Below are 72,089 nucleotides of genomic sequence, written 5' to 3' on the forward strand. Positions count from 1 at the left end.
CCTGCTCAGCTGTTTTAAGTCCCTGCCTCCTGGGCCTCCCATTATGATGAAGTGTAACCTAGAGTTATGAGCTACATTAAACCCATTCTCCCCTAAGTTGCATTTTTGTCAGGGTATTATATCAGAGCAACTAGAAGGAAAGTAAAAAGAGCTGTCTCGTGGCACTTTGGTCACATTCAGATTACAGATATACTTCTTGACCAGCCCAGCTTGGGGATAAGAAGGATTATATGAAAGAAGCAATATTAAAACTGAAAGTGGAAAAAGCCTTGGACATTTAGCAAATCCATTGCACCAGTCTGTATGGCTTCTGGCTAGTGGCCATGGGCAAGCTTGGATGCAGGCAGAGTCAATGGCCAAACTCTGCCAAGACAGGGTAAGCAAGTCCTTAATAGTTCCTGCCTATCAAATATGTCTGGCAGAGATAATGGGCTGGAAGGCCAAAAATGAGGCTCTAACATTATAGAGAGTGTTGGGTGACTGTTTCGGGCAGTAAATTGTCTCAGTCATTTTTTCATTTTGGAAGCTGCTAACATGCACTTCCTGTTCACTCAGGCATTTAAATTTTATTCCTTCTCAAGTCTCTGATGGGGTTGAAGACCAGATAGTTTAGTCTTACAATAAAGTTTAGTTGGTTAGGGGATATGATGTGTTTTGATCAAGATAGATGATTTAAGTTAATAAAGATGAGATATGATAGATGCTGAATTTTATTCAGAAATTTGGGCCCAACAAAGTTGGAAGGATGCTTGATTCAGGCTTGACAAAGGCAAATGGACAAATCACTATGAATGTAACATTCATATAACTCATGATTGTCTCATGGTTCTTCCTGCTGGGTATAGTTTGTCTTATTCATGTGTAGTAATATAAATGTATATGTTAAAAAAGAAACATAATAAAATAATTTTTTAAAAAGATGAGGAAAAATAGTTAAAGGAGAAGATGTGGGGAAAGGAGGTTGTTCCTGTGACTTTTATGCATATTAGAGTTAAATGGTGTCAAGCAAGTCTGCACATCATGGACATTTCCACAGTGACTGTTGCCCTCAGTATATCAGACATAGGTATTCAGCAGGATTGGCAGGTACACACCCACCACCACCACTTAGGTGGACATTTCTGTGAAGGATTCTGTTGACTTGTTCAGTCTCCCTGTTCATTGTCACATACACACACACACACACACACACTATACACACAGTAAATTAATCTATGTAATAAAAAATTGAAATCAGAGATAACTCAAGCAAATAACCTAATGATGCACATTAAAGCTTTAGGAAAATAAGGACAAATCAAATCCCAAGCAGTGAAAGCTGGTGGTATAGTGGTAAGCTTAGCTATATTCCAATCCTCAAAGCAGTAGAAAGGAAGAAGTAATCAATACCAAGGGAGAAATTAATGAACTAGAAATGGAAAAAATACAAAGAATTGATTAAACAAAGGGTTAGTTTTCTGGAAAGAGAAATAAGATTGACAAATCCAAAACTGATTTAAGCAAAAGAAAGAGGGAAGACACAATTTTTGAAAATTCAAGATGAATATGAAGACATTGCCTCAGACACCAGTGAAATTATGACATGCTAAAAAAAAAAAAAGCTATATTCCACTAAGTGGGAAAATCTGAAAGGAATGGATTTATTTCTAGATATAGATGGCCTATCAAAGACAAACCAAGAATAGATCAATAATTTAAACAAGCCAATAACAAGAAATGGGATCAAAGCAATAAATTTTTTAAATCCTCAAAAAAAAAAGTCCATGTACCAAAGATTTAGAGGAAAAATCTCCAAGACCATTAAAGAACTAAAACAAACACTCCTAAAATTATTCTGTGGAACTGAAAAAGAAAGAACATTCCCAAAAGTCAGTATTACTTTAAAACCCAGTGCAAATAAAGGAAAGAAAGAAAGAAAGAAAGAAAGAAAGAAAGAAAGAAAGAAAGAAAGAAAGAGACTACCTTACAATAGAAAGCCATGCTCAGAATGTTCCTTACTGATCTCTTCACAGTAACAATCAGCCTAGATCTCCATCAACTCATGAATATATAATGAAAATATGGTACATTTAAAGAATAGACTTCTAGCCTACTAAAAAAATATGTAGTTCTGAAAACTACAGGAAAATAGATAGAAATGGAAAAAATTATACTGAGTGAGGTGGCCCAGCCCCCAGAAGAGAAATGCCATGCGTTCTCTCTCATATATGCATCATATCTTAAAAAATGGTTTTTGTATTTGACTTGGAATGTCTGTAGAGGCCATGAAGCTAGGAAGGGGGGCCATGAGGAAAGAGCATGTAATAGGTATATTATCATTAAAAATAGAGTGAGGCACAACATATCTGACATGGAAAGATTTATTGTAGAAATGTGGGAGGAGAAAGAAGGGGAAAGAGGCACTCCAGGGGGACAGAGAGAAAGAGAAAGAGACAGAGAGAGTGCAAGAGAAAACAAGAGAGAAAAAGAGTAAGAGAGATACAAGATGGCAGCTGGTTGGCCCTTTTATAGTCTGGCACACAACTGGCGGCCTCAAGCAATGATGTCAGAGGTTGCTAGGCAACTTGGAGGCAGGCTAATGGTTAGCTTGTACACTAACAATAGGACTCAGGTGAAATGAGAGTGGAGGGGAGGAATACAGGGGCAGTAAGGATTAATCAACAAAAGGAAAAGGGCAAAAGCAGTGGGAGGGTGAGCCAAAATTAAGGTTGTAGGCAGGCATGTGGAAACTTACTGCACTATACCCATATTTTGTTGTTTTAAGAGCATTTGGATAAAGATACACTACATGGGTGGATACTGCCAATCCCAGCAGCCGTGAGTGCTCAAATGGAAACCTCAGTACCAGATACGGAATGCCGCTGTTAGTCAGCAGGAATCCAGAGGCCCTGAAAACAAATGCAAACTATTGTCCTTCTCCACTTGCCCTGGATGGTTAAGACTTTATTGCAGAAGATAACTGCGCATCTTGGTTAAAGGATGTTGAGAACCAAAGGCAGAACTGTTGGAAGTTCCCTCTCTGCTCCCTAGCGTACACTGTGATAGGAAGTGCTACGCTGAATGCTGGAGGAGAAAGCTCAGCATTATGCCACAGAGAATCTTATAAGCTACGGTACCAACCCGCCAGGCCAGGTGTGCCCTCTGGTACAGTAGTGGCATGACTGTTGGGGGGCCGGGGGGAGATACCAACATCTCTCTAAAAGGATTTGAGACCCATTCCAAAGGAGAAAATGTATACCGGTTACTCTATGGTCAAAATACATAAATTTGGTTTAAAAATAAATAAATAAAAAACATGACTGGGGAGGTCATAGTCCCTAGGGAGTAACACACTACTATTTTGATAACTTGACGTGGCATGAAACTGCCTTCTAAATATTTATGTGTATAGACAAATGCTGCTCTTAGCCTTAATCAGAGAAGCTTTGCAGTAAATTACGGTGAATGCAGAGATTCTGAGGTGATCAAAGTGCTGATATTTCATGACTGTTGTATGCACAGCCCCAAACAAGGCATTTGTACCACCATTTCTAAGGTTCAGGGAATGTCTCAAAAGAGGAGATAGGGGGGAAAAAATGTAAGCGCTGGATGACGGGGAGCAGGGTAGCAAATCACTATCGTCTGGGCACAAGGCCATCACTCACAGCAGCTGGAGTGTGCCTGCCCTGGCCTGTCACCAGTCAGTCATGGGTGGGGGAGGGGCTCGTGGGTCTCTACCCCTCCCTGGGGTAGACTATGGATGCTGGGAGGATCCTTGTCTCTAGTTGTGTACCCACTGGGAAGCCTGCCAGGATCCAAGAGATCATTCCCCACTCCGATCATGTGGATAATAACCTCAGTGGAACTCGGCCACAGGGCAAAACAAAAAGACTCAAATGTGGGAAGGGACTCACAGGGAGGAGGTGGAGTTGATGGTGGGAGGAGATGGAGAGGGCGTGGAGGTGAGAATAATTAGTGCGTCACACACATATATGAAGTTGTCATGGGATACATTTAGCTAATAAAAAGAAACCAGAAGACTCAAATTTCAATTCAAATCTGAAATCAGGAGGAGACCAAGCCCATCGCTGGCAGCCCAGTAGGAGAATTCCCTCTGCTCAGTTTTTTGTTTGTTTGTTTGTTTTGTTTTGTTTTGTTTGTTTTTGTATGCAGGCCTTCAGGTGATGAGATGAGACCCGCCACACTGGGGAGGACAATCTATTTGTCTCACTTTACCCAGGCAAACACTGACCTCGTACAATCACTCCTTTTCAGAGTCACTTATGATAATGTTTGGCCAATTATCTCACTGCTACCATGCCATGGTTTAGCTCATATTCAGAACTGCAGATCTGCTCCTCAACTGGCGAACTAGTGACTCATACATTCAAGCATTTGTCAGGAGGCTGTGCTAACTCTTACCTGGCTGACTCCCCTTAAGTCTGTGAGTCCCTTGAACCATGTCAGTTGTCTTCATCTCCTTTGTACCATTGATAGTATCATCATATGCAAGTTAAGTCCTGGTTAACAGCATCTCCTGGATGGATGCACGCATCCATGGATGGATGAATGGATGGATGGATAGAATTTTCTAGAGTAATGGGATACTGGGCACAGGCTAAACTGACTAGAAACATCCTGACAACTCTGAAATTGGATCAGAGAAAAATCAAATCTTCAGAGAAATACATTCCTAGCCTGTACTTTTACTAAGTAATTAATGTTTATCTCAACAATCCAAAGCAAATATTAAATATAGAAGCATTGTTGACAAATAACATATGCCTGGTAGTGGTTGCCGTATGAATGGCTTCTCACAGGAAAGGTAACATGTGGAAACACCTCCTAGCCTCTGTGGGTCTCTCATTGATGACGTTGCTATGTTGTAATTGATATGAAGACTACATCTCATTGTGACGATGCTGTAGTTGTTGTGTAGCCCACAGCCACATTTGAACGCCAATGTGGTATTTCAATGAATAGAACCCCCAGCTCCTCTAACAAGTATGTCATACAGATTCCCATGGCCAAAAAAAAAAAATGGTTCTAGAAACTTCTATAACTTAACTCTCATGTAGAATAGACTAGGAAGACAGGCTTCATACCTATGAAGTCTAGCTCAGAGGTCCCAGAGTGTCAGCTCAGAGGATACCTTACAATGTTCTTGCAAAGTTATAATAAACTCCTAGATAAGAAACACTTCCGCAGAGGGCAAAGTCAGGATGTCTTTTAAAATCGTTTTTTTACCATTACTTTTCCTGATGGGCAATCTCTGGTGGTCGGAACCTGAGAGGTCTCATGACTAGCCTAGGAAAATTTCTAAGCAGTCTTTACAGATTCATATTTCATAGCTTGAACATACACCACGTCTCCGGGGGGGAAGTAGAAGAAATCCCAGCCGCTATCGATGTTTCTTATCAATAATGATAAATAGAGAATGATGCGTAGCAAAGGCCAGAATCTGCTGAACGAGGAAGCACAGAGTTTCCTTCCTTGCAAACTGGAGAAAGTATCAGGAAAAACCCTCAAAGCATCAGTTCAGCAGCTGCCCAACAGCCATAAAGGATGTGCTCCCAAGGACCCCACCTGGAGATAGCCCACTTCCCTCTCTGTTCAGCAAGAGTGGTCCAAGACACTCTGTTTCTGGAGAGAATGTTAGTTTTAGTTTTGAGTGGTCAGAATGCGTTGGAAGCAGGGAAAGACTCGTTGCCATCCCACACACATTTTCTCTAAGGAGTATGGGGTGGGGGCGGGGGCAGATTTAGAATGTTCTCCAAAGCCCCACCAAGAATCTGTCAAAAGATCCATGTAGGAAGCTAGCTTTGCTCTTCTTGAGGGGAAAAAGATTTAAAAAACACAGTTCAAGATGCACAGATTGCAGGAAATGTGACTGGGACCATTTTGAGTCCACTGATGTATATACCACCATACACATTGAACTTTCTGTCACTTTCATTTGCGTGCCTTGCCGCTGACAGAGACATGTCTTTCTCTGCCTTTGCGGCCAGACTACCTGGACTATGTTTCAGTCCCATCTGGAGGACATGTGGCCAGTGTTACGAATCTGTCGTCATAGCTGATATCCTAACGCCTGGCACATAGACACTCCCAGGCTGGTCTCCTCCACTCCTTGGGAAATGGAAGGCCATTACTATCCCATCCACCATCAAGATGTCTTTTTTACCTTTCCTTCTGCCTGGCAACTAACATCTCCTTCCTTCTCTGTCCCTTTCTTGGGCAAGCCCCAGCCCAGGGGCCATCTCCCAGCTCCTACTTACTCTGTAACTATTGTTGGTATATAGCCATGCCTGTTCCTTCCTGCATTGTCTATGACCATCAGTCTATACAACAGGCCAAGGGAAGCACTGGTAACCAAAGATGCATCACCTCCATGAGCTTGAAATATACCGTCTGTTCTTTTCCAAAAAGTTTGCCAGCCTTTGTTTTATATTCATGGACAAGTTAGGATCTTTGCCAGGGGTGAGGGGAACCTCCCACTCCTAGATAAAACAGTGTGTTTGGTAAATAGTCTGTCCTTGAGAACTGACCGTTCTATTTCATTTCCACTCATGCAAGTGGGTTGTGGTTGGCTAATGAAGCTTCAAGCCTGATTTTCAAATAAAAGCATTTTTCAGATTTTATCCTACCTTGCTTTGGTGGGGGTTGGAAGAGACAAGAGTCTTATGTAGCCCAGGCTAGACATGTTATGGAGTTAAGTGCCAGGACTACAGACTTGTGCCAGCATGCCTGATATGGGGTGGTGGTGGTTGGGGATGAAACCCAGGGCTTTGTGTAGACTGGGCAAGCACTCTATCAACTGAGCTACAACCCTAGAGCCAGTCAACCACACCTATTGAAAGCTAGAACTCGTTGATATTTGGTGTTCACTTCCAATGTCATTGAGGCAGCTACCTGCCTTGACCCAGGTGGACAGGCCTCACCACGGTGTAGAGCAGTTTTGCTGTCTTCGGTTCATTGGGCATCAACTATTCTCAGCCCATGAAGCGCAGCTGGTGTCACTGACTTAGCGGAAACACAAATGAACGGTGGACAGGAGAGAACGAGAAAGTCGCCAGGTTGAAAGATAGATAAAATGATGGGACCAGTGTGATGACTCAGCAGGTAAAGGTGCTTGCCGCCAACCCTGGAAACCTGAGTTCCATCCCCAGAAGTCACAGGCTGGAAGGAAAGAACAGACTCTAACAGGTCCTCCTGCCTCAGCATGCACACCAGGACATGAATGTGCACGCACATACAAATGCACATGTACATATGCATGCCATACACGCACATACCCACGTGTGCACACACGCACCACTAATAAATACGATTTTAAATTTTTGAGAAAGCGCTTAAATTATAGGTCAATGAAATACTTCAATAGTAAAGGCTCTTGCTGTATAAAACTGGCAGGCTGGAATTCACAGGGCAGAAAGAGAAAATTGACTGCTCAAGTTGTGTTCTGAGCTCCACAAATACAGACACAAAAAATAAATAAATAAATATTTTAAAATAAAAAATAAAATAAAATAATAAGGAAGAACAACTAAGTCAAATCTCCCTCTCTCTCTCTCTCTCCCCTCTCTCTCTCTCTCTCTCTCTCTCTCTCTCTCTCTCTCTCTCTCTCTCTCTCTCTCTGAGATGGGCAGAGGAGGAAGCAAGCATGTTCTTTTAAAACAAGCGGGAGAGAAGGATCAGCTGTTAAAAGCACAGGCTGCTCTTCCCAGAGGACCTGGGTTCAAGTCCCAACACCCATATAGCTACTCACACTGTCTGTAAATGCAGCTCCAGGGGATCTGCCCTCTTCTGTTCTTTGCTGGCCTTGCACTCATATGTATAGACATACATGCAGGAAAAACACCCGTACACATCAAAATAAATAGAAATTTTAAGTGAGCATGGCTGGCTCAGATGGTAAGAGTGCTTGCTTACCTAGTTCACACACATGTCAGAAGCAGCCCTGGGTTTAATCCCAGATACCACATTAATAGGATGCAGGATGCATGCCTGGGATCCCAGGAGTACCAGCAGCTCAAGGTCATCCTTATCTGTATAGTAAATTTGATGTTGAGGTTAGGCTGGGCTAGATGAGACCCAATCTCAAAGGAAGGGAGGGAGGGAGGGAGGAAGGAAGGAAGGAAGGAAGGAAGGAAGGAAGGACAGAAGGAAGGAAGGATGGACAGAAGGAAGGAAGGATGGACAGAAGGAAGGAAGGAAGCACAGAAGGAAGGAAGGACAGAAGGGAGGGAGGAAGGAAGGAAGGAAAGAAAAACAGAAGGAAGGAAAGACAACAGGGAGGAAGGAAGGACAGAAGGAAGGAAGGAAAGGAAGGACAGAAGGAAGGAATGACAGAAGGAAGGAAGGAAAAGAACAGCATGCTGTTGTGACCCAGAGTAGATTGCAGCCGGAGGGTCCACAACCTAGCACAGCATATGGCATCCCATGCTCACAGGGTAATTAAGCACTGCCTTGGAAAGGGACACTTGCACCCCTCTTCTGCAGCCTGACGGCTGGTTTGTATCACTTCCTATTCATTACTGTCAGGAAGAACAAAACAGGCCATGATTAATGTAGCCCAGCACAATGAATTGCAGCCAAGGATGATTCCTCCAAATGAAGAAAACATGAGGTTAAGCGAGAGGGGAAAAAAATACCATCATTTACTAAGGCTTGGGCCTCTATTTATACTTTATGTGGACGCATAGTATTATCGTTGTTGTTACTAGCAATCTAATGAGATTTAGATGTTGCCTGATGTTAATACTAGCCTGTGTGCCATGTGTGCCTTAGCTCACCAGATCCTCATAAAATCCAATGGCCTGGATATTGATGTCCTTCCTAATTGACAGGTAAGGCAATGAGCTTCAAGAGGCTCAGTGACTCCGCCAGTTGCTGGGCATTAGAACCAGAGCGATATCAGGGCCAGTAATAGATGCTCTGTTTATCTCCTCGAGTTGTCATTAGTGTTAAACACGATGCTATCGTAGGAAGAAGTCAAAATTTAACATGCTTATCCGTATAAGATCACCTGATATGCTATCTTCTCCACGTTGTGCGGTGACTCAAAATCTATCTCAGATGATGGGTTAGTGTCCACCAAGCCAGGGCAGCATAAGTGGCCATAGGGCTAGGAAGACCCTGCAGGAGCAATCTTGGAAGGACCAGAATTTGGGCCCATAGACAAAAATGTCCAAATTCTTGCATCTGTGAGGTTAGGGGCTGAAGTAAAGTGATAGCTCAATAAACATTTGTTGAACTCCTAGATAATAAATAATTAAGTAGTTACAGCTAGATCAATAAATAAATATCCATTTATCCAGTTGAATATATAAATAGTTAAGGCAAGCTGCCTGGTTTAAATACCTAGTCTATCTTAATGCAGTTGCCTAGCAATCTAAATATACATCTAAAACACGTGGGGTTTTTTTTCCCCATCGTATGCACAATGGTTGTTTAGATACATGGATCCTCCATCCTCATGGATAGTGCTTTAATTACAATATGGCAATAAGAAGGACCTCGGGGAGGGGGAAGCAAGACTGGAGGTAGGCTTTGCATAATCACATAATTACTGGAAACATGAAAGAGTTTCCTCCCTTCTAAAACACAACTGGCACAGCATGTTCCATGACAACTGTGAGTCGCTCGTCGTCCCCCCCCCCCACAAAAAAGTAAATCCTAGAAAAATCAAACTAATTCATTTTCTCACATTCTAAAATTCGGTGGGTTTTTTTTGTTTTGTTTTGTTTTGTTTTGTTTTTGTTTTTTTTTTAACTGAGTAAAATGCATTGAAAATTCCCAAAGTGAGGCCTCTTGCCTACAGACTTTAGTGAATCCACTATCCCACTGAAACATCCTTCTGAATCATCTGAAGAGATTATCATCCAACAAGTCCATGCAGGGATGAGTGCATCACAATTGGAAAAGCAACTGTTAAAGCTCTTCGCAAACCCAAACTGGTGGTGCCAAGCGAGCTGGGTTTGCACTTGCAGGAGCGCACAGCCCTGGAGCCAGAAGAGCTGAATTCCAGGGCTCAGGCACAGGCTGGGGCTCAGGTTCTCTCTATGCCTCCACACCTCGAACCAGCTGCATGGACTTGATCTTTGGGCTTCGTGGGGCAACCCCAGGCACTCCAGAACGCAGCTTTCCAAGTTCACGCACCTCTGCTCGCTTACTCAAATAAAACCCCCAGGATCCCTCTGACTGGCACTACTAGTTCACTTGGTTTAAATATGCTGACCCCTGTCCCCATCACTGTGGCCAAAGAAACAAAAGCTTCTGAGTAGCCAAGCTGAGTGGCCTTCAGCCACCACAACTCAGCATCGAATGAATACTCCTCAAAGCCCAAGGGCTGACAGTAGAGGATACAAAGTCTGCTGGAGAAAACTGGGATGCTATTACTAGGATAAGGGAAAATGGGTGTTGGAAAGTTGAAATGCCAAATCCTCTCCAGCATTTGGCATTGCCAGCACAGCCACTAATAATTGAGAATACACGGTTGGGCACACCTTCTTATCGTCCCCTCACCCCCTCACCCCCCTCGTACTCTCCCTCCCCCACCCCAAAGTCCCCAGAGAATAAACTGGTCTCCCTGGGATCTAAAATGCTGCAAATCATTTTCTGACTAGTTTGGGTAATATCCTCTCAGATAAATGGTTACAATAAAAAAGAGCAAAAAATAAAAACAAAACAAACAAACAAACAAACAAAACAAACCCTAAGCTAGGAAGAGGATGAAGCTAAGCCTAGGCTCCACAGTGAGTTCTAGGCCAGCCTGGAACTGGCAAGACACTGCCTCAGCAACACAACAGCAGGAAGAAAGTGAAGGGAGGGAGGGAGGGAAGGAAGGAAAAGAGGGAGGGAGAGAGAGGGATGGAGGGAGAGCCAAATATGTTACCTGGTGAACTTGTTGATGCTATAAGGAAACATCTGAGCTTGGCTATTTTATGAGGAAGAATTGTATTTAGCGCACAGGTTTAGACATTAGACATCTAAACAACATGGCCACGCCCTTAGAAGAAAGTGTTTGAATGCATCTCATGATACCGAGAACATGAATGCATCTCTGTGTATCCGGTCTTTCTCTCTCACTTTGTAAAGCCATCAGGGTGCAGTAATAGAGAGTCTGCCTTAAATGATCTAAGCTAATCAATCTACTCCACTCCCAAAGACCCTGCCTACAAATACCACAGTCCCTAATTTCCACTCTAACCATCAGCATAAGACTTTGGGGATTAACCTCATGTGGGAACTGGGGAGGGGAGAGCTGTACTAGTTACTTTTTCTGTGGTCATGATAAAATACTCTGATTGGGGAGGAGAAAGAAAGAAAGGAAGGAAGGAAGGAAGGAAGGAAGGAAGGAAGGAAGGAAGGAAGAAAACTCAAAGTATGAAGGGTTTATTTCAGCTCACAGTTTGAGGGTTCAGCCAGTTGGTGCTGGGGAGTCAAGGTGGCAGAAGCCTAAAATGGTCCCATTTCATTCTGTTTCAAGAAGCAGAGAGCAGTGAGTGGTGGCTCGTATTTTTTCTTTTCAGTTAGGTCTTCCACCTCCTTGAACCTAATCAAGACAATCCCTCACAGGTGTGGGGCTGTCCCCTGGATGATTGCAAACCTGGGAATTTGACAATTAACCTAACCATCACAGGGACCAAACCACATTCAGATCACATCACGGGCCCATTGCACCCATGCCCGAGTCTCTGGGGCCTACAGTCTACATAAGGAGCCTCCATATTTCATCACAGCTATTTCCCAGTGTTCACCGTGGTAAAATTAATCACAGTGTTGAAACCCTTAACGTACAAAACAACTGAATATCCATATACCACAAGAAGACACCACTAGGTCTTGCTATACGCGGTAGTAGTTACTACCTGCGTAGGGCACAAGGTATGAGGGACTAGTTAACACTGAGATGTTCTTGTCTCACACACACACATTTCAAGAACACTGCAAAGAATATAAAATATTAGAATAATCGTTATACTGTTTACACTTTGAAATGAAACTTTCTATACACTGGGTTACAAATGTTGTTAAAATTGATTACATCTATCTTTAAATTTTAGTTTCTGTATGGGAGTGTGTGTACCCACACCACAACACAAGTTTGTGGGCTGGAGGACAGCTTGCTTGCTTGCTTTCTTCTTTCTTTCCAAATAAACTCATTATGTATACAATGCTCAGCCTGCATGTACACCTGTAGGCCAGAAGAGGGCACCAGATCTCATTATAGGTGGTTGTGAGCCACCATGTGGGTGCTGGGAGCTGAACTCAGGAGGAGCACTGAGTGCTCTTAACCTCTGAGTCATCTCTCACCAGCCACACAAGACAACTTTCAACAGCCAATTCCTTCCTTCTGCCCCCATGGGCTCTAGGGATTGAATTCAGATGCTAGGCTTGACAGCAAGCACCTTTACACACTGAGCCATCTTGTCAACTCAACATCTATTTATTTTACCTGTGTTTGCTAAGCATGTACTCTACCACTAAGCTACCCTAACCTCTAACCATCTGTTTTTTAATGTGACTACTGGAAAAGCTAAAAATAACATAAATATTTTTCTTTATACTTTCTCTGGATGGTACATTGTAATTAATCTTTAATAGCAGCCAGTTGATGGACCAACCTAACTCCATCTTAAGATCAGAAACCATCTTGCTACAAGCTCAAAATAAGCTTCTTTCTGTTTCCTGTAAGATGTAAGTTTCTGTAATTTAACATGTTCCATACTCTATGTCCTGACCTCTACCCTCATAAGAGAAGGTGTTCTGCCAAATAATTTTGAGATGTTCTGCCAAGTTCCTACATAACCAAAATTCCTCTGGAAATCCCCCAACCCTTGGAAAGCCAATAGCCTTGCAGTTTGGGGCCTATAAAAGCCCCACTTCTCCTATGATCTGGACTGTCCTCCTCAGTCCCCTCAACTTAGGGAGAGGCAGTCGCCATACTGGCTATACTGTGCACATACAATAAACCCAGCTATAAATTTGACTAATTTGGGCCCTGGTCTTTATGCATACTTCACAGAGGCCAGCAGAAGTGGGTGAGGGAGGGTAAAGTGGCTGCCTCTAGGAAGGCAAGGTTCATGCTAAGCCACGTCAGTATGATCCGAAATATCTTTGTGTTCATTCACCACGTTAATTTTTAAAAGTTAGGCAGCCTCGAGGTAACAGTGAAGCACTTCAGAGGGCCTTCCCCCAAGACACTCTACAGTGGAGGCTTGCTCACGGTTGCCCCAGTGTTTTCCAGGCTGCATGCTCACTCCCTAACCTGAAGGGCTTCAGAATGGCCGTGGAACTAATGTAAAATGCCTGGACCGCAGCAGTCTGGATTTCTCCCATATATTGTTTTTCTAAAGAGTCCACGTGATTTCTATCCTTCACATCTATTTAGGAACTTCTGGCCTATGGTCTAGAACTCTGGAACGAGTCAATAAGAAACAGAGCCCAGGTTATATACCGAAGAAAATCTTGACTGTGCTACAGGTACTCTGTAGGCAATGGGTCTACGTTCCTTTAGACACGAGCCATCTTGGAATCAGAGCTATCTTCATTAGACACCTAGGCTTCCCCCTTTCTCCACAACCTTACCAGCATGTGCTGCCACTTGAGTTTTTGACCTTAGCCATTCTGATAGGTGTAAAATGGAATCTCAGAGTCGTTTTGATTTTCATTTCCCTGATGACTGAGTATGTTGAACATTTCTTTACATGCTTCTCTGCCATTCGATATTCCTCTGTTGAGAATTCTCTGCTCAGCTCTGTACCCCATTTTTAATTGGTTTATTTGGTTTATTGGTGTTTAATTTCTTGAGTGTTTTATATATTTTTGGATATTAGCCCTCTGTCAGATGTAGGGTTGGTGAAGATCTTTTCCCAGTCTGTAGGCTGTCCTCTGAAATCAGACTCCATCCAGCAAGGGATGGAAGCAGATGCCAAGACTCACAGCCAAACTTTGGGCAGAGCACAGGGAGTATCATGGAAGGGTGGAGAGATAGAAGGACCTGGAGGGAACAGGAGCTCCAGAAGAATACCAACAAAGACTGATGTACCAAGGAAGGACCAGGCATGGAGAGGACCTATGCCCCCTGCTCAGATGTAGCCAATAGGCAGCTCACTCTCCGTGTGGGTCCCCTAGTAAGGGGAGCAGGGGATGTCCCTGCCATGGACTCTGGTCTGCTCTTCAATCACTTCCCTCTGGCCAGGTAGCCTTGCCAGGCCATAGAGGAAGAGGATTCAGGCAGTCCTGATGAGACTTGATAGGCTGGGGTCAGTTGGGTGGGGGAGGAGAGCACCCCATTTCTGAGGACTAGGAGAGAGGGGATAGGGGTGAAGAGGGAGGGAGGGGGGGACTGGGAGGAGACATAGGAGGGAGCTATGATTGAAATGTAAAGTGAATAAATTTTTAAAATAAATTTAAACTAAAATATATATACACGTGCGCGCGTGTGCATGTGCGTGTGTGTGTGTGTGTGTGTGTGTGTGTGTGTGTGTGTGTGTGTGTGTGTGTAGTCCAAAGGCTATCACTGGCTGCCCCTGAGGCTCCAATATAAAACAAGATTCTCACTCCCAGCCAAAAGCGTGTATGCATTTTCTTCCCCACCTTACAACGAAGCATCAAACAAACTGAGAAGTGACAAACCACATCCAGCTAGAACTTCGGGAGCCTATGCACATTCCTCTTGAGTGCTTTTCCTATCTTGGCACAATGAAAGCATAGAGATAGATCAACTCTTTGCTAGGTCCTTGAGTACAGAAGTCAGAGTATGGGCAATAGTACTCCAACCCTATCCCATTGCCAGGCAGTTAAGTAACATGAGCAAGTCAGCCTTTGCTGTGGGACACCCCTGAGGTTACAGACATATTGGTTTCTGTGCAGTGACATAGCATCCTCTTATATACAAGGAGAAGAGGAACACAGCAAGTTTTATTTCATGGGTGACTAGCACATGCTGAGTCTGGGAACGACTATGGAGTGTGTCAAAATCTCTACTTGGCTTATACAAGGTCAAAAAAAAAGCCACTGTCTAGGTTTCACAAGTTGACCTTATTTGAAATGCCTCTGCTGCTTGGTGTGGTCAAGTATAGGCAAGTCTAATTAATTAATTGTGCTTCTTAAGGAGCTTGCTGAAGACTCTTGTCTCTGAATAGAAGTGTCCTCTTAGTGAAGGCGTAGAGGGGAAAACCCTCCCTAATGTCAATACCAAGTGTGGCTTCGCCTGAGTCTTCACTGTGTCTTTAATCAACCATCACTAGGAGTGAGTCAGGACACTCACCCAGAGCAGCCAAGCACAAGGTCCTCCTCCCACAGTGGGTACCAGATCTGCAAAGTCAGTCTCTTCTTCCACCACCCACACTACTCATCTGAACCTGCTCCTCTCTTCCCACCAATTTTTCTGACTCACTCGTTTTTATTTTGTTTTTAACTGTGCACTTTTTACATACTACCCTTACTCCTTTGTGGAGGGGGGAATGGACATGTGCATGCAAGTATAATACAGGATAGTCAGCCAGCATTTCCTGAGCTACAGCAGCGAGTCTTGACTTGATTCACTGCAAGAAAGAAAGGGGGGAGAAAGAAGAGACCGGTGTTGGGGTTGGGATGCTGTGAGACCCTGAGCACCCCAGTGGTATTCGAATCCTAGTTCCCATTTAACAGGCAGCCAAGAACAGCAACTTTATCTTCAAGATAAATGTGTGTAAGTTGTACCTAATTAAATAAGGTCTTATTTCCCACCTTTTGGTTTCTTATTTTTAAGATATACAGCCCCATGTCAACCAAATATCTAGACTTATAGCACACACTTCTATTCAGCTTGTAGAACAAAAATTCACTGGCAGAGTCGATTTTATTTTAATTATTTGTATAGAGTAGAAAGGAATGGTCTGATTTACTACAGAGCAGGACTCCAATGGCAATATTATTATAGTTGCAACAGATGAATAAACCAATATATTTCTTAGAGCCGTAAAGCAACCAACTACATGTCAGAGAAAATTGTTCTCCAAAACAACAAGGAAAAAAAAAATCAAGGGAAATAGTGGCGTCCTTGGCCTCCCATCACCAATCCAAGGAAAGCAGGACTCCTGTAGACTAGGAAAAACTCATTTCAGCAAACTTACTTTCCATCTACCAGCTGAAATTAAAAGCTGGCTGGAGTAAGTGACAATATTGTCTCTGGCATTGATGTGTTTATTCCACTGCATGTGCTTTGAAGAAAAAAAAGTATCAGTAGCCATGGAAGATCATTGTTCCTCCCACACCCTGGAGCCTGCCGTGATGATGCTGCCCTGGGCTGCATGCTGCGGGATTAAGTTGCTCAGAACCCTGTGCTGTGATGACATTGTAATGCCCGGCTGGGGCACAACTGTTCTTTGCAATTTGCTTTGAAGGGAGAATGGGGAGGGAGGGCAGAAAGAGGCGGCGGATTTTGCATCGTCTTTGCTTATCTACAGAGTGCATGCCATCCCTGCACAGGCTGATCACAGGGAAGCTGACTGTGGAGGGTGGGAAAGTCAAGTGCAGAGCTCACAGCCCCTCCTGCAAGGCCCCCATCAGATTCAGAGAACTCAGCTTGGGCTGATTATCCCGCCTTGGGGAGCCCTGAGCTTCTTGGAACTCTGTTAGCCACTGAGAGGCTAGGGTTCAACTTCAGGTCTGCTTTCTGCGTGTCTCCAGTTCACACAATGCTTGGGCAGTGCCTATGCCTCAAAACATTCAGAGGTACCTATGTGTATAGAGAGGTGTTCAATTAAGACCTCTGCCTGTAGAATCAAAACAATCTGAACAAAGTCTTAATTTCATACATGTCTTGCAATATGTCCTTGGGCAAGTTGCCTGACTCCTCTCAACTGTCTTTTTCATCTGCTTGATAGAGATATTAACACCATGGTAGAAATAGCTAAGGAGGTGGCCAATGTCTTGCTTTCTTAGCAGTACACTATTGTAACAGCATCCCCTGTTCATTATTTCCTGCAGACACAATCACTTTTCAGTTGTAATCAGCCATGCCAATGGCTAGTTTCCAACTCCCTTGTCAGGTCCTGAGGTTGCACAAAATGGGAGTCTCTAGAAGGGCCCATTGGCTTTTAGAATTGCCTGGTTGGAAGTCTGTCCTTTATCTTGCATGCTATAGGACCTTAATCCAGAGGGAAAAAACAAGTCTTAGAAATATGAGAAATAAATGCTGTGGGTCTACAAATACCAAGATACCCATTAACCCTTCTCCCCCAGACGCCAAACACCAGGGTGCTTCCCCTGTGGGCAACAAGATGTAAAAATGGCAATTGTTAGTATTTTCAAGATGCAATAAATCTTACCAGGAATATACTGGGCCCTTTTGATGCAATAAACTCACTTAGTCATTAACGAAAGTCTATAAGGAAGTTACTAGACACATCTCTATCGCACGAGCCCAACAAGATCAAAGCAAGTTGCCCAAATTAGAAAAGGGACTACACAAGAACTCAAAGTCAAATCAGAATAACCCCACAGCTGATTTTCCTCCACCCAAGATGGCCACTGCCTCCTCAGCTTCCTCTTTTGGGGCCCTCCTTGCTCTCACTGCAGAGTGTTGACATGCACCTCTTGCTGCTCTCCTTGACACAATTTTAAGGATCTGGTTCTACAGAGACTATCATGTGAAAAGGAATGGCCCCATCGGGGACTTTAGAATTAGGAGCAGCAAGAAAGTCTCCGTCTCAAGGAGTTCAACACACATTGACCAGGCATTGTAGTATGAACCACATTATTAAAAAGGATTTCCCCCTTAAAAACAGATGTGCACGGCAAGGGATATAGCTCAATGTATGATTCCCTGACACACACTGGCTTTGGGTTCCAAAAAGTAGAAAAAGGAAGAAAAGGAGAACAGGAAGGGGAAAGGAAGAGGAGAGAGAGAAAGGGGAGGAAGAAGGAAGAATAAAAGATAAGGAAAAGAGAATAGAAGGGAGGGAGGAAAGGAGAATAGAAGAGAGAAGGATGAAAAGGAGAAGGGGAGAGAAAGGGAGGTAGGAAATGGAGAAGAGAAATGGGAAAGAAACAAATGGATAAATGAAAAGGACCCGATAATCACAAATGTCTTCCATCTTGTAAGAAAACACACCATAGAAATTCGGGTAAGGAGGACCTTTCTTTTTGTACCAACCTTCCCTTGGTACAACTAACTAATTTTATAGTTAGAAAGCCTCCAACCCCTCTCCCTCCACCCAACACTCACCTCCAGCTCATATTAGACAATGACCAAAAGCTGATAAAAGATCAGAATTACATGTTAATGCTCTCTCTCTCTCTCTCTCTCTCTCTCTCTCTCTCTCTCTCTCTCTCTCTCTCCCTCCCTCCCTCTCTCTCCCTCCCTCCCTCCCTCTCTCTCTCTCTCCCTCCCCTGTGACAGTGGGGCCAGGAGAGAAGCTGGGAGGGAGGGATGGGACACAGAGACATATTTATCCCTTAATTCCAAAGGTTCCATTCCTAACTCTAAAAGAATCCATCATGATTTCTTTTTGCTATTGTTCTGCTCTGGAGCAATGCATCACTGAGCATGGCCCACTGATGGCACACTAGACTATTACATCCTTCCACTGGTGATGCCCTAATGGTCTGGCACACTCCTAAATCACCAAAGAGCTCTCACTCCCGTGATGTGTTACTCGGAGATGCAGATATGATCAGAGAAAGGCATCTAGGAACTTGATGACGGGAGAATTATATTTTTGATTTTAGAATTCTTGACTATAAATAACTTGTCTGTAGTAAATAGGAAACTCAGTCTGGGATCTAGAGATGGAGGACTGTCTTCTGCTTTGGAATGTGACAGCCATGCAACAATAGGCACGTATAGTGGAAGCCGGCCGAGTAGGGGAGATGGCGCCTGGTAAGAAAACGATTTCTAAAGGATCCACACAGTTTCTCAAACATGGCTGGCTGGGCGCTCACATCCAGACATCCTGACTTCATGGGACTCCCAAAAAAAAGTGTTAAAGCCAGAGTTAAGAGGAAAATGATACCCTACCACACAACAGGGACATATGCTCAACCATGTTCATAGCTGCTTTATACATAATAGCCAGAATATGGAAACAGCCTAAGTGTCCCTCAGTAGAAGAATGGACTAAGAAACTGTGGTACATATACACTATGGAATACTACTCAGCTATTAAAAACAAGGAATTCCCAAAATTTGTGGATAAATGGATTGATCTAGAAATTATCATAATGAGTGAGTTCACCCAGAAGCAAAAGAGACAAATGGTATATACTCACTTATATCAAAACACTAGTCCAAGGGATACATACCATGAAAAACTTTACTTACCAATAAAGTGGGTCAGAAGAGAGGACATCCTATTGAGACTTTAGGCGAGAGTAGCATGGAAGAATGGGGAAATAGTAGGACCCACAGGGTCCTGGAAACCTACAAGAAGAACTTTATGACAGGCAGATCTGGGTCCTGGGGTCCTCCTCAAACTAAGCCCCAGCCAAGGAGAATATAGGCAGTAAGCTTCGAACCCCTACCAAGACCTAGTCGACGAACATGATATTCTCCACCGTTGAGTTGAGAGTGAGATCTGACTCTCACACGAACTCTGGTGCCCCTTTTCTGACCACGTCCCCTGGATGAGGAGGCCTGGTGGCACTCAGAGGAAGGATAGCAAGTTACCAAGAAGAGACTCGATATTCTAAGAGCATATATAGGGGGAGGAGGTCGCCCTCAATCACAGACATAGGGGAGGGGAGAAGGGGGGAAGCGGGAGGGAGGGAAGAATGGAGGAAACAGGGGAAGGGCTAACAATCGAGATGTAATATGAATAAATTAATAAAAAATTTTTTAATTTTTTAAAAAAGAGGAAAATGATAGGGTAGGGGGAAAGGTACCCTCTTCAACACTGATGGCAGGAATTGACGTAACCTTTCAGAGGGCAATTTGACAATATTTATCACAATTTAGAGCACGTCCACTCAGACCTTAGCAATTTCACTGCTAAAAAAAATATACTGAGCAGACATAGTCACACATGAACAGAAGATTACAAACTCCTAGAAGATTCTCTGCAGCAATGATACAACTTGGGGGAGGGAGGAATGGAAATTACCCAAGCAGCCATCGACCATGGGGTGCTTAAATAGTTCCCTGCAAACTTATTCCATGCCGTTACTAAAAATGGTGTGTATCAACAATTCTGAAAGTACAGAGAATTACAGAGCTTTGGTGGTCTAGTGTCTGGGTCCACCGAGATCACCAACGACGCCTGCAAGTTACCCAGATGCCTGGATAAGGCCTGGACCTTCGCGTTTTCACCACATTCTCTAGGTGACTGTGAGACCCTAAAATCTGAGGTCCACATTGCTGAGATGCCATGGGGAGCCCTCAGAGACCCCAGCTCCTTATTCCAGCCTCATCTACATGTTCACGTTTCCTTACAACGTTGAACTGCTTTAAGCTAGTTTGAAAATCATTGATGTCTACAGACAATGAATGAACAGCTTTTACACTATGCCTTCCGGCCGTTATCACTCAATCCTGTGGCAACACCGTGACTTGGGCCATATTATTATCCTTCATTTGGCAATGTAATGAGTTGAGACACAGAGAAGGAAAGACCTCAGAAGACCAACCAAGCCAGTAATATCGAAACTGGGTTTGAGCACAGGCAGTGTGGTTTCTGTACTCTCTGACTGCACTGTGAATGCTAACTGGCACGCCTGTTGACTCAAAAGCAGGACCAAGAGTAAAGAGCAGGTGTGATTGGATACCGTTGTATTGCCTATCCATGGAAAGAGAGCTGCATCATGTGCACAAGTGTGGAAAGCGTGAAAGTTGCTTCAGACAGTCAGGAGACAAAACCATGGGCTAGCCAGATAGGAAGAACATCCTTAGGAACCAGAATGGGCTACATCCTGCAAAGCCACGCCCTTCAGAATGGGCTGCATACTTCTGAGCCACACCCTTCTTTGAGGGTTGCCTGTGCGGACATCCCTTTAGGTGTCTGTATGTACCCAGCCTTTTTCAAAACTGAGCAAAGAGCCTGGGTTAGCTCTGTGCTTCCCTTGTATCCTCTGAGTCACTCAATGTCAGGCCCAGCGTGTGGTCCACAAGTACTTGTCAGTGAATATACAAACATTATAAGTATAGATTTTTTTTTTCTTCATGGTGTGTGTCTGGGTTGGCAAGAACATTCAATCAGAAACTCACAGTGAGGAAGATTAAACGTTTACATACCTAGCTCTACAGAGAGAATTGAACAGACCTAGTCAAATACCACAGGAAGGCTGACTCCAAAGAAACCACAGATAGCTCGCCCATCTTTGTGGAATTTGCAAGTTATTAGAATTTCTCAAGAAAATGTTCATTTAACAGAAAATTACACAAGGGTTAATAAATTCCATATGGGAATATATGTCAAACATGCACAGGGCTCAAATTCAGCTATGGTGAAAACAATTACACAAGTCAAAAATGAAAATGTATTTTCCACCTATGTCTAGATTTGTGGGTTTTCCCACCATTAGGCTGTGGAACACTAATAAACCTTGTTTGATGCAACGTGACATTTCTTGGGTCAAAGTTAATATACACCATCGTGGCATCAAATGACCATTTCAGCTAAGGCATAAAAACACAAAGGATGGCGCATCCTGCCACGGACACAGAGTCTGAGACTGAGTGGGCAAGGGTACTGGCTTGTAAACCCGTTAAACAGTATGACCATACCATGAGCCACTCTACCAAACAGCATAATAGTATGGAAGACTGGCCACTGACTGCTTTATATACACTAGAGGCATTGTTACACTGTGCTAATAACTGCGTTGTAATTATTCCTAATTTGTTTAAATGTTGTTTTTAGTCTCCTAATCATTCCAAGAGGGCTGCCAGAATTCTAATATTCTGAAGTGTGGCTTGAATCCACAGTATCTAGGAGCTGCTGATCTCAGGCCTTTCCCAGTCCATGGAGAATTCTGCCCTTAAGAAACAACATTGGAAAAAAAAAAAAAGAAACAGTGTTGTGATGATAAAAATCAAAGCATGTATGGGCTATGAAGTATTGAAATTACCTAAAACTGCTTAAATTGAGAAGATAATTTTCTGAAGAGACAATGACTCTTCATGTTGCCCAAATTGTCTTCATGGTCCTAGGGTGTAGCTGTCCTCCAGGCTCAGCCTCTGGAGTGTCTGGGACTACAAATGTGTGCCACTATACCCAGGTAACATGCTTTTTAAAATAACCTTTTAGTCAGGCGTTGATGGCACACGCCTTTAGTTCAAGCACTTGGGAGCAGATGAGGCCAGCCTGGTCTACAAAGAGAGTTCCAGGACAGCCAGGGCTATACATAGAAACCCTGTCTCAAAAAAAAAAAAAAAAAAAAGGCAAAAGACAAACAACAACAACAACAAAATAAGTTAAACTTACAAGTTACAAAATAGCATCTTGTTCCCAGGTATCCTTTACCCAGATCACCTTGATAGTAATTCACATTACCATCCAATATTGTCAAAAGTGGAAACTGACATTAGAATAATATACTCAGCTCAGGATATACTGTTTATTTTTAAACAGTATTCACTAAGAATGTCAGGTAAGGGCTAGAGAGATGGCCCAAGGGTTAAGAGTGCTTGTTGCTGCTACACAGGACCCAGGTTCAGTTCCCAGCGCTGACATGGTGGCTCACAACCATTGGTAACTCCAGGTTCATGCATCCTGATGCCCTCTTTCCAACCTCAAAGGGCACAAGACACACAGATTCATGCACACAAACACACACATAAGTAAATCTAAATTTAAAAAGAAAAGAATATGAGTCCATGGGTTTTAAGAAGTCAGGTAGCTATTAGGTTTTTAACTTAGATGAATTTCAAACACTTAACTCAAGGAGAATGAGTAGAAAGGTTTGTTTATAGTGTCTGAAAATTAGGAAGTAATACTTTATCAAGCATCTTGTATGTCCTAGGCATTGGAATAGTGGATCAGAGTGTCCAGTGTCTTCCTGTCACTTATAGTTCCAGAGGGAACTATAAACAGGCACTGGTATCTCGGTACGAGACATGAATGACGTTTTGTAAAGAAAACAATGGGATAAATTTGACTAACATTAACGGACTTAGTCTAGAGTTCCACTACCCAACACTGAAGCCCCTGGCACACATGGCTACTGAGGCTCGGGGTGTGGCCAGACATCGCTGAGATGTGCTCTATGTACTGAACACAACAGCTTTGAAGACCAACCACCAAAAGATATAATAAATACCAATAACTTTATATTGCTCTTATGTTAAAGAGCCATTAGTTTCACCTACTTATTTTCACTTGTTTAATGTGGCTACATAGATTAGCTTGACCTAAGTGGATCCCACAGTCCCACTGCAGTGTCACTCTAAAGGATCAGAATGCTTCTCTGAGGAAATGTCATGAGGTCTGCAGGACTGGACAGTCAACCAGGGACATCTGGAAAGCCAAAAATGGGACTTGAAGAGGTGAAAAAGCACTTACAACTACAGTGTCCTTTAGGTCAGCTTGCAGGTGTCCTTTAATCGAAGGACAATAAATTGTTGAAGAAGTGTTTGTATAAAAGAATAACAAGGTAGATTTGTAGGTCATGAGCATCAGCCCAATGGGACAGAGCTATGTGGGGTTGGGAAGAGAAGCTTGGGTTATTGAGGTTTCCAAGGCTATGCCTTTCTACCTGCCTGGTCCCTCAATTTCCCACCTCCATCCTCATACAAATCTGGTCAAAGAACGTGACCAACAATGAGAAGCAAGGCAAGGCTCAAAATCCTACAGAAAAGCTCCCTTCTACAGCTCACTTTTCAAGCTTGAGCAGGTGGGTCAAGACCATTCCGAGACCTGGTATACTTGACAAAGAGCAAAGCCGATTGCAGATCCCTGCCCACCGGCTGAGCTCTTCTGCTTTAAATGATTGAAATCAAGTGATCTCAAAACAACCATTAAACCGGCTTCCTTCTTGCTGTCCGCTAATTGCCAATGGCCGTCTCAGTCTCCATTTATGGAACTCAGAGCTCAGAGTACAGTACAAGGATTGAGGGTATTTCTCCCATCGCTATATCCTCGTAGCCACTAGTCAACCAAATGACAAGGAGTCCTGGGGGAAAGAACACCTCCAGGGTGGTACAAACCAGCAGTGTGCTACTGTGTCCCAAGTGGCATTGTTCAAGGATGACTTCAATTCTAATCCTCCCACCCAGGATGATTCCAAGAGGTTTTGTTTTGTTTTGTTGTTCTTACTGTTCCTTATTCCTACTGCTTATGTTTTATTCACTCCTTTTTCATGGGTTTTATTTAGGAGATGTTATGTACAGTCAGCCATTTGTATTGTGCCTGTATTGTAGGGTCACATAGAATGGACACAAAAAATGAGAAGGAAAGTCACTTCCCTTTAAAAACACCTTGGGCTGAGCTAGAGAGATGGCTCAGTGGTTAAGCTCACTGGCTGCTCTTCCAGAGGACCCGGGTTCAATTCCCAGAACCCACTACAGCTCACAACTGTCTATAACTCCAGTTCCAAGGTATCCAACACACACACACACACACACACACACACACACACACACACACACACAGACATACATGCAAGCAAAATACCAATTCACATAAAATAAAAATAAGTAAGTTTTTAAACCAGCTTGAGCTAGAGAGACAGCTAGTGGTTAAAGACACTTGCTCTTCTTATAGAGGACCCAGGTTCAGTTCCCAGCACCTACATGGCAGCTAAGAGACATTTGTAACTCCAGTCTCAGGGATCCAATGCCCTCTTTTGGTCTCTGCAGGCATCAGGCACATACATGGTGCATATGCAAAGATGCAGACAGAACACCAGACACATAAAATAAAAATAAAAGTCTCTTAAAACCCTTTTTTAAAGCTTAGCCTAGAAAGATAATGCACAAAAAAATGTTGTGGTATAGTCAAAATAATTGTATGAACAGATGGTGAAGGGAAATGAACACATCAAAGGCCCAAGTCAACTGTTGTCCAGCGACAACAGGCCTACTGATGTGTTTAAATGCACTGTAAACATTTAAATTTTCTAATCAGTTTCTGGCACCTAAAAATTAGAAGTGTTTATTGCAAAATCTGCAATTCTGGCTTCTCTTGTGAAATGATAAGTTTCTGCCACCCAGGGTTCGTCTCCCCACATGGAGCAGCTTGGCAGCTGCCACCCATATATCTCATGGTATCTCCGGTCCGTTGTCCCTGGCTGAGCTGCACTCAGCTCCCTTCACTCCTCAGTGGTGCCAGACAAGCTAGTTAAGGTAGATGGAAGAGATTAGATGGGGTGGCACAAGCCTTTAATCCTGGAATTCGGGAGGCAGAGGCAGGCCGATCTCTTGAGTTACAGGCCAGCCTGATCTATATGATGAGTTGGAGGCCAGCCTGATCTATATGATGAGTTGGAGGCCAGCCTGATCTATATGATGAGTTGGAGGCCAGCCTGATCTATATGATGAGTTGGAGGCCAGCCTGATCTATATGATGAGTTGGAGGCCAGCCTGATCTATGATGAGTTGGAGGCCAGCCTGATCTATATGATGAGTTGGAGGCCAGCCTGATCTATATGATGAGTTGGAGGCCAGCCTGATCTATATGATGAGTTGGAGGCCAGCCTGATCTATATGATGAGTTGGAGGCCAGCCTGATCTATATGATGAGTTAGGCCAGCCTGATCTATATGATGAGTTGGAGGCCAGCCTGATCTATATGATGAGTTGGAGGCCAGCCTGATCTATATGATGAGTTACAGGCCAGCCTGATCTATATGATGAGTTGGAGGCCAGCCTGATCTATATGATGAGTTGGAGGCCAGCCTGATCTATATGATGAGTTACAGGCCAGCCTGATCTATATGATGAGTTGGAGGCCAGCCTGATCTATATGATGAGTTGGAGGCCAGCCTGATCTCTATGATGAGTTGGAGGCCAGCCTGATCTATATGATGAGTTACAGGCCAGCCTGATCTATATGATGAGTTGGAGGCCAGCCTGATCTATATGATGAGTTACAGGCCAGCCTGATCTATATGATGAGTTGAGGCCAGCCTGATCTATATGATGAGTTGGAGGCCAGCCTGATCTATATGATGAGTTACAGGCCAGCCTGATCTATATGATGAGTTGAGGCCAGCCTGATCTATATGATGAGTTGGAGGCCAGCCTGATCTATATGATGAGTTGGAGGCCAGCCTGATCTATATGATGAGTTGGAGGCCAGCCTGATCTATATGATGAGTTACAGGCCAGCCTGATCTATATGATGAGTTACAGGCCAGCCTGATCTATATGATGAGTTGGAGGCCAGCCTGATCTATATGATGAGTTACAGGCCAGCCTGATCTATATGATGAGTTGGAGGCCAGCCTGATCTATATGATGAGTTACAGGCCAGCCTGATCTATATGATGAGTTAGGCCAGCCTGATCTATATGATGAGTTGGAGGCCAGCCTGATCTATATGATGAGTTGGAGGCCAGCCTGATCTATATGATGAGTTGGAGGCCAGCCTGATCTATATGATGAGTTGGAGGCCAGCCTGATCTATATGATGAGTTGGAGGCCAGCCTGATCTATATGATGAGTTGGCCAGCCGCCTGATCTATATGATGAGTTGGAGGCCAGCCTGATCTATATGATGAGTTAGGCCAGCCTGATCTATATGATGAGTTGGAGGCCAGCCTGATCTATATGATGAGTTGGAGGCCAGCCTGATCTATATGATGAGTTGGAGGCCAGCCTGATCTATATGATGAGTTGGAGGCCAGCCTGATCTATATGATGAGTTGGAGGCCAGCCTGATTGACATAATGAGTTCCAGGGTGACAGACACAATGAGATTCTGCCTAAAGACAAAGATAAAATAAAAAATTCTAGATAGATAGAATAGCAGCCTGTTGTGCAAATGCAAAGAAAATTGAAGTGAGGCTGGGCAAGATGGCTCCACACGTGTAATCCAAGCTGTCAGGAGGCTGGGGTGGGGGATCACAAGTTGGAAGCCAAGGGGGCTACATAGTGGGACCTTGTCTCAATGAAACAAAACTACAGTGAAGACTGTGGAAGTGGATGTGGGAGTGAGAGACACACCCTGTAGTCACATGTACAGCCATGTTTTTTTAAAAAAGGTTTTAGAAGACTAATACTTTGTTTTATTGTTGTCACCATGTTAAATAATATTTATTATTAAGTTGCAACCATTTGTGTGGAAACTATTACAGATTTGCTACACCGAACAGAATATCAATGGATTCTTAGAAGGAAGGTTATCCTCGGCTAGGAAAATTATTATAGGTATTATTTTGATGTTGTGCCAGGATCTCAACTCTGGAACTTATTCATCCTTTAACATAACACATGCCATGTGACATACTAACATGGTTTCCTGTGATGAGATTCCCTAGACACATATAATGGACAAATGGACAAATCAGATGGTTAAATAAAACTAGTAAAAATGATGCCTTGGACAAAGAAAGTCATGTTGGAAAGAGAAAATATGAGCCTTAGAGTAATCTATTATTTTCTTTTTTATTGTACCAACATAAAACATACGGCTCTATAAGGTTCATGTCTATTGAAGATGTGCAGAGAGAATGTAAAAGCATGACCACAGCTTGGCTAAAGCCCAGGAAAGGCTTGCACTCAGTATACACTGTGGTACAAAAACGTCTATAGAATAGAGTGTGATCAAAACAGTTGACCCAGTTGAGGACTCTATCCAATTTGACCGTCTTACCTCATTTTTTCTGTGAGGTAGCTTTGTCCCACACATCATGAAAAATTCCTTACTCAAGCTTTGCCGTTATTTTTTAAATTAATTCATTTATTAATTCATTTTACAACCCGATCATAGCCCCCTCCCTCTTCTCCTCCAGGTCCCACCCTTCTTCCCTCTTCTCCCATTCCTTCTCCCCTATTCCTCAGACCCTCACCACCACTAGCCGACCCCAGGCTCAGCAAGTCACACCAGGACTGAGTGCGTCTTCTTCCTCTGTAGCTTGGCAAGGCAGCCCCATGAGGGAGGAGTGATCAAAAAGCAGACAACTGAGTCCATGTCAGAGACAGCCCTTGCTCCCCTTACTAGGGGACCAACATGACTACATCTTACTAGGGCACTCACATGACTACATCTGGGTAGAAGGCCTAGGTCCAGTCCATGCATGGTCATTTGGTTGGTGCTTCAGTCTCCACAAGCTGCTCTAGGCTCTGGTTAGTTGGCTCTGTTGGTCTTCTTATGGAGTTCTTTGTTGGCTGGACAATAGGCGCATACAGGGTCCTGTACCAAGATGGCGGCACCCAGCCAAGTCTAAGTACAAGGAGCACAGTGACTGCCAGGTGAGCAAGCCATTGCTCTGCTGACTCAATGCAAGTTTCATATTTCTAATAAATGCTACTGTATATGTCTGAGGTTTACAACATGCTATTATGGGATGCAAAGATACTGAAGGGCTCTATGATAACAAGACAGAATAATATCTGTCACCTCATAAAACTCCTTTCCTGTCACAGCAGCAGCTGAAATCTATTTACTCAGCAAAAAAGCCTAAATGGCGTATAATATTAATTTTAGTCTTTGTTTTGTACAATCTCCAGACTTGCTTGTCCTACACATCTGTTGCTTCTGCCCTTTCACCTACTTCTCCTATCCCTCCACGCTCCTTCTGTTTTATTCCCATCACTGTACAGTTGGCCCTTTTGTTTAATTTAGATTCTGAATGCGTGTGAGATTATACAACAGTCTTCTTTAGATATCTGGTTTATTTCACTGAGTACAATGCCCTCCAGACCCATTCTTGTTGTGGGAAAAGCAGGAGTTTCCCTTTTTTTTTTTTTAAAGATTTTATTTCAAAATAAAAATGTGATGCCTTGTGCCATGTGGGTATAAGTGTCCACAAAGACCGGAAGAGATCAACAGACCGCCCCCCCACCCAGGGTAGTATAGTAGAATAGGCAGTTGTAAGCTGGGTAGGTTCTTCGAAGTCTTGAGATCTGAACTCAAGTCCTCTGAAAGAGAAGCAAGCACTATTTAATCACTGAGCCACCTCCACAGTCCCCAAAATTTACTTCATTTTTATTCTTGTGTATGTATGTATGTATGTATGTATGTATGTATGTATGTATGTATGTATGTATGTATGTGTCTTTCTCTCACGAAAGAGTTTATGTCCACATACACATGGGAACTCATGGAGGCCAGAAGAGAATGCCGGATCCCCTGGAGCCTCTTGGCATGGCTTTCAAGCTACACTTGTCCCATCAGTGTCCCCTTCTCCCCATGGACTTGCCCACATTTGTGGTTTCCCATTCTTTGGAGAACAAGTATCCTAAAGTGTATGGATGCACAGTCCACATCCTGGTGATACAAGTTTGCAGTTCTCTGACCACTAATGGTGTTGAGTACCTTCCATGTAGCTGTTTCCCATTTTCACTTCTCTTTTGAAAATAGTTTGTCTGAGTCTCTTGCTCACATTTTAACAAGATTATGTTTTCCCACTGTCAAATTGCAAAAGTTCCTTGTGAATTTAGGAGACTCACTCCTAATCAGATGTGTGGGCTAGCAGAAATGTTTTTCCTAAACTGTAAGGTGGCTCTTCATCTTACCAATTGTTTGTTTCTCATATGAAAGCTTTCTAGCCTGGTGTAGTCTCATTCTTCTGGTTTTGTGAGAGGAACAAAAGCCACCGTCAAGGCCAACATCAAGTAGCTCATCACCCATCCTCACTACTCCAGCCCACCCCCACCCTATCTGCACTCTCGTCTTGGATTCTTGAGGCTTTAAAAATGAAAAAATAAAAGAAATAGCTTGGCCACAAATACTATATATATATTAAAATGGAAGCATGATCCATAACTACATATTAGAGCTGGAGAAAGAACCAACTCCCACAGGTTGTTCTGTGTGTACACACTTATACACATACCTTCACACATATAGATGCACACATGCAGATAAGTGTAACTTTTGAATTTTAAGAGACTGTAACACAGAGCCTGGAGAAATGGCTCAGTGGATAGGATCACTGGCTACTCTTCTAGAGGGCCTGAGTTCACTTCCCGGCACCCACATGGTGCCTCACATCCATCTGCAATGGAATCTGATTCCCTCTTCTGATGTGCATGCCAACAGAGCACTCATACAGAAAACAAATAAATAAATCTTTTTTTTTTTAAAGAATGTAACCCAAATAAGGCTCCCGTTTTTATGCCAATACTATGTAATTTCTATTTTTTTCTTCGTGCACCATTCCACACGTGGATTCTTTGATCATTCTTCTCCACTGTCTTCTTTTTTTTTTCCCTCCCCCCCCCACCAAATTTCCTCCCCTCTCAAACCTCTCTCTCCCATGTCTTTTTTGATAATATGAACCACTGCATTTAATTAGAGTTGTCTGAATGAGCATAGATGGGAATTATCTGTTAGAACAGGGGCTGTGTCTAGCGACTACAACACTGAGGGACATGACTGACCCTTCTGCGACCTTTAGCTATTGCTAGCCCATCTGAGAGGGGAGGGGCCTTGTGAGTCCCTCCCTTGTCAACAATGGATGTTGATGGGCCCTGTCTTGCTCAGGTCTCATGCCAAGGCAGCCTCTGCTGCTATGAGTCCATAGGTGTAACAAACTTTACAGCATTCTGTCCTCTCCTCCAGCTCTTTCTACCCATTCTTCCATGGTGCTCTCTGAGCCCTGAAGTACTAACATAGCTGCTCCATTGGGGGCAGACTGTGGGAAGCTGAAGCTATCGCCCTCGCTAAGATGGCGCCTGGCAACCTGCCAGGCAGGATGACTTGCAATTCTGCTCCTGGTAAACAAGTCCTTATTTGTGTTGTGGGCCGCGCTTTGCTCTGACGTATGCATCCCGCCTTGTCGGGAACCAATTGGAGCTACCGACGTATGGGCTGCTGATTGGTTGAGGCAGAGGATGTAAAGGGGCGCGGAGGTGTTGGGGGAGGAGAAGCGAGCGAGCAGGAGAAGAAGCAGCTTGCTGAAAAGGTTTCTGAATAAACTGCCTGGAGAAGAACGCTCAGGTTGTGTCCTTATTTTCCGCTGGTCAGAAGGGACGCGACAAGTGATGGCCCGTACGGGGACGTCTTTTGTCATTTATGAGCGCTCAGAACTCCTGGCGGTCAGGGCAGTCGACTGGAAAGTTCCCTGGTAAGCGAGGGACGAATGAAGTTCTCGGATACAGAGACTATAAGGTTCCGGTTAGGACTATAAAGACTCAGTAAGAGCAATAAGGTTCCCGATAGAGGACGAAGTGAAACAGAAAGTAAAATGGGAAATTTACCATTCAGCCCTATGTTTATCGCACTTAAGGACTTGTTAGGTGCAAAATCTGTAATATCATCAGATTCAGAGGGGGAGGACTCAGAAGAGAAAGTAAAAAAGCCGATCCAAAAAATGGAGAAACTGGAATCCAGGGTGGAGCCTTCGGCTCCTGGGCCGCCTCTATCTGAGTTGCCTCAGCCTCCTCCCTACATTCGAGAGAACGGCTCGGGGACAAGACAGTGGACAAGGCCTCTGGGCCCATGGCGCGCGGCAGGCTGCCGGCCGGAGCGCGAACGGCTGAGCGGCGGCGGAGGTGTCTCTGCTGAGTGAAAGACCCCAACCGTGGGTGTCCTTCTTCAGGGAGACCCTCCCCAAGGACCAGCGAGACCAAGTTGTTCGGTTGCCACTGCAAGAGGCTTTATTCAGATACACAGGTACCCGGGGCGTCCTAGTCATTCGGAGGACTGGCGCGTGCATGAGCTGGGGAACTGGGTTTTTATAGGGTTTGAGAGCAGAAGTGCGGGCACAGAAGCGAGAAGCTTGGTTACAGGGTTCTGATTGGCTGATTTAAATGAGGCCAGGGCAAACTGGGGTCATGGCTCGTTTCTCGGAACGGGGAAGTCGGGGCGGGCCCGACCGTTATCTGGGTACATCAGGGACTTTTGCTAGGGGCCAGGTGGCTGACCATAGATATCTTGTTCGGCAGGGTGGAGTGGGGGACATCTGGCTCTCTTAGGGTGTGGTGGGTTGGCGGTTACCCTGCACCAGTTCTGCTTTGCAAAATGGCGTTACTCAAGTCATGCAGCCCAGCAGAGGCGGGGGTCTTTCATTCCCCCATTTTCTTTTTTTAACTTCGAATGGAATCTTTCATTCGATTGTCCTTTCTTCAGTTTGTCTGAGTTGTTGGTACTGTTGTGTGAGGACTAAGGCCTGCACCACCGACAACCGATCTTTGACAAACTGTATCACCCTGTTTAGGATGCAGGGTCCAAACAGAAGGATTAATAAGACAACTAGCAGGGGGCCCATGATGGTGGAAATTAAAGTAGTCAGCCACAGGGACCTACTGAACCAGCTTTCGTACCAACTTTGTCCCGCTTAGAACATCTGTTGTCGCTATCTGAGCCTCTCTCTAAGTTTGGCCATGCTATCTCTTACTAGCCCAGTGTGGTCTGCATAGAAGCAACATTCTTCTTTTAGGGCAGCACAGAGCCCTCCCTCCTGTAAAAAGAGGAGATCTAGTCCTCTTTTATTCTGTAGGACAACCTCAGAAAGGGAGGTTAAGGATTTTTCTAAATTACTTACTGCCTCTTCAAGGGCCTGTAAATCGACGTGCATGGCCTGTTGTAATTGGTAAAACTGATGAGTTTTTACTAAAGCGGTGGCCCCAGTCCCCACCCCGGCGGCTATTCCTCCTACTGTTAGCCCTCCTAGGATGAGTGCCAAGGTGATTGAAACCGGCTCTCTCGGGTGTCTAAGGATCCCTTCAAAATGCAGGTAAATTTGCTCTGACTCATGATACACCACTTTAGGCCATAATTCTATAAGGATACAAAAATCTGAAACATTTTTGAGAAGCTGAGCGGACACACATGGTGTCAGACCTGTCTTGCAAACCCAATAAGTTCCACTGGGTCCTTTGAGATAATAGGGCCCAGGGTAGACCTTAAGGGTGAAGTTGCAGAGGGCCTGATGGGTCGGTGGAACGGACCCAACGCAAATTCCCTGGCCCGTAACCTCGGACAAGGTTAGTCCGTGTCGGGAGGGGGAATCACATGGGGTAGAGGGGTTGGTTAAATTGGTGAGATTTCCAGTGATGGCTACCCCCTCATAATAGGGTGGAGTAGAGACCAGACAAAGCCAACACTCCTGAGTTTTCTCTGGTTTGGTGTAATTAAGAGCCTGGTAGGCCCCACTTATTAGGTCGAGGAGCCTATCTCCAGTACTGGGCCTAGAGACTTGCGCCGGGGAACTTGGGTCAAGGGAACTAGCAATGGTGGGGGTCAGGCGCTTCACTGGGGGTACATAGGGCTGGGGTAGGCGTGTCTTGGATGGGCGTCTCCTTTCTGCCAATACGAGGTTGGGCCCGACGGGGAGAGGGGGTTTTTCTTGACGAAGTAACTGTAGGTGTATTTTTCCCCCATAGGTCCCTGTTTTCCACAGACGGAGCCCATAATATTTACCCTTTAGCCACCCCGGATATTCTTTTCCTCTGCTTGTGAAGGAAAGCTTAAGTGTGTTGCATGTCTTGGGAGGGTCTTCCCTAGCGTCCGGATTGACAGCCCATCCACAACCGCGGGGGAGGGGGTCCCAAACCAGTTGGATAAGCCCGGTAGAGGTGGGCTTCCATTGGGTGGCAAATTCCTCACATTCCCAGGACTTACAGTAAAGGTCAATCACGGAACCACATTTTCCTTGCTGAGTTGCCCCGACCTGGGAGGGACACATATAGAAGTGTATTCTATGCTGTTCAGTCCACATTCTAGCGTAGGACCCTAGGGGCATAGCGCGAGCGAGGTCGAGATGTAACTCAGGAAACCATGAGGCCGGGCGTGTCACCCGACTCACTGAAGTGAGAGCATTGCCCTCACCATCCCACACAACCCAGGTATAGTTATGGACCTGGTGAGGGGATGCTCCACCCCTTGAACTGTTAAGAATCATTAGGAGAAGGGTAGGGATTAGCTGCGGGTGAGTCTTATCTTTAAAGGGTTTGGAGTGCGATGGAGTTTCCATGAAGACCGTTGTTGATCTGATTCCCGAGTTTTTGATGTCTCGTGGGCGGCCTTGACGTGGGAAGCGTGTACCCAGGCAGCAATGCCATCCACTTTCAGGGCAGTAGGAGTGGTCAACAGCACAGTATACGGTCCCTTCCAGCGAGGCTCTAGGTTCTTCCTCTGGTGGCGGCACACCCACACGGAGTCTCCAATCTGAAAAGGGTGGGGCACCACGGGCCTGTCCAGCTGGTCTTGGTAGGCAGCCGCCAGGGGCTTCCAGACTTCTTGCTGGACGATCTGCAGGGCCTGCAAGTGGGCTTGCAAAGAAGGACTGTTAGCAAACGAGGCAATGTTGGAGTCAAGGAAGTTGACAACAGGAGGGGGAGTTCCATACAGAATCTCAAAAGGCATGAGCCCATGGGGGCCAGGAGTGTTTTGGGCCCAATATAAGGCTAACGGGAGGAGGGTCACCCAGTCTCTAGTGCCAGTTGCAAGCGTTAATTTAGTTAGAGTCTCCTTAATGGTTCTATTCATACGCGCTACCTGCCCTGAACTCTGGGGCCGATACGCACAATGAAGTTTCCAATTTATCCCCAGTAAAGTGGCCACCTGCTGACTTACCTGGGAGACGAATGTGGGCCCATTATCCAACCCCAGCACCTGGGGCATGCCATACCTAGGGAAGATTTCTTCCAGGAACTTCTTGGTCACAACCTTTGCAGTCTCATGCTTGGTGGGATAGGCCTCTACCCATCCTGAAAAGGTGTCTATAAAAACTAGTAAGTACTTGTAACCATACATGCCGGGCTTGATTTCTGTGAAGTCAATTTCCCAATAAATCCCTGGACGGTGGCCCCTCTGACGGGTTCCGGGTATTGGCCTTGCCTTATTTGAATTTACCTGGGCACAGGCTTTACAGGAAGCTGCGGCTTCCTTCAGGGCCTGCTTTTTGCCCAAGAGATACAGTCCAGTTTCTTCTCTGTCCAATAGAGTCTTCATTTTCTTGGCACTTAAGTGGGTCAGCTTATGGAAATAGTCAATGAGATATGCTGTGGCCTTGTGAGGGACCACGACCTTGTCTTGATACACCCATTGGTTCTTTACTGTGTCGTGGAAGGCTCCCATTTTCTGGAGCACCTCCAGGTCTTTCTCCTCGTACTTCCAATCACCCTCTCCCAAGTCCTCCTCTTCGTATTCTCCTTCTGTGAGAACCTGGGTGATTATGAGGTGGCTCTGTGGACCGAGTGCGGCCTCTTTGGCAGCTTTATCTGCCAACCGGTTTCCTAGTGCCTCTGGACTGTCTCCCTTTTGATGCCCGGGGCAGTGCATGATGCTAACCCCTTTGGGGAGAAAAAGAGCTTTTAATAAAGCTAGTATCTCTGGTTTATTTTTGATCTCTTTCCCTTCTGAGGTGAGGAGGCCTCTCCTCCTATAAATTTCCCCGTGTATATGGGCAGTGGCGAAGGCGTAGCAGCTATCAGTATATACATTCAGTCTCTTACCTTCTGCCAGTTGGAGTGCCTGGGTTAGGGTGATGAGCTCTGCTTTCTGGGCTGACGTACCTGAGGGTAATGTGGTGGCCCAGATCACTTCTGTTGTAGTGGTGATGGCAGCTCCTGCTCTGCGTTCTCCGTCTTTTATAAAACTGCTCCCATCGGTGTACCAGGTATGATCAGCGTTTAGGAGGGGCTGATCAGTCAGATCAGGCCTAGTACCATGGGCTTCTGCCAGAATCTGGAGACAGTCGTGAGTCTCTGGGCCTTCCGGCAGGGGGAGCATGGAGGCAGGATTTAAGGCTACCGTTGGACCGAACTGGATCTTGTCGGTATCCAGCAGTAGGGCCTGATAATGAGTCATGCGAGCGTTGGAGAGCCATCTATCTGGAGGTTGCTTAACCAAGGCCTCTACTGCATGGGGAGCCAGGATGGTTATTGGCTGTCCCATGGTGAGCTTGCCAGAGTCTTTGGTCAAGAGGGCAATGGCGGCTATCATTCTAAGGCATGGTGGCCACCCCTGAGGCCACCGGGTCCAATTTTTTTGATAGGTATGCTATACGCCTCCTCCATGGTCCAAGTTTCTGGGTCAGTACCCCCTTGGCATATCCTTTTTTCTCATCTACGAACAGCTCAAAGGGCTTGGTCAAGTCTGGGAGGCCTAGCGCGGGAGCAGACAGCAGGGCCTCTTTTATGGCTGTGTACGCCTGCTGCTGTTCTTTTTTCCAAGTAAAGAGTGTCCCCTGTTTGGTGAGGGGATAGAGCGGCGCAGCCATTTCTGTGAACCCTGGAATCCAGAGGTGACAGAACCCGGCGGTGCCCAGGAATTCTCTTAGTTGTCTAGGATTCCTAGGGGCAGGGATTTGCAGGATAGCCTGCTTCCGGGCTTCTGTCAACCACCTCTTCCCTTCTCTAATCTGGTACCCCAGATAAGTCACCTGTTGTTGACATATCTGTGCCTTCTTGGCCGAGGCTCGGTACCCCAATTCACCAAGGGCTTTCAGCAGAGCTTCTGTCCCTTCCTGGCAGCCTTCCCTAGTCTTGGAGGCCAAGAGCAGGTCATCTACATACTGGAGCAGGATTAACGTCGGGTGTTGAACCCTGAAGTCAGCCAAGTCTCTGTGCAATGCCTCATCAAACAGGGTGGGGCTATTTTTGAACCCCTGAGGGAGTCGGGTCCAGGTCAATTGTCCAGAAATCCCTAATTCAGCATCTTTCCATTCAAAAGCAAATATCTGCTGGCTCTTGGGATGGAGCCTCAAGCAAAAGAACGCATCTTTCAAATCCAGCACCGTGTACCAAGTATGTGTTGGGGCCAATCCAGTCAACAGGTTGTATGGGTTGGGCACGGTGGGATGTATGTCTTCCACCCATTTATTGACCTCCCTCAGATCTTGTACTGGGCGATAGTCCCCGGTGCCCGGCTTTTTAACTGGAAGTAGTGGGGTGTTCCAGGGTGACTGGCAAGGCACTAGGATCCCCTGGTCCAGTAGTCTCTTAATATGGGGCCTAATCCCCTGGTAGGCCTCCTGGGACATGGGATATTGCTTGATAGAGACAGGGGAGGCGGTGGCTTTGAGTGGAACCAGTAAAGGGGCTTGGCGAGAAGCCAATCCCATTCCTCCTGTCTCGGCCCAGGCTAATGGGAACCTTTTAAGCCACTCGTCTGGAGCGGATACCTGGAGTTCTCCCTCAGTCTCATGTAGCCTGTACTCATCTTCCATATGTAGGACGAGCACGTGGAGGGGTTGTCCTTGGGGCCCCGTAACTCGTGCCTTGGGCCCTTCAAAGTAAATCTGTGCCTTTAGTTTTGTCAGGAGGTCCCTCCCTAGTAGAGGGTAAGGACAGTCAGGAACATGTAGGAGGGAATGAGTCACCTTACCGGAAGCCAGGTGCACTTGCCGTTCTGTTGTCCACTGGTACCGTTTTCCTCCAGTGGCTCCTTGGACCCAGGCCGATTTATTGAAGAGAGAGCCCGGTGCAGTTGTAAGGACCAAGTGTTGGGCCCCAGTGTCCACCAGGAAGGTGACCGGTTGCCCCCCCACATTTAGGGTTATCCGGGGTTCAGGGGGGGGCTCCTGACCCTGACCCCCCTATTCTTCTTCCAGGTTGAGTAGGGAGCTCTGGGGTGTAGGTTTCCGAGATCCCTTGGGTTTCTTTGGGCAGTCGCGAGCCCAATGACCTTTTTCTTTACAGTAGGTGCATTGGTCCTTGTCCAGCCGGGGGCCCCTTCGTCCTCCCTGGTCCTGTCTATTCTGTCTCTGTCCTGTTACTACGGTGGCCAATAGTTTGCTAAATTCCTTATTTTGCTTACGTTCTCGCACACTCTCTCTTTCCTCAGCCTCTCTCCTTAATCTCTCATCTCTCTCCTCTGGAGTCTCTCTCTTATTAAAAATCTTTTCAGCTTCTTTCAACAAATCTTGCATGGAACTTTCTCTTAATCCTTCAATTCTCTCCAACTTCCTTTTAATGTCTGGGGCTGACTGCCAAATAAAGGACATGGCTAAGTTAGTGGCTTGGGTGGGGTTTTCAGGGTCATAAGGAGTGTACACCCGGAAGGCCTCTTTTAATCTCTCTAGAAAGGCAGAGGGAGACTCATCAGGCTTCTGAGTGACTAATTTAACCAGGGCCAGATTAGTGGGGCATCAAGCAGCCCCGTGGAGACCCCCCATTAGCAACTGGCGATAGAGTCGTAGGTGGTTCTTACCCTCCTCGGTGGCGAAGTCCCAATCAGGTCTCTCCAAGGGGAAGGCACTATTAATTTCATTCGGCAGCTGGGTGGGCTGCCCGTTGGCCCCCGGGACATTCTTACGAGCCTCTAGGACAACCCTCTGCTTTTCCTCCGTGGTCAGGAGAACCTGTAACAGCTGCTGACAGTCATCCCAAGTGGGCTGATGGGTCACCAGGATAGACTCAATGAGAGCAGTCAGTTTAGTGGGATCTTTAGAGAAGGAGGGGTTATTGTTTTTCCAATTATAAAGATCAGAGGCAGAGAAAGGCCAATACTGGGGCCGACCGTCCGCCCCAGTGCGCAGGGGAAGAGCCTGTGAAGTGGAGTCTGGAGGGGGCTCTCGGTGTCCCCTCAGTCGCCCAGCTATCGGAGACGGCTCCGCCGGAGGGCTGGCGGCTGCTGCCTCTCCCAGGCTTTGGGCAGGGTCAGGCGCCGGAGCCTCCTGCCGGAGGTATGGTCCCCGATAGGGCGGGGGCTCCTCGGTGAGGAGATCCAGGAGGAGATCCTCCTCCAGCGGCAGGACTGGCGGGGTCTTTGTGTCCTTTGGAGGACAGTCTCCTACAGGCTTGGTCACTGCCGGATACAGGGTGGACCTAGAAGGTGTAAGGGGAGGGGGCAGAGCGGGAGCAGAGGGAACGAGAGGAGGAGTGGGAGTGGTAAAGGGCTTGACCCAGGGAGGGGGATCCCGGGCCAGCTCCTCCCAGGTGATAATGTATGGGACTTGGTCCGGGTGCCCATGGGGTCCTGGGTCCATCACTTTTGATTTAACCTGCAAGATAAGAGATAGGTCAAAACTGCCATCCCGTGGCCAATGGACACCAAAGGTAGGCCACTCTGAGGAACAAAAGGTCTCCCATTTTCCTTTCCGGACTTCCACCGAGAGGTTGCGAGCCTTAGTCCGGACATCTTTCCAATGCTGTAAAGTAAGACTTAAGGGAGTGGTTACGGACTGTCCCATTCTCTCGGACACAAATAGACACACAAGTACAACTAGAAATATCAGAATGACACTAACACAAACAAGCCGCGCGGCACGACTACGGCGCCAAAGTGAAAGTAAAAATTCAGATGGAGAACTTAGAGAGGGTCTGGATCCCTCGTCTCCCAGATGAGGCACGTATCCCTCGGTCAGGGGCGAAGCCCCGAAAATTCCAAGGTGTCGGACCGTGTCTCCAACCAGATGGGTCCAATGGACCCCAGACACTTTCAGGACGTCTCCCGAAAGTCACGGAAAAGAAGTCCGAGCCCGTCAGCTCCTTCTGGTTTCCGCCAAATACAGATCGACCCAGCTGAGCCGTACGGATTACAGAGTGAAAGTACACACAGACAGGAACGGACAAATAAGAAATGCCGGCAACTCACCTCCCGAATTTGGGTCGGTGGTCCCTGGGCGGGGGTCCTGATCTCGGTGGGACCTCCAAATGAAAGACCCCAACCGTGGGTGTCCTCCTTCAGGGAGACCCTCCCAAAGGACCAGCGAGACCAAGTTGTTCGGTTGCAACTGCAAGAGGCTTTATTCAGATACACAGGTACCCGGGGCGTCCTAGTCATTCGGAGGACTGGCGCGCGCACGAGCTGGGGAACTGGGTTTTTATAGGGTTTGAGAGCAGAAGCGCGGGCACAGAAGCGAGAAGCTTGGTTACAGGGTTCTGATTGGCTGATTTAAATGAGGCCAGGGCAAACTGGGGTCATGGCTCGTTTCTCGGAACGGGGAAGTCGGGGCGGGCCCGACCGTTATCTGGGTACATCAGGGACTTTTGCTAGGGGCCAGGTGGCTGACCACAGATATCTTGTTCGGCAGGGTGGAGTGGGGGACATCTGGCTCTCTTAGGGTGTGGTGGGTTGGCGGTTACCCTGCACCAGTTCTGCTTTGCAAAATGGCGTTACTCAAGTCAAGCAGCTCAGCAGAGGCGGGGGTCTTTCACTGAGAAGATACTCCCCTTGTCGCTGCTGAAGACATCACAGAATCACCCCCATGCTGGTGGAGCTAAAAAATGGGGAGACATACAACGGGCGCCTGGTAAAATGCGACAACTGGATAAACATCAACCTGCGGGAGATCATCTACATGTCCCGGGATGGCGACAAGATCTGGCGGATGCCTGAGTGCTACATCCGCGACAGCACCATCAAGTACCCATGCCCCGGAAGAGGCTGGAGATCAGACCTCTACTCCTACCTGTTGCAGTTTAAAATAAAGAAGGGGGGACTGTGGGAAGCTGAAGCTATCGCCCTCGCTAAGATGGCACCTGGCAACCTGCCAGGCAGGATGACTTGCAATTCTGCTCCTGGTAAACAAGTCCTAATTTGGGTTGTGGGCCGCGTTTTGCTTTGACGTATGCATCCCGCCTTGTCGGGAACCAATTGGAGCTACCGACGTAAGGGCTGCTGATTGGTTGAGGCAGAGGATGTAAAGGGGCACGGAGGTGTTGGGGGAGGAGAAGCGAGCAAGCGGGAGAAGAAGAAGCTTGCTGAAAAGGTTCCTGAATAAACTGCCTGGAGAAGAACGCTTGGGTCGCGTCCTTATTTTCCACTGGTCGGAAGGGATGCAACAGCAGACTACTCTAAGGTATGGAGATTTTTGTTGTTAACTATAAGGGAGAAAGCAGGTAGAGGGAGGAGTCCAGGCTGACCATGGCTGACAGACAAAACCTAGATTTTGAGAGGAGAGAAGGGGAGGAAGAAAGAGAGAGAGAAGAGATGGCTACCAACACCGGAAGCCTGAGCCACAGATTCAGAGTGCTGTGGAACCAAAATGGCTGAGTTATATGAGGATCTGGCTGGAGGAAGGAAACAGAAACCCGGGCCACTAGGAGGGAGAGGTTTAGGGCAGGGTGCAGGAGTTAGAAGTGCTGGGAGAAGCCACAGGTACTGAGGAATTCTGGGAGAGCTGGCCAGCTTCTGCTTTGAAATGTTAATAGACACCACAGTTAGCAATTTTCCCTCCCTAGGGTTTCTAAGACCTAACACTCAACAACTAGTTACTATCAGCACTTTGGCCAGTTTTGAGTCTCTGCGTTAACCAGTGCTCGCTGCAAACAGAAACTTCTCTGACCGAGGCTGAGAACAGCACTGATCTGTATGAGTATAACCAGAAATGTCCATTTAACAAAGCAATAGTAGTGTATTCTTCCCCCTAGAACCTATTCCCTGGTGGGCCATGGGTTTTGACTGGGTTTACAATACCCGGTATGAGTCCCTCCTATGGAGTGAGCCAATATCTGCTCATAAAGCATTTTTGTCTTTTGGAAAAGAAACCATGCCACTGTGCACATCTTGCCTAGCAGGTCGTTTTTGTAGTTCATAGGTTCACAGAAGGGTAAGAGCACTAATGTGTCTGTTTCCCCCAGCACTTTCTGGTGCTGTAGAAACTAGTAAGCAGGGAGAAAACTTCCGACTCAATTCCAGCTTGCTTTCTCTCCATCCTGTAACCGAAGTGTGTGGTATCTTCAGTGATGGGTTCTTATCACTTAGTTCTATGGACAACCAAGAGGAATTACAGAAACTTATGTCATTCGGGGACTTTGGATGACTCCCTGACCCGCAACTCGTGTGGGGTAGTACCCCATCCATGACACTGGGAGTTTTGTTGAACAACCCCTGGCTTCTAGAAGAAGCACTATTCGGCCTTAAAAGATATCATCTTTCCATCTAGCTTTTTGAGAAATGTCCACACTGATTCCCACAGTGGCTAAACCAGTTTACGTTCCTATCAGAAGTGTATAAGGACTCCCCTCTCCCCACACCAATGCCAGCATTTATTATCAGTTGCTTTCTCAACAATAATGACAGCCATTCTGATAGGGGTGGTTTCAAAAATAGTCTTAAAAGCAAATGTGCACTTGCTTGATGAATAGTAATATTTTGAACACTTTCAAAAATACTTCCTAACTATTTATATTTCATCCTTTGAGAACTTTCTGTTCCATTCCAAAGCCCAGTTGTTAACTGGGTATTTACTTCCTGGGTATTTATTTTAGTTTTCTGAGTTCTTTACATGTACTCCAGACACCAATCCCCTGTTAGATGTATAGCTGGCAAGGGTTTTCTCCCATTTTGTAGGTTGCCTTTTCGTACAACTGACTGTTTCCTCTGCTATACAGAAGGTTTGAGGGCTTTTTGTTTGTTTGTTTGTTTAATTCTATGAACCCCATTTGTCAGTTGTTGATCTTATGTCCTAGGAAATCGGGTTCCTATTTAGAAAGTCTGTATCTATGTCAATCTTTTATAACATGTTTCTGACCTTTTCTCTACCAATGTTCAGAGTTTTGGAGTTTACATTCAGTTCTTTGTTTATATAAGTTCAGAGATTACATTAAGGTCTTTGATCCATTTGGAATTGATTTTTGTACAGGGTGAGAGATAAGGATCTAGTTTAATTCTTCTTCATGCTGCACATTCATTTTTCCCAGAATCATTTTTTTAAAGATGCTGCCTTTTCTCCAGTGTGTACTTTTTGACATTTTTTTTTTTTTTCAAAAATCAAGTGACTACAACTATGTAGACTTATATCTTGGTCTTCTGTTTTATAACATTACTCTACATGTCTATTTTTGTGATGGTACCATACTGTTTTTATTTGTTATTATTATGGTTCCATGGTCTATCTTAAGTTTGGGAAGGCTATGTATCATGTTATTTTAAGTAAGATAACTTCGTAATGTTAGGTCAGAAAGTGTAATACATACAATTTCAGTTTTCTTTCTCAGTATTGCTTTGGTTGTCTGGAACGGTGTGTGTTTGTGCTTGTGAGTGTAAGTGTGTGTGAGAGAGGAAAAGAGAGAGTGAGTGTGAATATGTGTGTGTCTGTGTTTAAGCTTGTTCATTTCTGAAAGTGGTGGCCTTGCCATTTCAATAAGGATTGCATTAAATCTATCACTCTAGAGAGTATTTTTTAATTTTTCATTGAGAGCTAGGTTACAAGATTCTCTAACATGCTTCAGAATCAACAGGAAGTAATAAAAATAGACTTAGCAGGAGCTGGAATACAGAAAATAAAAAGAAGTCACTCCTGATCGTGGGGACGCACTGATTTGTGAGAAGGGGCTAGTGGGTAAACACAGCTTCAGTCAGCAAGCTACTCTGATTATTTGGCCACAGTTTCTATTTATAGCTATGTAGATAAATTGGCTTTATTTTAAAGATGTTTTTTTAAAAGATTCCCTTCGTGTTAAAAGAGGTTTGGATGAAATGAATCTGTTAGTCTTCCCAGCTCTAAGATCCTGTGTTTTTATGACAGTAAACTCACTCAGACAGCTGTTGTTTTTTAAATAACTAATTAGCACTACCATAGCTGGCTACTAAAGTTAATTGAAGGGGGAAAAAAGCCAAGTAATAAATTACTTCGACCCATGTGATTATTTCCTTGTTATATAACCACAGTAAGTATTCCAGTCTTCCGAATGGGGTTGGATTATTAAGATCATGGCAATACCTACCACTACTCATTGTTTTTGTGCAACAGAAACGTTACTTGGGTTATTACCTTAATCTCGACACCGAGACCATTAAGTAGATAATATAATTCTCTCCAGTTTGTATGTCAGAAAACTTAAGGCTCAAGAGGTTAACTCAAATTTCCCAAGATTGTAGAGATAAGTGATGGAGCCAAGATTTGAATCCAGATTGATTTGATGCCAAAGCTTTTGTTCTTCTCCATTATACCATACAGTCTCCAGACTTTAGGACAAGCTCTAGTCAACGACACAGGCCAATGTTAATCTATCCTTTGATGACTGAGTGATCGGTTGACTCTTTGACAGATCAAATACCCTCTATGCCAAGTCTCCAATAGGATAAGAGAAACCAATTTTTCCCCCATTCTCCACTCTGTTCATTTGAATAAGTCTTTGTATTTCTCTGAAGTTATAATACAGTGCTCATGGAAAAGGGATCAGAGATCCACATTTTTTTTTTTTTTTTTTTTTTTTTTTTACCAAGCCTCAAACATGATTCATTCTTAACAGAAGCAAGCCCCTCCCCTAATGTGCTGCTATACTGCTTGGCTGACTGCACGGATCCTTTGACAAACTGTGTGTCACTTTCACAGCTAATAGATTGATATGATAGCAAACAAATGTCTTTCCATTTGGAAGAATCCATACTTGAGAAAGCATATTTCCCCCAGGACCCTCCATTTACCCATGGCTATGAGTCATGGGGATGGGTACAAGGCAGTCCGTATAGAGAGGAATTTCAAAACCTGCTTTCATTGGTTGGGTTTCAGCTGTTTAAAAAAAAAAAAAAAAGTACCTACAAATTAGGCATGCAGATTATCTTTTCAAAGTCTTCTTGGCTTTGTTCATCTTAATGGCAGAATAAGGCAGCATTGAGACCCAAACACTTTCCAGGCAGTGTGCAAGCTGGCCCTAAACATTTACCAAGAAGGCATCCTAGAGTCCAGTCGTCTCTCAAACAGAAACACTGTTTAGCTACATAGAAATCACTTTAGGACAGAGCTGTTCCAACAGTCACTGTGCCTACGAAAAAGGATTCTATTTTGGCTAGCAAATACTTACAAAAAAGCCTTTCTAGCCATCCATGGAAAAGGAGTGAGTGCCCCCTGGTGAAAATGTGGGAAACGTTTCCATATGTTGTTTTTGGCTGGCAAGAAGGGGCAGATGTCTTCACAATAAAAATATACTCGCTGAGAGTGCTCACATCCTTGAGAAGAGCTGGCACCGCTTGCAGAACTGGATCTAAAGGTGGCAAAAATGCACAAAGGAAGCAGGAAAAAGGGCCCACACCAGAACTGCACAAATTGGAGCCACAGGTGAACCTGTGTTTAAGTGTCTCTTTCTGTCACCAAGACCCACCATCTTGTCTCCGTTCTGCTCCTTGTCCTTGGGAGCCAACCAGTAGGGACATATGAATGCATCCCTTTGCCTTCTGCCCTCTAGTTGGGTTCACCCAAGGGGAGACACTGGTGGGTGATGGAGGAGGAGGTGCAGGAAAATGTTCATTCCCAAACTCAGTCCTTACAGTCCATTTGGAAGGTACTGTAACACACACACACACACACACACACACACACACACACACACACACACACACACACCACCGCCCATGATCTCAACAGCTCTGAACAGCTGTTCTATATACATTTCTACTGGAGATCTGGTAAACGGTAAGCCTAGAGTGGTGAGAGCTCCCCACTGTTGCTGGCCTGAGGGCCTTTGCCATTCCTCCTGGGTTCCTTACTACTCCCTCCACCTCAGTAAAAAGATCAGGCAGCCAAAATGTACACTGTCGACCTTTATGGAGATGCCATCTCCTTCCCAATTTACCCTGACTCGTGCACATTCCACACTTCCTGTAATACACATTTCAAATGCAGGTAAGGTGCTACACACCTATAAACTCAGAAAACTCTGGAAAGGATGCTGAGGCAGGAGGATTGTGAGTTTGGGGCCAACTTGCACTGCATATTAAGGACTCTATGCAAACAATAGCAATGTACAATATACACAAAGCATAAATACAATAGAAATCCAAATTTGTGCAGCTCCAGGGGCCCCTACATCTTCCAGTCATTGAAGGTGACTAGACCGGTGAAGTGAAAAGGTCTGGCCAGCTGGACAAAGGTAAGGCAAAAGTCTCACTTGCGTGCCCTGTGACGTCCTTTGGTTCAAGTGTCCCGACTTCATTTGGAGCAGGAGGAATATTCTGTTTACATTCAGGCCTCACTCATCTTACCGGGATGAAAAGAGAACAAATTGTCCTGGGGGGGGGGGGAGGCGGCAGGGGCGGGATCTGTGAAATTAAACAATAGTATGTTGGTTCTGTGCTGTTAAACTGTTGGGGCTGGGTTCTCTGCAAACCCCAGAACAGAAGGGCAGCCCCCTGGTCTGTAACTAGGGCATCAGCCCAAAGGTCTGTTCGCTGGCAAGAGTACACAGATGTAGCTGGACCTTGCCAGTCCTCCACACATCCGGACTTTCTGCATGACTCTATTGTGAGGCTGTCATTCAGGATTGAGCCTGTAAGCTCTCTGCTGCTGGGGGTGGAGAGGGTGAGGGAGGAGTGCAGCCTTAGGCTTCAAAGCTGGGCTCCACTCCCAGACACAGGGAACAACGTTAACCCTTCCAAGACTCTTTCCCAGCTGTCCTATGAAGATAATCATAAGCATCAGTGCCATTTACAGCTCTAGTTGGCGGCATGAACTTGGGAGAGCTTTGCCTAAAGGTGTTGGGAGCTGGAGTCTCACCTGACAGCCAACTTTATTCAGAGCATCAGACAATCTACAGTCTGACAGGTAAGGAGAGTCACCTGAGCAAAGTGTACAGTCACAAGAACAAGCCTCACGTGGCAAAAACATGTCTTTCCACGGATGTGCATGAAGTAAGCCCTGTCCGCTACCCTTGGGAGAAGCATGAAAAACACATTCTAAGAACAGTTTTGTGCTTTGAAGAAACCGAGGTCACAAGGCTGCTGTTGTGTTTTCTTGGAGTTTCCTCACAAGTGCTCAGGTGTCCCGCAGGACTCCATCCTTGAACTGTGTCCCAACGCAGACACAGTGGCTTGAAGTGTAAACAGAGCCGTAAGAAATGAAGTGTGACATCCCAAACACAGTGTGGACATCCACCATAGAGGACTTGGCTTCATTCTTCTTAATTCTCGAGAAAGTATAGGCCTCCATGTCTCCACTGAAGTTTAACAGTCAGATCATCACACAGATCATTTTGAGCTAAAGGCTGTTTTATATCCAGAAAGGTTCTCCTGAGCCTATGAGATGCCACAAATGCCTGACAGCCTGAATTTAATTCCACGATCCCATAGAGGATGAAGAGAAGCAACTCATGAAAGTTGTCTTCTAACCTCTACTCAAGCTGTGTTACCTGGGTGCCCCAGCAGCAGCAGCAGCAGCAGGGGCACCATCATCATCATCATCATCATCATCATCATCATCATCCTTAAAGAAAGATTCTCACTTCCCTTCACACCTGGCCCATTTCAACACAATAATGATTAAAAACTAATTATGAGGTCCTCGTGACACAACAGACACTACTAAAGCTATCTTTAATTTTATGATTATCAAATACATAATCATATATTTAAAGAACCAATGGGTTGTACAAGATTACATGACATGCAGCAAGTGCCACCCTTTGCCCCACTTCCATCTTCCCAGCAACCATGACTTACAAATCTCCAAAGAGAAAACCATTGGTACTTATCTGCACATCTCTAGACAGCATACTTACTACGACGTCTTCAATTTTTTTTTTTCTTTGAACCTAATGTGCTGACCTCCTGCATTTCTGGTGACAACTGAACTTCTATTCCTTCCTACAACCTCACCCTTATTCCCACACACTCCTCTCAATAAAACCATTTGTAGCTTTGTCAGATCAATAGTCAGTGTTAACAGTCCAACTGTACAGTTGTGAATAGGCTAATAATGGTTGTTTTCTTTCCTGCGTAGTTTTGGTTTCCCTAGAGATAATGGTCTTGTTTTCTCTCTGTTTTTCTTTTCTTTTTTTTTTTCCCCCTCCTCTTGGGAACTTATCACTAATGCAACTTTAAACTTTCTGCCTTTTGTCTAAATCTCTTTTCAAGCCATTAGCTGCTCAGCTATCTAGCAAGCTCCTTTTCTTGGAGAAAATCCCCTGGAAAGCTCTGGTAGGTGCCGGATTGGATTTCTTTTCTTCTCCCTTGTGTTGGGTCTCCTCTTCCCTGAATCCCCTCTCTTCCTCCTCTTCAAATCCTCCCCTCTTTTGGATGGAACACATCCCTAAATAGCTTCTAGGGAATGGATTTTTTTTTTTAACCTAAAACATCTTTATTCAACCCTCGTATCTACTTTCTATGTACTGGACACAAATAAATGTTTTTAAATATTGTTTGAGGCAAAAAATTAAAACAATAACAACAAAACTTTTTTGGCAAGTTTAATCACATAGACATCTAAAGACGGCTTTTTGGTTAAAGAAACAAAATTAAACCCAGACCAAAGAAAAGAAGCTCGCCCATTTGGGACATATACCTAAAATAGCTCATAGTACCATTTCTTAGCATCTCTGCTTACCATAAATTCTGTCATATAATTGTTTGTCCATCCCTTGATTGATAGTTTTGCCTGTGTATACCCTTCTAAGCAGTAACCATTTCTCTTTCAGTTTGGAAGGCATTCCTCCAATGCCATCCAATATCTAGCATGGCTCTGGAGAAATCTGAAATCGTTCTGCTCCCTGGTTGCTCACTCTCTTTTCTCTCCTTGGTGCTGAGATCTGTAACTCCGGGGCTTTCACTTCTGGGGATTCACCCTTCAGTGCCCAGGAATCACTTCCCTGTCGGGAATGCCCCGCTGCCCAGATTTTGACTTCCCACACTGAACCTCTACGTAGTTACCTGTCTGTTAGTGTGATAAAACACCATAACCAAAGCAACTTGTGGAAGCGACGGTTTAGTTGAGCTTATGGTTGCAGAGGGATGGTGGCGAGGCAAGGCAACAGGTGTGGATGCGGGAGCAGAGAGCTGAGAGTGCACATCCTCTACCTCAAGCAGAAAACAGAGTCAACAGTAAAACATTGCTAGACTATAAACAATCGACGTCATCCCCAGAGTCGCACTTATGGCAAAGCTCCACCTCCCAAAGGTTCCACAGCCTTCCAAAACAGCACCACCAACCGGGGACCAAGTGTGAGGGACATTTGTCATCTAAACCACCACAGACTCCCAATGGACTTACTTTCTCTCTGCCTTTTTCACTCTCCCTTCTAGACGATCTGCTTGGCTTAGCTTTTGCTCAGTTAAATCCTGTCTGTTAAGTTGTCATCTACATTCCATTTTTAATTACTGTAATTCTACTTCCTAGAGTGTCTCTTATATAAAAAACTCCCCTGTTCTTGATTTGGAGATGCAACAGCAATAAGGATTTTTTTTTCCTTTTGCATTGTTTCTATCTTTACTACACTGGTCTTTTGTTATTGTTGTTCATTTTTATTTCTAGCTGTCGATTAAGATTTCTATTAAGTATGACAATAGAGTTGCGTGCTGTGTTTAGGAATGTGAAAAACATGCAGAGATAGCTCAGCATTTACGATCGCTTACTGCTCTTGTAGAAGACACAGGTTCTGGCCCCAGGGGTACCAGGCACACACATGATGCACATACACATATGCAGACAAAACACTTATACATACAAAAAATTTAAATGCCCTCTTTTAAAAAAAAAAAAAGAGTAAACATGGCTATGTGTGATAGTTTATACCTCCAATTCCGGCACTCAGGAGGTTTAGGCATAAGGACGCCTGTGAGTTTGAGGCTAGCCTGTGGTATAGAATGAGACCCTGTCAGAAGAAAGAAAGGAAAGAAGGAAAGAAGGAAGGAAGGAAGAGGGAAAACCAGATCGGCAGCACCAAGTAGCAGATCCTGCTTGTGACCTTCACTGACCTGTCTGAGCACTGTGTACAAATGTACACAGATCAGGCCAGACCAAGCTCCTGTGCTGGACCCCCAGGAAACCCAACAGCCTGAGCATCACTTCAGAGGCTGAATGAGTGGGGCACACGTTCTTCTCACCCTGTGTTTTCAGCAGGATCAACACCTATGCTAGCCAGTTTTTGTCAGGTTGATACAAACTACATTCCTACGGAAGGGGACACCTCTTTTGAGGAGTTATTTGCATCAGATTGGACTGTGGGCGTTTCTGTGGACCACTTTCTTGGTTGATGTGGGAGGGACTAGCTCACTGTGGCTAGTACCACTCCTGGGCAAGTATTCCTAGGATTTAGGAGGGGGGAAAAAAAAGCAAGCTGAACAAGCCATTGAGAACAAGCCAATAGCTTTTCCTCCATGGTCTCTGCCTCTGTTCCACTTGAGTTACTGCCCTGACTTTATTTCATGACGCACTGCGATCAGGACTTGTACATCAAGTAAACTCTTCCCTCCCCTGGATACTTTTGGTCATGGTGTTTATCACAATAAAAAGTAAATTGATACAGTGATCCCGCACTCAAGAGCGACAGGGGTCCCCAGTCCAGATAGCCAAACCTCACTGAATAATAAGATCCTGAACTTTTTTTTTTTTTGAAGGTCTTCACTTTTTTATTCTTTATGTACAAAGGCTAGCATGATTAGTTTCACTAGGCAGACAGTCTTGAATAATCCACTCAAGGTCACTCAGTCCAACTTAATGGAGCCTATGTCCTTCGCATACTGACGGAAACACTGGCGGCACATGTTAAGCCCGTATTTCCGGATCAGATCGTGGTGGTTAGAGCAAACGTGGCAGGAGCGAGAACCCTGGCCGAACTTCTGTGGGTGACTCCAGTAGAGAGGCTGGTAACCCACCTTGCCTTCAGACAGCCAAAGAGGAAAAAGGCAAGATCCTGAACTTTTGTTAGGGTGAAGACAGGACAGTGGACAGTTGCCAGCTGTGGCCATGGAAAAGGAAACCTAGACCTAGAGACCTCCTCCTTGTTAGTCAGCTCTATTTTGGTCTAGTTTGAAGATGGGAGGCAAAGTCTTCCTCTGTAGCCCAAACTAGCCTAGGCCTCTCAATCCTCGTGTCTCTGCCCACTTGAGTGCTGGGATCGCCCGCGTGTGCTGTCACACCCTGCCTTCTGCTTGTTCTTAAATGTGTTTCAGTAAGTCCTCCCCGACTGTGGTCAGTACTTTATCTCATTTTCCCCTGAGCTCTTAGGTCTGTGCTTTTAATCAGGCTGGATGTTTAGTCTCCACCTCCGGGGTCAGCGATCTGTACTGCAGCACTTGTCCTGGTCATCTGTTCCTTCCTCCCCATATGCCTTTGCTGTCTTCCCTCCCATCAAAACAAAAGCAACCACCGCCTACCCATCTCAAAGGATCCTTTTAGCGAAGTTAAAGAGGCACTAAAGTTCCAGACACGGCTGCATTTCTCGGGTATACACAAAGCCCCTGAGAATTATATGTGACGTTGCGCACAGAATCATCCCCCTAGGTGTAGCACAGTAAGAATTCTGAACATTTCACAGCTGAGGAAACCACTCAGAGAGGGAGTCCCCCCCCCCACACACACACACACAAGGTAAACACGATGAATAACGTCAGCCCTCGGATTTCAGGTCAGGACCATGTGACTCCAAGGACCTGATTTATCATCCCCATACTAATATGTGTCACAGGAAAAGGACGTGGGCCTACACTGCCAGTTCTCAATCTGTGGGTCCACAACCCCTGGGAGTCAAAGGATCCATTCACAGGGATCACCTAAGGCCATGGGAAAACACAGAGGGTTACGTTGTAATTCATAACAGTAGTATGAAGTAGCACTGAAAATAATTGTATGGTTAGGGTCACCACAATTTGAGAAACTGGGTTAAAGGGCCGCAGCATTAGGAAGGTTGAGAACCACTGGCCCAGAGGGGAAACACAGTAAGAAGTCCAAGCTCCAGTGACAGGAAAGAGAGGGTCACGGAAGGATGGGCAGCAGGACTCACAGGCCCCATTGGTACCACATAAGCCTAGAGACAGGCAGGCTGCTGAAGGCCAAGGGAAAGGCCCTTAGCCTTAAGACTGTGCTTTCTATTTTCCAAACAACAGAATACACGAGCCAATCTTCAACTCTAGCTACGCATATGGGCAGGTAGATTATAAGAGCTTTAGTCCGAATGTTCCTTTTTAAAATTTGTGTTTACGGGCCTGGAGAGACAGCTTGACAGTTAAGGGCACACCAGCTGCTTTTCCAGAGGACCCAGGTCTAGTCCCAATATCTGCATACAACTCACAATTGTCTCTAACTCCAGCTCCAGATGATCCAGTGCCCTCTTCTGGCCTTCTTGGGTACTGCACACAGATGGTGCATAGACATACATGCAAGCAAAACAGCCATACAAATAAAAATACAATTTTTAAAATAGTTTAATTTAATTTTTAACTTTGTACATGTATCTTTTATATTGAGAATATTTTCCTCCTCTCCATTTCTCTCTCCCATTCCTTCCTATTTAATCCCTTTGTTTCCCTGAACACTTTCATCTTAGATATAATATGTGGCTTCATGTGACTATATAAAAGCCTTGGAACCACAAATAAGAGAAAACATATTTGTCTTTCTGGTCTGAAGGCAGGATCATAGACTACAGGCTCAAAGAGGAGCCGAAATTGTCTACCATCTGTTTTCCCAGTGATAGATTAACCTTTACAGACCAAGGGAAGATAGAAGATTTGGGAAAGTTTGGGTTTTAAGTTTTGTTATTGTTGTTGTTTGGATGTTTGTTTGTTTGCAAGGGTTCGGTTTGGGTTTTGGTTTTTTGCTTTGTTTTGTCTTTGGTTTTTGTAGTTGTTTTATTTGATCACATACAAAATGCACTTTGATAATAAAGCTTAGATTTGTGCATTGGGGCCAGCTGACTCCTCAGGTGTACCATCACACTGGTTCACTTTAAATTAAGGACACTGTTTAAAATGTTAGGAAAGATGTGGCAGATCTGACTTTCAGACATGCCTGGGGGAGGGGGGGCAAAGCATTCACTGTAGAAAGCTGTTTCACAATATTGACCAGTCTATGACCCAGCAACCCACTCCAGAGTGTAATCCCAATAGAAGGCTGAGATACTCACCAGAATACATTGTCATTAAAAAAAAAAAAAAAAAAAACAAAAACAAAAAACAAAAAAACATTGTCACAGCATTTGATACCAAAAATGTGGTCTGTTTTCCAAACTCTTCAATTTGGGCAAGCCACATGCTCACTTCCTTTGGAACAGTACCTTGAGACTAGCATAAGGGAAAACTTGTCTAGTCTACCAGAGAATAAGACCACGCAGAAGAAGTGTTAGTTGCCACCACTGAAGGCCAATGCCAAGAGCCAGATGTGAGTAAGGCCATCTTTTATCCTAGCTAAGTACAGTTGCATCATGGGTCCACACAGAGTCAACAAGGAACCACCAAGGAAATTCACAGAACCATGAGCAAAACCACACACCATCCTTTGTGATTTGTTTGTTTGCTATGATTTCATTCACAATAGATAGTAAGTACAAGAACGTTCTAGAATATTCCTAAAATCAATATTTATAATGCTCCAAAGCAAAAACTCACTCAAATGCCTATCTATGACTAAATAGATAAACCATAGTATAGCCACTCTGTAGAAGACCATTGAGTAATGAGAGCAAGGGGTCTACCACGTGCAAGAACTTTTCTTCCTTTTCCTCCTCCTCCTCTTCTCCTTCTTAAGACAGACTCTGACTGTGGCCTCAGCTGGTCTGCTGGAACTCACTATAAACCAGGCTTACCTTGAACCCACAGAGACCCTCTTGCCTCCTAAATGCTAGGAGCTGCGTGTAAACCCTTTGATGGAGCATAGACTTGAGTGCAAGAAGATAGGTATGGCCCAGGAGACGCAGGCAAGCTGCATAGGTAGAAGGTATCCAGTGATGCTCAAGGGCATGATAATTTTTCCCTTAGAGGGACAGTGGCTGCAAAGAGCATCTATGAGGCCCTGAGGTTCCAGAAATGTTGTTTCTCAATACACGTAGCATGGTCGCCCTTGTAAAGCTTCAGTAAACCGAAGGCTCATCTCATGTGAGCATGTAGGTTGGCATAGGATGCTTCAATAAGAAGTTTATGGAGGCTGCAGTAGATGGGTACATCTACAAAACATCCTACCACCTGAGGCTCAGAGAATGTTGCAGAAGAGGAGGCAGTGAAAAGGTCAGATTGTACAAGCCAGAGGCTCAGGAATTTTGCTGTGAGATTGTGTCCCCCTCCTACAGAAGCTACACCCATAAAGTCTCCCCTGGCTGCTGGATAAGGAAGACAACAAGAAACCTGCCAAATTATACTAGGAAAAACCCAGGAGGCCTCAACCCTACACACAGAACTCCAGGCAGCTGAGTAAAGCTTGGAGGTGACCCTGGCTGGGGAAGAGCACATCAATTAGCTGTCCAATGCCAAAGGGCCATCCCTGTAAACGTATATGCAAGTAACATTATATGGACTCATCAGGTTAGATTTGAAGATAATCTCAGCTACTCTGTGCTGGAGCATAAGGGTCAGGTTCAAGGCCTGCCTGTGTAATTCAGTAGAGCCGTGTTGTGAGAGAGACTGGGGAGGGGGGGAGAGGAAGAGGAGGGGGAGGGGGTCTGGAAATGCCACTCAGCCATACAGTGCTATGTGGTGCGTACAAAACCATGCCTCTATTTCTCAGTATCACAAAAATAAAATAAATGAAGTTACCCAGAGAAAACTCAAGTTTGTATCACTCCACCCCATGGAAAAAATTATCTTTGGTGTCTCTAACAGTATTCAATAGAAACCTACATCCAGATTAAAAAAAGAACTAGAGTCCAGACATAAAATATGTATCCATTTAACTCCACATCAGCCCTAGCCCCTATCCCATTGTAGTACAGTGGCTTTATTTGTTTAAGTTTTGAGGAAAGAGAACCATTAGGTTCTTAAACCCTCAAGTCTCACAAGTTAGCATCGAAAGTCTAGCCTTCACCCTAAGCGTAATAAGCAGCTCTTGTTTATTAAGATTATTATCGAACTAGTAATAGTCTGATGTGCAAAAAAAATTAAAACTGCTGAAAAATTGGGGAAGGTATGGCTCTATCCTACCGAATTTTCACCCTCAACCCAGCCATTCTTGGTCTCCTGCACAGACTCCTGAAATGGCTGATGCATTGAACCTTACTCATTAACTGTAGACGATCAGATGTGCTGTTGTTAGGGTAGCACTCGGGTCTTGGTACACACACTAGCAGAATTCTCTCTACAACGAGGTCAGCTTGTCTTCGCTTTACCCTTCGCAGAATATAGAGTGCAAACCCTTAGCGCACGGAGGTAAACAAAGGACCGGTCTTTTCCTGTCCACTCACCATAGTAAACGTGCTTTAGGTTTTCTCATTTGGGGGATGGGGGGAGGCGGGGGGGGGGGGGGGCGGGCAGGCCACAACTTTCTGTTTTGCTGTGCTTAACGGGAGAAATCCCCTAAAGCTTGGGGTGGGAAGCAGGACAGTGAAAAGGCCGATGAGTGATTCTTTTGTTTGGTTTTTATTGTGCGTGACTAAATGTAGGAGATGTGTTGGATCACAGAGAATGCGTGCCAGGGAAGCTATTGGATTTGTATGCATTTTGCCTGCTAATATTGGGTGCCCTTTCCAGATACAAAAGGCCTCCACACCAACTTGGAATGTGAGTCACTCTAATAACAGTGCCGTCAGAAAGTGCTCTGTGAGGGTAGGAAAGCAAAGACCCTTTCAAAAAACCTTTGTATAGGATGAGGTTGCCATGATTTTTTTTTTTTCCTTCCAAAAATATGTAGCAGAAACAGGAGACAAGGTCCAGGAAAGGAAGGGATAGACAGTTTGGTTTTGGAAATCACTCTTTATGACAAACTGTGAGCAAAGGCACATTTAAGAAAAAAAACAGTCTAATGTTCTGAATAACAATACCCTGAGCCTTGGTGGTGAGTGGCCTAGGCGTTCTTCAGTCATCCCCTACAATGGCTGGAAAGTTACTGGTTCAAGGGGCAGGCCTTTCTTCACAGATACGGGTTGCTTCTGTTTGTTTGTTTGTTTTGTTTTTAATTATTTTGGTTTTTGCAGGTAGGGCTGCTTCTAGACAATCGACATGTTTGCATCGGCCTTACTGTCCTTCCTTGATTAAAAAAGAAAAAAAAAAAAACTGAGATTTACTTCATCCCAGAAGTATGGCAAACATCTCTCCATCTTTCTCCAAATCTCAAAATGTTTTTTTTTTTTCAGTGCAGATTTGCAATTGAGAAAGATTATTACTTGGGGGCACGGTAGGGGGCGGAGGGGGGTCTTTGGCAACATCTTTGCTCCAGGTTTGAAAAAAAAAAAAAAGCCCTCACCAAGAGGATTATGTTGAGCTTTATTGCCCTGTCACAAAGCCAGGTACTTTTGAGTCCAAAACAAAAGGTAATGTGGTTGGAGGGAGCGTCTGACTGTTCCAGGCCCCTCTGCTCTGATACATAACGTTGAAGAAGTCTGTTTCTTTGTGCCTTGGTTTCCCTCGTCTGCAGAAAGAGGGCTTTGCGTTAGATTATCCTTGAGGCCCCCAAAGCTCAAAGAAACCGTAAGCTCAGATCTGTCCCTGTGCGCCTGTCAGCGTTCCAAGCAAACGTACTTGCTCCACGGAAAGGCTGTTTCCCACCCCCACCCCACCCACGTACTCCTAATTGACGGTATTTTATACCTGAACTTACAATTTCATCACTTACCTACCCCATATCATTTAAGGTCTCTCCTTTCTGCTTTGAAGTTCAAAGAGAAGACTTTGTATAATGAAGGCCCCCCCCCCCTTTGAAACGCTCTCCGCGCAGCTGCTGGCTGGCAGATCCCGCGCTGAGCGAGGAAGCCATTGTGATGCAGATGCGCTTCGAAGTGCCCGTGCAGCAAGAGCTTTTCCACGGGCCTTTACTGTATTCCTTCTATTATTCATAGAACACAATGTAAATGAAGCCATAAATTTTACCCTCCCCCCCCCCCGCACGCTAGATGTGGAAAGAAGATAATGGAAATTGTGAATTATGAATGAATCTCTGTTATTGTAATTCCTTAAGGATTCTGATGGAGATGATTAAATTCATGCAAAGACACAGACTGGAAACTTTGCTGCCCGCGTCCTCACTAATGCCTCTTGGAATGTCACAAGGAAAGGGGTAGACTGGAGATGATCTTGGTCTCACATTTACCTACCAAATAATCTCACAGATGATCTACCTAAATTTGGACATATTAAAGATATAGAGACTCTTCCTTGTGGGGAGCGGGGTCGGGGGGGTTGGAAGAATGGCGACGTACCAGTGTCTCCCAAGTAGCCTACCCAGAAAACCTACCCTGAGCCCTGCAAATGTATTTTCTCCTTCAGAAAGCTGGAGGGAGAAAAAGCAAAAGCGAGGAGAGAGTAGGGCTCTCCTCAAGAAGATGAGCCCAATGATGTCTAACGGAAGGAAGGCACGGATGACGGATGCGGCTTGTCTTTCCTTCTACGTTTGTTTTGATAACAAGAATTCTGGTCAATGACTCTCTCGACCATGGTACCACGGTGTTCTTCTACATAACGGCTTCAGCCAGTGAGACCCGGAAGCCGCTCTGGTTTGGATAATGACACAAAGTGATTAGAAGCACTTCGCTGATGGGAGACAAAGCCACTGGAAAATCTCAGCCTTAATCTACTTTCGTCCTGTGCCAGGCTTTCTGAAAGTTAGAGCTTCCCTCCTTCCCCCTCCAAAAAAAAAAACCCAAAAAAACAAAAACGAGCTTTGAGATGATATTTAGCAGTTCGAGCATGGTTCGGAAAGAGTCCTCTTTTGCACAACCCGAAAATAGATTTTTGACATTTTTATACCAGGAATATGCATGGAGAGATGAGGTTATAGGCACAAGCAGACTTCTGTGCAGGAGTAACTTCTACTCTCAGACACAAAATCGTTTAAAATGTAGATGTGATTATGCAGGTCCGAGTGAAAGATTCTCCGTGGAAGATACTACCATTGGCCACTACCTAGCAGATGCACGGTGAGCCAGGAGTTGCTAGGCAGCCAGCGTTTGTTCTGTGTCTCAACACCATCTGGGGCAAAATGAGACTTTTGGACCAGATGATCCTTGAAGCACTCAAGATTAATCCTTCGCAGTTCTTGGGTAAGAGTAAAGTGGGAGGCCTGTGTCCTTAGGTTGCCATCAGTAGGGCTTGGCCTATGAGGTACCGAAGACTTCGGAAGGTCCAAGCAGGTTTGCGTAGGGTTTCTACAAGGAGTTCGTTTTGGGTGCACAGATGAGGCCACTGAGCTGCCTTTGCCACTTGCCAAGGGTAAGGCTAGCTAACGGCCTAAGGATGCTGCCTCTCCAGTTCCTGGAAGCTGGACCGCAGACTTCAACGTAGGCATGTCATGCTGCTCAAGACAAAGCTCCTTCCCAGAGAAAGGGAGGGCGTGGCAAATGTGTTTAGCAGACATATTCAGACATGTTGATTAAAAACCTGGACACAAAAACAATTGAACCTCATGACCCTGAACCCTGGACATTTGGATTCTCTTTAAAAAAAAAAAAAAAAAAAAAAAAGTATAGGGAGAAAGGGCAAAATTAAGTAGCGGGCAATATTTTTCTTTAAAGGATGGCCCAAATGTCTAATGAGGTCAAGGATCCAGATTTTTTTCCCCTCTCTTCTTTTGTTTTGATAAGGAGAATTCTGGTATTCTTGGCATTGATAACTCAAATGACCATGTAGAGTATTAGAGAAATGTCTGCCTGGTCCATACACGCCCTCCCTCAGGTGTGTGTTTCCCTCAGCCAAGACCCCACCCATCTCTCCCCACAACCTCTGTACCTAGGCAGGAAATCAGAGCTTAAGGCAAACTGGGGCAGTGGAGCCTGGAGCAGGACCGACAGGGATGTGAGCCGACACTGAATGGTCACCAGAGCCCAATGAACACCACCAGGGAACAGCCTAGAGAGCTGCAGCAGGCAGCTAATACCCTGAAATTGAGGATAGAGAGGGCAGAGGAAGGGTCCCCACAGCTAAGATGGTGCCTACAGGCGGGGGGGAGGGGGCCAGAGGAAGGGGCTGCCTGCTAGGAATGAGGCTCACAGCTGAAATGCAGAGGGTCTACCAGATGTCACCAGAAATAGGGGACATGGGGATAGTAGCATCTAGTGTCTCTACCCTTACCCCTAGAAACAGTCTCTGCACCTAGAATTAGACACATATACCCAAGGCCAGATGGGCATGAGCCTGTAGCAATCAGCCCCGTGGGACAAACCATAGCCATGTGAGGGAGAGAATGGCTCTCCAAACAGCAGGCAATGACCCATACACCTGGGGAAACGGCAGAAGGAGCAACCCCATGCCCTCTGTTTTCTCTGAACAAAGTCTTGTCTCTGCATTCCTGCTAAGGTGGTTAAAAAAAAAAAAAAAAGAGTATTGGGCCATTACATTTGGGGACAACCCCAGCCAAAGAGACACACAAGCAGCTTATCTGGTGGCCCTGGTTAAGACTCAAAATGTCACTGATATCTCTTCTCCATTGCATGTGTTTTCCACACTGTCATTTTTCCAGTGCCTGGGTCCTGTTGCCTGTTGGAAGAGCCTCGTTACCCAACTTCCCATCGCTGTCTCCACAGCTTAAACTCACCACTTACATGTGAGGAAAGCCCCATTGCTTTTCCTATATGGTGCTTCTGTTTAATAAACAGGGCAGAGAAAGCAGCTCCTCCCCATCAAACAGACGAGATGTGTCATCTGTCAACATGAACGTCACACGCACAGCGTATTAACCCTTCATAGGTTCCAATCTGATGACGCCAAGAAAGGAGAGCCTACGACTCATTCTTCAATGAGTTTCCAAGCAGAAGCCCAGCTGCCTTCAGTTCTTACAGGGCTGGACCATGCTTCCTTAACGCCACTTCTCTCTCTGACATGATGCCCACTTTTAAACAAAGGCTGTCTTTTCTGGCACTGTTAAAGTCTCACATTGTAGGGATTGTGTGAATCACTAAATCTATCCCTAGTTCTATAGAAACTGCTACATAGCAAGCATTTCAGAAGATTTTGTAACGCCAGGCATGGTGGCACACACCTTTAATTCCAGGGAAGAAGAGGCAGGCTGATCATTGTGAGTTTGAGGCCAGCCTGGTCTACAAAGTGAGTCCAGGACAGCCAAGGCTACACAGAGAAACCCTGTCTCGAAAAACAAAACAAAACAAAACAAAAACAAGATTCACACAAGCAGTAACCAAGCAACACCTGTTAAGTAGATGTTCTTAACTGGCATTTTGAGGCTAGATTATAGGAGAAAGTGTTGGACCCTAGAGTCCACTCGGGTAGGGGGTCGTAGTGAGAGATCCCTCGAGGACCACAGTGTTGATGCAAAAGCACAAGGTTTATTGCTGACGCGCGTCGGGGGGCCTCAGCACTCACTCGGGAGGGAGGCACACCGAGTCACTGTTACAGACTGCTCTTAAAGGCTAAAACCCCAAAGGTTAGGAGGGGCTGTGTGCCCTATGTTAGGATTGGCTCTGGTGGTCGCTAGGGGTGCTTGTCTAAATGTTATTGGCTATTGCAGGGGTCGTTGGTCTTGGGGGCTATTCTTGGCAGGGAGGGGTGTTGGGGAGTTTCCAAAGAATTTCTAGATGGTACTTTTCTGAAAATTGTTTACCTTAGTTGAAATTGTTTATCTCGGTTGGCCACCTTGATCTCAGAAACTAAAACTGGCCTTCAATTCTTTCTGGGTCACTTTCCCAAGCTTGTCTGGGTCACATTCCCAGGCTTAGGCTGAGAGAGAGAGAGAGCCTTACAATCCCCCCTTGAGTTTTTAACTGGCTTTAATCTTAAGGTGTGTCCCCAGTTTTTATAATAGAATGTAGAAGCCCCCCCCCCCGCACTTGGCCACTATGGCTCTTGTTTGGTGTGAGCCAGCGCAGACGTAAAAAGACAGACGTCATAACAAGCTCCTTTTTCTCGTAGTGTCACATCCCCCCCCCCAGGGGTCAAGACCTAACCTCTCTGCAGGAGACTTTGTGGTGGGAGCCTCATTGAGGTTTGAGTGTCCCTCAATATCCCAATTAGCAGGAGCTCCCATAGCCAATTTACATAAGTCAGGGTACAGTGTAGGTCACCAGATCCATAAGGGGGCTATGGACGAAGTCTCCCATATGGGCTTTCTAATATGGGAGAGCACTTGCCAAGTTAACTTCATGGGCTGGTGGGGATTTGAGGGAGAGTCATAGCCAAAACAGGGTACAAGGGTGAGAAGCAGAATACTTATAGTCAATCCCGTAATCAGGTAAGTCTTATCTTGAGTGGATCTTGGGAGCGATGGAGCTTCCATCGTGGTGTCTCTGAGGCAGAGTCAAGAGCCACTGGGGCAGCTTTGGCATGAGAGGCGGGAACCCAGGCGGCTATTCCGTCGACCTTGAGAGCAATGGGTGTGGTGAGCAGGACAGTGTAAGGCCCCTTCCAGTGAGGTTCGAGTCCTTGAGACCGGTGCTGATGGATGTAGACAGAGTCACCAACGTGGAAGGGATGTCCCGCTGTCTGAGAGTGGCCAGGTTTGTAAAGTTCGGCCAGTGGGACCCAAACCTGGGCTTGAACAGCCTGGAGTCCTTTAAGGCGGGCCTGTAAGTCAGTTTTGGAAGCAGAAGGTTGATAAGAATTAAGCATAGTAGACAAAGGGGGTGGTCCCCCATACAGGATTTCATAGGGGGTCAGGTTAAAGCGTGAGGGAGTGTTTCTGACTCTGAATAGAGCAAAGGGTAGGAGGCATCTCTAATCTTTTAAGCCAGTCTCAATGGTCAATTTAGTCAAGGTCTCTTTTAGAGTCCGATTCATTCTTTCTACCTGTCCTGAACTCTGGGGTCTGTAAGCACAATGTAAACTCCAATTAGTCCCCAAGATCTTGGCCAGTCCCTGACTTACCTGGGAGACGAAGGCCAGCCCATTATCTGACCCGATTACCTTGGGAAGTTCAAACTGAGGAAAGATGGCCTTGGTCACTGTTGGTGCTGTTTCTCGCCGGGTGGGGAAAGCTTCTACCCATCCTGAAAAAGTGTCTATAAAAACTAATAAGTATCGATAACCCCCAGCTGGGGGCTTTACCTCGGTAAAATCTACTCCCCAGTAAGTTCCTGGTCTGTCTCTACGGACTCTGGTCCCTTCTGGGACTTGGTTCCTGCCAGCATTGACTTGTTGACAAGCCTGACAAGTAGTTACAGTTTTATCAACCAGGGCAGCAGCTCCAGGGATGGTGAATTCTGTCTTGTCCAGGATCTGTCGAAGCTTCTTTGATCCTAGGTGGGTCCAGGTATGCATTTGTTGGACCATGGCAGCCGCATCAAGGGCTGGCAGGACAGTTTTACCACCTCTTGTCTAATTTTTGGAAACTGGGTCAAATATAGCTCCTAGGGCTTGGGCCGTGGCCTGATCCTTGGGGGAGTAGTTATAAGCCTCAGGCTGAAGGGGTTCCTTAGCTCCAATAGACAACACCAGAAGTCCTGACTTGGCTATTTGTTTTGCCACCTGATCTGCCTGCTGGTCACCCATCGCGACAGGATTTTGTTCTTTTTGGTGTCCTGGACAGTGTATGATGGCCACTTGTTTTGGCAGAAATAGGGCTTTGAGGAGAGCTTTAATTTCAGGCTTATTTTTAATCTCCTTGTCCTCCGAGGTCAGGAGTCCTCTTTGTTCATGAATACTCCCATGGACATGAGCAGTGGCAAATGCATATCAGCTATCAGTGTAAATATTAGCTCTCTTGTCTTTGGAAAGCTCTTTTTTTTTTTTTTTTTTTTTTAATTTATTGTCTTTGGAAAGTGTTGCCTTGGTTAGGGCAACAAGTTCTGCCCTTTGGGCCGAGGTCCCATGAGGAAGGGCCTGTGTCCAGATGACTTTCTGTCCATCTACCACAGCCGCCCCAGCCTTTCTGGTACCTGAATCCAGGAAGCTGCTGCCATCAGTATACCAAGTATGATCAGCCTCTGGGATAGGACGATCTTGTAGGTCTTTTCGTGTACCATGCGTCTCTGTCATCACCTGGTGACAGTCATGTGGAGTCTCTTGTGCCTGGTCTGGGGCTGGTAACAAGGTAGCTGGGTTGAGAGTCGCTCTTGTCTGCAGAGTTGTGTTTTTTTAGCTGAGGCCTGATAGCCCTTGTTACCCAGTTCCTGGAGTAGGTGTTGAGTAGCTTCAATACAGGCCTCCTGGGTGGGGGTGGCCAATAAGAAGTCATCTACATATTGTAAGAGAGTTATTTCTGGGTGCATGACACAGAAATCAGTCAAATCCTGGTGGAGCACTTCGTCAAAAAGAGTAGGTGAGTTTTTGAAACCTTGGGGAAGGCATGTCCAGGTAACTTGCCCCGAGAGCCCCAGCTTGGGGTCCTTCCATTCAAAAGCAAAGTATGGTTGGCTCTGAGGGGCCAAAGGCAAGCAAAAGAAAGCATCTTTTAAATCTAAAACAGTATACCAGGTAAAATCTGGCCTCAAGGTACTTAGAAGATTATAAGGGTTAGGCACCGTGGGATGGATGCCCACCACCCTTTTGTTTACTTCTCGGAGGTCCTGCACTGGTCTATAGTCTTGTGTTCCTGGTTTCTTGACAGGCAAGAGTGGAGTATTCCAGGGAAGGTGACAAGGTCTTAGGACCCCTAATTATAGGAATCGATTAATATGCTGCTTGATGCCCATTCGGGCCTCTTGGCTCATAGGATATTGTTTTACAGAGACCGGTACAGCGTGGGTTTGAGAGTCAAAATAATAGGAGGCTGTGTATGGGCCAGTCCTAGCCCTCTGGTCTCCACCCAAGCTTGGGGAAATTGCTGGATCCAGGGGCTGTCTTCAGGAAGGGGGTCGTTGGGGCTAGTCTGAAACAGCCAACATGAGCAATGTAGTCACAGTGGCGACATACTCTACGGCTTCTTTTTTGTTCACCTTGCACTCTAGCCTGAGACCTTTTTGTATGATGTGGGTGTCGTCATGCCAGCCCTGGAGCCCCAAAAGGCTGTGAGGTGAGCGGGCTTGGAAAGGTAACCCTGAAGAGGCTTTCCGCTTCCCATGATGCCTCCTGCTCTACTTCGGAGGCAAGAAGCCCAAAAATCCATCTTTTAGAGAAGAAAACTACACAATCAGATACTGCCAGGAGAGCCTACAAATCACATATAGATCACTTTAAAAAATTAAATGACATTCACAAAACTTCTTTTTCGCTGTATTAAAGATTGAACAGTGAGAGTAGCCTACCACTAGACTCACCGATGCCTCTTCTTTTTTTCTTTTTTCCTCCTCCTCCTTCTTCAATTTATTTTCGTTTACTTTCATTTAGTTTGAGACAGGGTCTCATTAAATTATCTAGGCTAGCCTCAAACTTAAAATCCTCTTACCTCAGCCTCCTGAGTAGCTGGGATTATAGGTGTGCGCCGCCATGTCCCACTGATAAACTTATTTTAAGCCCTGCCACTGTCACTGAGCCCAAAGTTATTTCCTATACTAATGATTGTCAGCCAGCTCTGTCTGATGTTTTCAAACAGACCATAAAGTGAGGTGTCAACTCCACACACCATGGTGAACATAAAACCAGAGAAGGGTCATCTGTTGGGGTTTTCTGTTCTTTTATTTTACATATTTCTTCTGTGTGTCCAGAGAGATCCATTCAGTGAACATATTGGCTGTCTTTTAAGATGGGATTTACAGGGCCATTTAAGTAATCATATAACTAGAAGTTCTCCTCTGCTCACCCCCAGCCCTTCCAGTTTCACTGCTCCCCATGACCTCAAATTACAAGTCTTTCTGCCAAGTCAGCACTCTCATATACAATGGATTTCCTTTTCCTCCATCACAGATATCATGGCATTTCACACATACCTGTAAAGAGACTTTAATAGAGAGCCTCTCTCCAGCCTTGGGGAATGGTGACAAAGAAACAAAGTGTAAACTCATACCACTGTGAGTCTTCAGAGGGACATCTACCAAATTCTGAAAGGTCCGGTGATCTCTGCTAAGTGTCAAAGAGGTCGAGGAAGAACAACCACGTGAAATGGTTTATATTTAGCACACCGTTTACGAATGCAACTGTTCGAACCACATACAGAAACACTGCCAAGGCTTGGCGGTTGCTTGGGAATGGTGTCCTTATGGTTTGAGTCTGAAGTGTCCCTCGCAGGCTCATGTTTTGGACACTTGCCCTCAGATATGCACTGGCGATGCCAATTTAGGAGGCCTCGGGAACTTTAGGAGGCGGGGCTTAGCTGGCACAACTGGCAGGCCTCTGAAGGTTAGTCTCTCCTCGTTCGGCTCTGTGGTCCCTGATTCCTGCTTGGCAGTGATATGACCAGGTCCAGCACAGGGCTCCACTGCTATGAACTGAGCCACGCCCTCACCACCCTGAAGGACTGAACGGGGCAGGCGGGGGGCGGGGGTCCTGTAAGCCAAAATAATCCTTCCTGCCTTAACTGTTTCTGTCAAGTATTGTGATCAACAGTGGTGATATATATATATATTCCCTCTAGATTCATATTCCCTCCCCCCCCCCCATTTTCATATATGCTCTCACTTTGTAGGCCTGGATAGCCTGGCCTGAAACTCACTATATAGACAAAGCTGGATTTAGACTCACAGAGATCCAGCTGCCTCTCATTTCTTAGTGCTGGAATTAAAGGTGTGAGCCACCACACCCAGGCTCTTCTGGATTTTTTAATAAATACTACATAATTATTACTATATTTCATTTGCTTTTAAGTAACTTAGGATTAACTATAGTTGAGAGAGAGAGAGAGATTTTGAGACAGCCTCCCCCCACCCCCCACTTTTAGGAGCACTAGAGCATTAAAGGAGTTAGATTATTTTGTGGACCAGACATTATTAATAAAATAGGAGTCTTGTGTCATTTCAAGTGTCTAACTGGGGCAATCAGTATAAATCTGACCATGGTATATCCAGACATTGGTGTCCTAGGCAAAGAGAGAATCCTGTCTGGGTTCCTTACTTTCTCAGAGGCCTCCTCTTTGATTCTACTGGGCTATGTTACTTCCTGCCCTGGAGGCACTTACATATAATGCTCCCCTGTGTGGAATGGTTTCCCTACAGCATTCTACATACATAAAACCTGTCTTTCAAAAGTCTGATTCAGGTGTTTCCAATGGCTCTGGATAGACTAGAACTCTGTTACTTACTTTGACACTGTCAAATAGACACTTTAAGTCTATTTGATCCTTACCTAAGCCAAGATCCTTAACACCCCAATAGAGCAGTACTGAGTGCTTGGGCCTTTAAAAAATAAAGTCCAGAGGGAAGTAACAGTGTAACGAATGCCTTTGGTTAGTTCCTATGAGAGCATATAATTATTAAGAAAGGAAGGAAGAAAGAAAGAAAGAAAACAGTTAATCCAGAACCTCACAACTAGTCAAAGTGCAGAGAGTGCCCAGGCACAATGGGACATGTGTAACATACCCACTCCTTCTAAGTCTGGAGGGCTGTCTGGGAAGAGGGTTTGGAAAGAGCGTAAGAGGCAGAGGCTGGGGACGTCCAGACCAAAACAGTGTCTTTGGACATGGCAGGACCAGTGCACTCATGAACTTGCAGCTGTGGGTTGACTGTACAAGACCTACATCATGAATCGAACTTCTCTGCTCTGCCATGCACCCCGCAGCAGATGAAACTTCTGATGCTCTGAGACCAAAAAAACCAAAAAAAAACAAAAAAACAAAACCCTCTCCCTCCCTTTACAAGGCCCTCGGCTACATGCCCAGCTGTAAAACGGCTGCCTCTCACGATGACCGTCTAAACATTAAACTAACCTAGAACCTCTTGTGTATGATCTTGGACCCAATGCACAGGTCATGTACCCATGAAACTGCTTCTGTCTTTGTCGTCCATTACTGTATCAGCAGCCCCTCACCCAGGGCTTTGTAAATAAACAATCACTCTTAAGTTACCGAGAGTGAAGATGCTCTGATCTTCTGGTCCTCTTGTGTTCTGTCTCCCATTGTTTGAAGCTAGGAAATTTGAGCCCTGCTCTGGTCAGCCCCAGTCTGCAGCTGGCTTGGCCGTTGTTTCTTTAAAGGTCAGAAACTCTGTTGGCAGTTTCATCCAGCAACCCCACCCCCCACCCCCACACAAGATTGAGATTTCTCAGAACCTGCAGTTAAGAAGTGTATTTTTGTGTTTCCTTAAAGGAAATTCCAGCGCATCCTTCAGTGAACTGCTCTTGAAGACGAAGGAAAATCAATGCTTTCAGATAGCATTACGTTGTCCTGAATAATCCCGAAGCCGCCCGTGACTTACTGTAGAGGATATAATTGAAGTGAGGATAAACTGCACACCATTTCAAAGTCTGCTAAATTGAAACCGTTCTTTCTGTTGACACATGCTTGGAAGCTGCAGATAATGTGATTTAAAATAAATACACTGGCCCAGGATACTTGTATAATTGAAATAAATATGAAATAACCCACAGAGTCTGCAGACCGTTGGGTAAATTAACTCCTTGTGCGCAAGGTGACAAGATACCTGCCTAAGAAAAGAAACATGGCGCTGAGCAGATTCGAGAAAGGAAATGAGAATGCAAACCCTCAAATGAGATAGACACCCAAATATTGAGTCTTTAGGGACTTGTTACAATGGGTTCCATGGAACCCCTTTGAGTATTATGTAAATGAATAACTTGTCAATAAGAATGTGCCAGAAGATGACAGAGGTGGGCTTCATGAAAGAAACAGAACCACCATGGTTGCTAGGATAGGTCTGCCGCAGGGTTTAGGTCCTCAGTGACTATGGAAGCCAGTTAGTGATCCGTAAAGCTCTGTTGTCCTGTGCCTGAACCTGAAGTCAGCTGGTCTGGCTGCTGAGAAAGAAATATGGACATGAGTGAGGGTGAATAAGAAAGCACTGGAACCATAAGAACATTCCAGAACCACGTGGAAGAGCTGGCACTGGTACTCTCACAGAAACTCACACGTTCTCCTACCACCTCCAAACGTGTGGCATCCTTGATGCAGATGAGCTGCAAGGAATCTGTGAACTCTTAACCATGGGATACCCAAGAGCCTAACCTAGAGATCTAAGAAGCTAAAGGAGGAGAGAGCAGGAATGGGAGAAGCTAGGCTCCATCCCACCCTCCATCCCACCCTCCATCCACTCAAGTGTAAGCCAATGCTGGCGGCAACAATTCCTGCCTCTGTGGCTACCCTGGAGCCTAACAGGATACACCTCGCTTCCATGCTCCAGCTCTCCTGCAAGTTCTCCCTTGATCAGTGTCATCTAGGACCGTGCAAGGTAGGGGATTCTGGGAAATTGAGGAGCTAATGGGCAGAACACAAATCCCCTAGGGACTGTAATTAACAGAATGCCAGGAACACATTTCATGGAGCTCTTTTAGAAGAATGTAAGGATATATTCCCAACCTTAAGAGGGTATGGTTGACACAGCTATTGACTAGGATAACTGGGGTGTCTTTGGAAGCAGCAGTCTTAATTGGGGGGATTTCTCCTCCATTGGGGCATTTGGCAATGCCTGAAGACACTTTGGGATATCACAACCAGGATGTGTTGCCCATATCTAGTAGTTAAAGACCTTAATGCCTCAGAACACACTATAGTGAACAAGACAGCTGCTCACTGTAAAGAAACACACAGAGCAAAATACCAGTGTGGCTGATGGGGACACCTGGGCAAAGCAAGGTAGCCTACCATTATGGTGGCTGTGGTGGTTTGAGTGAGAATGGCCCCCACACGCTCATATATATTTGAATCCTTGGTCATTAGGGAGTGCCACTATTTAAGAAAGATTAGGAAGTGTGAGCATGGGCTTTGGGATTTCAAATGCCTAAGCCAGTCCCAGTGTCTCCCTCTCTTCCTGCTGCCTGAGGATCCAGATGTTAAACTCTCAACTGCTTCTCCAGCGCCATGTCTGTCCATACACGGCCATGATGACAATGAATTTAACCTCTGAAACTCTAGCCAGCCCCAATTAATTGCTTATAAGAGTTTCTGTGGTCATGGTATCTCTTAGCAGCAAAAGAACGCTAAGACAGAAGTTTCTAGGAAAAACTCATGCTGTAGGCTGTAAGATGTCGTTTTTTAAAAAAGAAAGCCATACTAGGGCTGGAGAGATGTCTCAGCAGGTAAGAGAGCAGGGTGCTCTTCCGGAGGACCCAGGTTCTGTTCCCAGAAGCCACATGGCAGTTCACAGCCATCTCTAACTCCAGTTCCAGAGCATCCAAAGCCCTCTTCTGGTCCCCACAGGCACCAGGCACCCATCTGGTACACAGGCATACATTCATATGCATAAAATAAAAATAAACAAATCTTTTTTTAATTGAAAAAAATTAAGTAAATAAATTAAAACACCATATTAACTAAATGAATCTTGCTGGGGGGGGGAAAGAAAAACAGAATAAATCACTATGTACTGGCACAGACTCTGGCAGCTAACAGAAAGCAAGCAGTACCTCCGACATTACATTGCTGGAGGTTGGTCTGATGTGTTTCGATGCTAATTACTGCTTGCTGACTCCGTGGCCCAAATTGTACCTTGCCTAAGAGCCTGTTTGACTAATAAAAGGCCATCATACCTGGGCAGGGCAAATGAGATAGGCGTGACTAAGGTTCCCAGGCTTTGGGAGACAGAATCTTGGGGGTGGCGGGGAGGAGAGACCAAAGGAGAAGAGAGGAAGAAGAAGGCAGCACCATGGGTTAGAGAAAGGAAGAAGCACATGGCCGGCATGGATGGAGGGTTAGTCCCAGATGAAGAGCATTAGCAAGTATGGATGGGAGGTAGCTCGATAGAAATCACTAGAAGCAGATGGCATAGGATTGGGGTAGGGTGTGGGATACCTGGCTCAATATGGGAAGTAGTTTAGGGGATTATGTCTATGTCTTCATTGATTGCTAACGGGTTAGAAAATATTACCATAAAAAACCTACTGTAATAATAATTATAGGCCTGATAATAAGCATTAATAGACCATACTAATATAATGACCACAACAGGCATGTATAATGCAATCCCTTCTGCATAATGATAATGGGTACCACGTGAGCCTTACTCTAAATTATTTTCTGCGTATGTGTATTCCCTCAAGAATGTGAAGGCCAAATGCTGACATCAGGTCTCTTCCTCAACCCCTTGTCCACCTCAGTTCTTGAGACAGTCTCCCAGTGAGCCCGGCACTCACAGATTCTGCCAGACTAACTAAGCCACAAGTCCCAGGGTTCCTCCCATCTCCACCTCCCTGGGGCTGCGATTCCAGGCTCATTGCTGCGTCGTGTTTTTCAGGTAGATTCAGAGGATTCGAACTTGTCCTCCTACTTGTTGCAAGAGCCACCTTCCCAGCCTCCTTTTTCTTTTCCTCTTCTTTTTGTTGTTGTTGTTGGTGGTGGTGGTGGTATTGGTGTTGGTGTTTTGGTTTTTCTTCTGTTTGTTTTGTTTGTTTGTTTGTTTTCAGCAAGGGTCTCGCCATTTAATCTGGCATGACATGGAACTCAGTATGTAGTCCTCCGCAATGTAGTTCTCCTCAAATCTGTGCTCCCCCTGCTCCAGCCTCCCAAATGCTGGGTTGAAAAGTGTGCCACCTTGGGGCTGGAGAGATGGCTCAGCAGTTAAGAGCACTGACTGTTCTTCCAGAGGTCCTGAGTTCAATTCCCAGCAACCCACATAGTGGCTCACAACCATCTATACTGGAATCTGATGCCCTCTCTTCCAGTATACATGAAGACAAAAAACTCATATACATAAAATAAATAAATCTTTTAAAAGTGTACCACCATATCCAGCCACACACACACAACCATAACCAGGCCTTACCTGGCCTCCTCAGACAAAAACACAAGTCATGCGTTTGGTCAATAACCCCAGGGTACGTAGGTAGTAGAATAGGAAAGAAAGACCGTTAATACAGGCCATGTACTGGACTGGTACCACTTTGAGGAATTGGGGCCCCACTGGGCTGGTGATCCCTGAACTGTGACGGAAAGTAACAGTGAGGTGAGAGAACTGGGGCATTTCCCTATCAGTTCCCATGAGCCATTGGGTAAGAACGTGGTGCCAGTTCACTAACTCCCTGGTGTTCTTCCTGGGGCCCAGAGCGTCAATGCCAGTGCAGACCTGAGGTCAGAGAGTTCTCAGGCGGAGGAGCAAGCGCTGGTGGTCAGAAGGCCCCAAGAGTCTTAACAGTTAAGAGTTTGTATCCAAGAAAGAATTTTATGGCAAAAAAAAAAAAAAAAAAAAAAAAATCCTTTCTTTTCCCACTTGGGATGTAGGACAGACAATTTGCAGACATTTTGACACCGGACACCAAAGTACTGGAGACACAGAGGAACAGGCATACATAGGATTTGTCCCCTCAATTTTTGAACATATGAATGAAAATGGTGTTTGTCCAGGAAAGGCAGTTATATTTTGCTTGGCTAGTTTTCCATCTTGGAGATTATGTGTGTGTATTTGTGTTTATATATATATATATATATATATATATATATATATATATATATATATATGTACATGTGCATTCATGTTTGTATACATGCGTATGGTTGCCTCTCACTGCTAGACTGACCAGCCAGCAAACCCCAGATAGCCTCTTGTCACTGCCCCCCCCACCCCAACACTGGGATTACACATACATGATCTATGCTCAGCTTTCATGTAGGTGCTAGGAATCAGAACTCTGATCCCCCTGCTTGTACTGCAAGTGGTTATTAGCTGAATGATGTCCCTCCTCCTGTTCTTGTCACCTTCAGGCTGAGTCTCACAGTGTAACCCAGGCTGACCTTAGACTCACTCTGTAGCCAAATCTGCCTTCCAATTCCTGATCCTACTCCCTCAGCCTCTGGAGTACTGGAATCTGCAGCCATGTGCCATCATTTCTTTATGATAGGTCATATGAGATTACATGAGCTAGAACCATCTGTTGGGGGATGGCTTTGTGTGCTGTGTACTCAGATGCTGACTTCTGTGCCCAGAGATCTGGCCAGAGTCCAGCTATAGGCATTGTCATTGCTGCTGAAGAGTCTCCTGTCTCAATGTTGTGTAAAAATGTTTCTTGACATCTCTGATTGGTTAATAAAGAGCTGAACAGCCAATAGCTAGGCAGGAGAACTGAAGCAGAACTTCTGATCTCAGGGACGGGGTCCGAAGTGGAGATGAAGAAGGTCAAGGAGAAAGCAAAGGAGGCCATGAATAGAGGAGCCATGAGGAGGCAGCCATGATGGAGTTATTATGATGAAGTCGCCATGATGGAATTACTATGATGAAGTTGCCATGATGGAGTTACCCTAAATGAGTTGCCATGATGGAGTTACCATGATGGAGTCATCATGATGGAGTCATCATGATGGAGTCACCATGATGGAGTTGCCATGATGGAGTTGCCATGATGGAGTCACCATGATGGAGTTACCATGATGAAATCACAGTGATGGAGTTACCATGATGGAGATACCAGGATGGTGTT

At 45.3% G+C, this 72,089-nt stretch overlaps 1 protein-coding gene across 1 annotated transcript; it reads right to left on the minus strand.

Annotated features, from left to right (window-relative positions):
* Positions 1-33,932: 33,932 nt before the first annotated feature.
* Positions 33,933-39,150, minus strand: LOC127209663 (uncharacterized). The gene is given in 2 exon segments (XM_051169343.1): positions 33,933-35,981; positions 35,983-39,150. Coding segments are annotated over 2 exon segments (5,217 nt in total).
* Between the last annotated feature and the right edge of the window lie 32,939 nt (positions 39,151-72,089).

Source organism: Acomys russatus, chromosome 26 (assembly GCF_903995435.1).
Source record: "Acomys russatus chromosome 26, mAcoRus1.1, whole genome shotgun sequence".
NCBI classification, from domain to species: Eukaryota; Metazoa; Chordata; class Mammalia; order Rodentia; family Muridae; genus Acomys; species Acomys russatus.